The sequence below is a fragment of the Lepidochelys kempii genome, chromosome 4 (genome assembly GCF_965140285.1).
Source record: "Lepidochelys kempii isolate rLepKem1 chromosome 4, rLepKem1.hap1, whole genome shotgun sequence".
Lineage (NCBI taxonomy): Eukaryota > Metazoa > Chordata > Testudines > Cheloniidae > Lepidochelys > Lepidochelys kempii.
This window is the reverse complement of record NC_136383.1, coordinates 90,773,563-90,845,651: the sequence shown is the minus strand read 5'-3', so window position 1 is coordinate 90,845,651 and position 72,089 is coordinate 90,773,563. Positions and strand designations below refer to the sequence as shown.

Below are 72,089 nucleotides of genomic sequence, written 5' to 3'. Positions count from 1 at the left end.
TGAAGTTTTACTTTACCGAGTTGATGATGTGAATACATGCTGTAATTTGAATGTGAGAAATTTGCCTGATCTTCTTCATCTATGGTCTGTCCTAATGAAAGCAGGCTGACACGTCTCATCTTCAGTAGCCTTGGGGAGCTTTCAATAGTACTTCCAATATCCAGCACCACATCTCCAGAAATGACAGCAGGAACAACTTTTTTAAAAAACTCCATTTTTTGTTCCGTCTACTTTCCCAACACTGATGAAACTAGCTGCACAAAACACACCCAGGTGCCTGTACAAACTTCCTTGAAGAATCAGTAAGATGGACTACTCAAGCTACATTACATAATGAAGTCATGCTAAACCTGGGTGGTGCCAAACACCAGCAGGTCAGCTGCCAGCTGTTGGGAGGCTGATTTCAAAGATGTTTACTGTACTGACTGATAACAAAACCAAATAAGCCATTCAGTTACTGGAATATGAGCTGATCAACTGCCACAAAACAAGTAATAAATTTAGCACTATGATTATTTTAAACAAAAGTGTGATAAAATGTATATATATAAATGCAAATTTATTTTTGACAGTTAATTGGCTCTTCATTTCAATTAAGTGCACAGTGAGGAATATACATCTGCATTCACAGATAACACTTATCATTCAGAAAGTCCATTCCCCAGCTTTACAAACAGAGTTACTAACAGCTCCAATATTCCATGTTTTGAACCATTACATTCTTGTACAGCTACTTTCTGCACATTAACATTTTATTATGCTAATGCACAGAAAAATCTGTCTTTCTTCCACACTTTTTACATTTGGGAATAAAATCAGCAAATATGATTAAAGACATAAATAAATCAACCATTTAAAACTAAAATTAGAGATCTATAAATACACTAGTGAAGTAGTTTCTTACCCCATCTGAGACTATGAAGAAAATATCACAGTAGTCAGGAATTATTTGTACATTACCCCTTGTTTTGAATGTCTACTAATGATCAGACTAGACAAAGGTAGAAGCTTATTTTCCTAATAACAGCAGCTCAGGATCTAAGTTATATTTTCAAAGCGTGATTAACAAAATTATCCAGCCCATGAAAGTTCTATTTTTAAGTACACAAAGCTATTTTATAATATATCTTCTTTTAAAAAACATTTCTGCCAAATTCATCTTCAAATCTAGTTCTTACATAAATTCATACATAATAAAACATACAGAATAGTCTACATAAAATATTGAGTTCTGGGTTTCACAATATAATGACTGATTATACGGATGTTATTAAGTGACTAAAACTAGGTAGGAGCTTACCTACACTTGGAATCTGTTGCAGGTTACATTAAATTGCATTGTGTCCACAAAAGTTTTTTTTTTTTTTAAATAAAATCTGGTGTTTTAGTGCGCTTTATTAAAGCCACTTGAAAAAGTGAGTTTACAGAGACATGGGAATTTACCTACAGCAAAGTAAACGTGCATGCACCGCACCCCACCCCACCCCTCTCAAAACAACTGATGTGCATTTGCCATCTCTGTCTACTAGTATCCCACATTCCTTTGCTAGCTTGGGTCATCCTGTTTACTTGCACGCCCTATACTGCTCTGGGGTCATCCCAACTGGATGTAACCTCCCCCATTTAAATGCTGGCATACATCCAGGTTCTGCCTTTTGGGATTCCAGCTCATGTGGAGTTCTTAAATCTGTGTCATACTCCCAATTATAGATCATGCCTCATTCTTCCCTGTGGTCTCATGCGGAGATGCTGGACTTCAATGCTCTCTGGGGAGAGGAGTGTGATCAGGCACCTCTGAACAGTAGTCACTTAGCACAGGTATACAAGCAGCTATCACAACAAATGCCGGCTAGGAGCACAACCAGGACACTCCAGTACCGCAGTAAGGCAAAGAAGCTCCAGCTGGGGTATAGGACTACTAAATACTACAAGACCTGTGTGAAACCAAGCACAGTACCAGCAGACAATATGTTTGCTGGGAAGCATATCATTCCACCTCAGCATGTTGTGGACTCTATGATTGATCCTCCAAACCAGAATCTCATCAACCTGGTGAACCCCAGGGCAGACACAATCATGGTGATCCCTGAAACTCAGCCAGATGATCAACCTGAACCATAGGCAGAGACCCAAACTCTTGAGGGGACCAGTTCCAGTAACTATGGAATGTTGTATTACAACAGAAATGTACTCTAGGAGGGCTCAGGGAGGTCATTGAACAACTTTGTTGCAGGTTTCATAAGGATGCTGCCACACTGGTGTACCTTCTCTCTGTCTCCCACCCACCATCAAGTGACAGCCACACCAGAGACTACAAAATCTCCAGACCTTTACTTCTACAGATATGTGAACAGAAACAGCACTGAAGCTTGCGGTGTACCATCCCATACCCCCCTTACCTATCACAGCACTTAATGGTCTCTCACCTGCCTGGTCACTCACCTACCCTCCCCAATGGTAGCACCATGTGGGCTAACAACATAACTGTTTGAAGAAAGGCATTTTTATTATAGCAGTATATACAGAAAAGAAGAAAAAGTCTTGTTTCTGGATCACAGTTTCATTAATGCCCTTAAATTTGAATGAGCATGAATTTCACTACCCAAATTGTGCTACACAGACATTTCCATAAAGAAAGAAATGTTAAGACTCTTCAACTTCAGGAAAAAGCAATACAGTAGAACCTCAAAGTTATGAACACCTCAGGAATGGAAGTTATAACTCTGAAACCTTCATAACTCTGAACAAAACTTTATGTTGTTCTTTCAAAAATTTACAACTGAACATTGACTTAATACAGCTTTGAGGCTTTACTATGCAGAAGAAAAATGCTGCTTTCCTTTTTTAGTACTTTATGTTTAACAAAGTACTGTATTTGCACACACGCACGCGTGCATGTGTGGCGGGGGAGGTGGGGGGGGGGGTCTCTGCTGCTGCCTGATTGAATACTTCCAGTTCTAAATGAGGCGCATGGTTGACTGGTCAGTTCATAACTGAGGTTCTACTGTATTTTACAAGCGTTGGAATAGAGACTGCAAATTGGACAATACCTTGTTTTGCTCTTTTTCCCCATAGCTCTGGCATGAGGGGGCTGGGGGTGGGAAAGGAGGATGGACTACAAGGACAAGGAAATGGCTAGCAAATCACAGACTGCTGCTGGGGGTGACTGAGAGGCTAACAACCCTCCTGGAGCACATGGCTTTGAAGCCTTCAAAAACTGAACAGCTTTATGAATTCTGAATACAGTTTTTACCACTCAAGCTCAGAACATTCAACTTGGTGTATTAATTCATGCTAAAGTTTTGTAAATATGTTTACGTTCATGGTTCTGAGTCTTGCCCCATTCACTGAATTGTGCAGCATCTCAGTCACAACATCCACAGATGCACAACATAAAGAAAGTTACAAGCATTATATGACAATTCACACATACCACCCTAAAAACTCAACAAATGCATGATCACATAACACAGGTACACTTGCATCAGAACATGTACACAAGACAACATGTTCAGTAATGGTCATAAAATGCCTTATACTCTTTACTAGTGACACCTACACAAAGTATGAGTGCAATGCACCCTCATTCTGTGCTCCTATGTAGCTGCATCATTTCATAGGGGCTTCCAATCCAGCTGTTCAAAATGTCCACCAAGTCTGTTGACCCACTGTCTCCATCCATTTGGGTCTCTCCCTTGCTTTCACAAAAGGCTGCGCAAAACACAACAAGCAGCTATCACAACAGGAAGATGTTTTTCATCAGCCTCCACCCTCAACATCAGGATCCTCCCTCTAACCTTTCAATCTTCCAAATACACATTCCTCAGTCGTTCTACAAATACTCAGTATAGTTAAACTGTTCCCATCTCCTACCCATATGTCTCTTAAAGGGCTTGATAAGCCAAGGATGCAGAGGGTAAGCTACGTCTCCCAGAATGAGTGGTAGAATGGGAGTGCCACCAGTGTCCATTGATACCATAGGTACCGAAGTTTCATTTGCATAAAATAGTCTAGAGATTTCTGGAGTTGTGGACCTTTCCAGACTCTCTCATATAAAATACATTCCACAGTATTCAACTAGCCCTTGGAGCACCATAGAGAAATAAACCTGTTGATCAACTCTGAGGTCTGTTGTTGGGAGCAAAGAATAGGCACAAGGGTCCCATCAATGGCCCCATCAATGGCCCCAATACAATTTGGAACCCCAACAGTACAAACCAGTTAATAACTGTGTATGCACTGCCTAGTCTTATGACCCAGGGGAAAATAATTTTCTTGATAGCAGCACATACCATCATAACAGCCCCAACTATTGAACTACCAACACCAACTTTATTAGCTACTGACCGGTAGCAATCAGGGATGGTAAGCATTCAAGTAGCGACAGTCACAAACTTCTCCACGCTGATGGCAGCTCTCATGTAAGCATTCCACCACTGCAACTCTAGCATGAACTCTACACAGATTTGTAAGAAAGTGGCTTTTTTTTTTTTAAATATATTGAAGTTCTGACATGACTAAGGGTCATCTCAGGTCTGCAGCACTATCTTACTAGTGAATGGTAGTGGGCCAAGCACAAAAAGCAGTGCTCCATCAAGTAAAGCTACTTGAGGGAAAGATGTAGAAGTGTCTGCCTGATTTCAGCCTCCTCTTTCTCAGAGGTCCTTACCACCCTCGTTTGTAAGTCACTGCATGACTTCAGATATGCTATCAGCAGTCTGTTTATATTCATCACCAGGAGGATTGTACTTATCAGAAATGTTTTCTCCATGATGCCTGACAGCACTTTGAAAATGGTGCTGGCTGGCTTGCAAAACCCAGATAGGATGAAGCAAGAATTATCATAGGAATTACTCAGTTTGACCCCACATCCCAGAATTCCATTGCCTTTGAGTAGGTATTCCACAATGTACAGTGAAAAAAAATCCCAGCATGCAAACAGCACAGCAACATGGTAATGGACCATGGAATGTCTGTCCAGAATGCTTAGCACTGATTCTGAAAACAATACAGTGCAGTGTGACTGCAATGATATGAGGTAAAAAATACCTTAATTGTGTGATAATGTGGTGTGTATGTGCTGCTCGAGTAACACTTGCTGCAGATCACTTAATACAGGTACACAAAACCCGCAGCAAGTCTACACATGCCCTAAGATAATTGCCATAATGTATTTCACACTTCATAAGTGTTGGGGACACTGGGCACTACACTAGGTAACTCGGGAGGTTGGAAGACCACAGGTGTCGATGAAGCCCTCCTGCTCTAGGGCCAGATAAACCAAGGCCCCTTTGCTTCTTGAACCCTCCGTGATCCTGCATAACACTGAGGAAGCTAGCACACAAACAAACAGGTTTGCACACGGCTTGCCAGCCAAGGCCAGCTTCAGCCTGGGAAACAGATAGATAAGGCAGAAATGTTTAGCAAAATCTAGTAACAAATAGGACCAAATAAGGCAAGGCTCGGGCAATGCTACTGAGGAAAAACACAACTGGCTGCTTTAGCTGATTGGCTACGGTATTGTACGGGGCAACAGGTAATTGGTTGCATAAGCTTGTGTAGTGAAGTAGGAAAAGGTATAAAATGTATACTGGAATCTGCTGTACTGGGGCAGGATTTGAGACAGCTCAGTCTCCCTGCGCCCTATTTGGAGCTCCAAATAAATCTCTCTGCTTCTCCACCCCGTTGTGGTCATTGGCGCGACGCACACGGGGCAACGAACCCAGCTGTTGCTTGCCTCGGGCACTCTGCCAGCAACAGAAGTATTAACCTAATAAACAAGGCCAGATCTGAAAGAGAGCACATTAATTTATTAAGACATTTTTTCTACCTGCAATATTCAGATGAAACCTTTAGGACCAAATTTTACTAAATTAACAATTCAAGTTAGCATAAACCTAGGCTGTTTTTCCTACATGTATGAAATCTAACTTTTGATAGGCCTCTCTTTATCATATTTACCAAGACAGACAGATAAAGTGTATTACCTGAAGGGAAGGATTTGTGAAATTCTGCAAGTAATCAGAAGTTGTCTTTACAATATACTGTGGTCAGCAGGTTCCTGCCTAGAAAAAATTGCATAGAACACAAATCCACACAGAAAAACAATGGAGTTTTCAGATGTTCCCACCATAGGTATGTAGAATTAAATAAATTAGTTAATGCATCAACAAATCGTAATTATAGACCTACAGTTCTACCAAGGGTTTCTTAAAACATAGTTAACTGTGATTACCTACATTTACATGTGTTTAGTTTATTAATCCTGAACACTTTTCCCTGATGACTAATGGAAGTATGGCCCTCTACAAGTTGGATGTAAGCAGCCCCAGGTACTACATGAAGACCTCACATCTCATTGTATTTGTTACTCTAAGGCATGTTTGGCAAGCAGGAGGAAACCTTTACTTCCTCCACTTATAGATACATAGCTTGTTTCATAAAGTCCCAGACGTACTGTAAACTAGTGTAGAATAAGTCTGAATGCATTTGTGGGTCTAGCTGCCTTTCCTTCTTCAGATGACACGCTGCCAGGAATTACTACATAAATAATAATTGATAAGGAATTACATTTCTTTCTAAAGTTTAGGTAATGACATGACTACTATACTATTAAAATGTGCACTTTTGTATAGACCCATTTAACACACACATACACACACGGCATAAATATCTGTTAGAATTTACCACACATTCAAAGTCAGTGCATCTGTCTTGATTTCGTGAATCCTGGGCTGTCTAACCATCAGAACCAAATGAACTACTTTAGCTGAGAAAACACACACACACACACACACACAGAGCGTGCTTCTGCAGTTAAATAGTTACACTGACCAGCCACAGACATAAAGCTAGACATTCCCATTTTTGCATACACATTGCATGGTTAAAATCTGGCATTTAGATTTGAAAGTCTATATGTCAGCACCCAAACAAAGATTTAAACATGTAAGGAACTTTCAGAAAGAATGTATCAATGTATTTAGCCTCCTGCAATCAGATCAGCACCTTGCAAACACACATGAAGATCATGCAGGGCTATGGGTTGAGCAAAAGTCAGATCTTCAAGTAAAATGAGTGCAGGTAATTCTACATGACTGAAATCCATAACTAAAGTTAGGTTGCCTTCAAAAATATTAAAATATATTGACATTCGACGTAGCTGAAATTCTCTCTTTGGGGGGACAGACACATTAGCAAGAGCATTTCAGGATCAAGAGTCATGATTCTCCTGGGACTAAATTTATCCATCGATATCATCTGTTCACAAGAGGTAAGTTTGCTTGGGTAAAAAGAGGAGCCCATAACCTTACTGTTTACAGAATGTAAGTTTCATGTTCCAGCTTCCTGGGACAAAAGTAGAACCCAGCTGCTTGTCCTGGGCTCTGTGTACAATTACTAACATTTGAAGAGTCATGAAAGGGACAATTGTCTAAATAAGAGGGGAACTAGGGGCCCCTATTGCCCCAGCCACTTCGCTGAATATGCATTCCAGTAAATGTTAGGATTTACAGAGCATTTATATTTAATAGTCACAGCTTCTTTATGAGGGTTGGCAAGTAGTATCTACATTTTACAGATGAGGGAATTTACACAGAAAACTTATCTGACCATAGCTAGAGGCATGACACATACAGACTACTGAACTAAACACCGGACTGAGTGCAAGGATTTGTACCATGTGACATATCACTGAACTGTCCCTCCTTTTGGCCAGAGGTCAGATTGACTGCTTAACAGAGGAGCCAGCTCAAATGCAGTTACCTTGGGGACAGTTTATAGTACAAGTACCATCAACATTCCCCCACACCACAAACTGATCTTGTTTTCTCCTCAAAACAGAGGGACATGTGCCCATGGTTTTCTGCAAATAACCAGAGACCTTTAAGGGAAAAAAATCTAGTGACAAGCTTTTAAGTCTCTTTCTTTCTTCAACCTCCTGCACCCTCACTTACAAAAGATGTTCACCAGTTTCCACAGTTTATTTCAATCTTGTAGTGCTCTGTTAAGGCTTCTGAGTATCATGCTGTCGGATTTGGTTTCTTTCTCTATTATTCTGGATCATGTTTCTCTAGATCTTTCCAGGTGGTATCCATATTATCACTTGATGTGGAAGTCATGTTGGTGGCATCCTTGAAGTGTGTCCTAAATATGTCCACTGTCTAGTGGACATTTTAAGTTTAGTGATTGGTTAATATATTTGTTAAGGCTCTCTCACCTTTGCAATGAAACACATTATAAACTTACTTTAAAAATAACAACACACAATGTTGAGGTTCTCTTTTACATTTCTAGATCCCCAAATTTGCGGTGAGCCTCAAAGACCAGTTCTGGCAGCATCTGGAGCTTGTGGGCTTCCCACACCTAGAGGGAGCCAGGAGAGGACAGGGGGGTGGGGGGTGGGGCAAAAATTTAAATTACTTACTAGCCAGAAGCAAATATGAAAGATAGTCCACACCTTTCTCAAAAGTGGATACCAGGGGAGGAAGAAGACAGACAGTGGGAGGAAGGTTTCTCACTAAGTTTTCATCCCTGAATCTTGTGAGTGGGCCTTCCGTAATAACTTACTTATTAAAAGCTCTTTAGTGATTTAGTCTACTTATTAAGTGTATGTAACCTGTACAACACAAAGAACTATTTGGGATCTTAATGAGAAGTTAAGGAGGTCAAATGTACATTTAGTTAAAATTACAACATGCAACCTTCAGTCAAGAGGCTTACTGAATGTAACATGAACCTATCCAAATAAATCACTACAATTCACAATGATAATCCTGTCCTGACTTGTTTATTTCTTTCCTCAAGAATTAGAACTAAATTCAGACCTCTGGTATACATATGCAAAACCATCAGTTGGAGCACTATGCCTTCCCAGCCCAGTACAGGTTTTCACCCTTAAATGAGAGTCCAGAAAGTCACAAGTGAAGTACATTAATAGTAATCCAGCCATCATCCACAATAAACTGCAACTGTTTTATTCTATACTATATAACATATAGGCACTATTTATCTGTCAAATTCATTTTTGAAAGATGAAAAATAGATATAGGAGTTCTACGACATTTTTCTAATGAGCTCAATCACACACTGAATGCTGTTTCATATTTTGAGTTATTTTGTAAATAACATATTGAGCACACACTTAAAACGTACAATCAAGAAGCATTTCTAAGACATAATAATGACCTCTCTCTCTGAAGGGCACAAATAAGGTAAGAGGAAGTACAATGAAAACTGTCTGCCAGAAATCTTTGAAGATTTTCATTTAAAAAAAAAAAAAACTAGGCAAAAAGGAAATGCCTAGTACATAATGTAACTGGTTGCTCAAACTTGTTCAGGAAGATTTTCTACTTGCTTCACATGAGATACAGCACATTTTTCCTCATGCAGCTGAACACTCATGAAATGTACTAGGCTGGCAAAATGACTGTTGTTTCACTAATCTAGCCCAATAAGTATATTGGGAGTCTAACAAATGTGAATATCCAACAGTCTACTACTGTTTTTAAAAAGATGACCCTGCAAAGTTTTCTTTGTAAATTAACTAATTGCAGAGAGAAAGGTCAGGAGAACATTCCGCACAATTTTTTTAAAAAGTTATCTTTTGTTATACATCCCAGAATTATAGCTGACTAGCTCCTGCTCCACTGTGATCCTAATATGTACCATTCAATGACTACATAGCTACCAAAGAACCCTTTTAGAGCACGGAGCCAGGTGGTGAGAGGGAGGAAGGAAATCAAGTAAGTAGCATTTTTAAAACTATGTGACAGTTTTGCTTCAAATAAAGTAAGGTCAGTTGCACACTGAATGCTTTTTTTTTTTTTTTTTTTTGCGCTGATGCTGTTTAGGGCATTCAGTAAAGAATCATACATTGATTAAAACATGCACATTAGCAGATCACTTTTACACAAAACAGTACTATTTTCCCCATTCCTTCTGCAAAGTATAAGGGAGTCAAAGCTAAGAGAGCACCAACTTTATGACATCCTCTAGGTAAACCTTCCTTTGACTGAGTACCACCAATATTAGTACCGAGGATGTTACCGGCCAGAGACTGCCATCTGGATGGTGATTGTGGAACTGGTTGTGGAACCATGCCTGGATGGCAAATCTTGTGACAACATCAGTACTGACCATGATATCAGATGGAGAACGGCACCTAGATGATGATCTTGAAATCTGGTGCTGTGAAGTTGCTTTTGAATCTAGGCAAACTGCCTAAGGGTGCCAGAAGGGTAAATGCAACATCTGGTATGGGATTAGGGACCTATTCCATGGAAGTGTTCGCACAGATCTGCATGTGTAGGTGTCTTAGCCCTGAGACCTCGATCTGTGCATCAAGGATTGACAGTTGAGCTCTTGTAGAGAAGGTTTCTGATCTGTAGGAACTCTCCTCCGAATCAGGTGACAAATCCATGTTAGAATGCCAGGGTGGGGCAATACCCAGCAGAGAAACATGTGAACAGGACCATTGCTGGCAAAATAAGGTCAACACTCAAAAGATTTGAGGATTCCCGATCAGCAGCACTGAGCTCCTACCATGGTGGGCAAACACCAGAACCGGATGGCACCGACAGGATCCACCACTGACAGCACCTCTCTAGAAAGTACAGAGGCTGTTGTCAGAGCTGGTACTTGTGTAATTGAGAGAGAAGCAGGAAACTAGTTATCCTGCCTGAGTAGTGAATCTCGTAACGTCAAGTATAAGAAGTCCCTGGCTGCTGCATATGCCTCAGGTATTTTTGGTACTACCAAAGTTGTTTGCGAAGTCGGTACTTCAGACTAAAAACGGTTCTGCAGACAAAGCCAGCAATGGACTTGGTCTCAATAGCACCTCTTGAGGTCCCAGTCGACAACTCAATACTACCAGAGAGTGGTCCTGGGGACCATCCTGCCAAAGATGCCCTAAGCTAGGTACTTGTCCTCTTCTTATGGGAATCTCATAACCCCTGAAGAAGATGACTTCTTGAAAACAGGGGTACCAGACTTCTTCTGATGCTTGTAGGGCACCAGACAGGGAGAGTGATTTCTTCTATCCAGCTCATTTCTGTGCAGGACTCTGCCATGTCTGGCAGTGCACTGCAGAAGCGTGTGGAGCTTGAGTCCTCATGCACAGAGAGGCTTGGTACCAAATGGAGGCACAAAGCCACTGCCATCAGAATGTCCCTGAAACAAACCTCTCATCTCTTTTGGTTCAGGGTTTGAACCCCTTACAGATGGGGTACTTAAGCCTAATATGACCCTCACTCAGGCACTTTAAGCACTTGGAGTGTGAAATGCTGATTGGCATTGACTTATTGCAACCAGAATGGCACCTCAAACCCAGAGGCTTTGGCATGCCCTGGTACAGAGCAAAAGGTTGATGAAAACAAACAAAAAAAAATTCACAAATATAATTAAAAACACAAAACTATGAACAAGTACTACTAAATTAACTATAAACTTTTAAACAAACTATTTATAAATAAACCTTTAGAAATTCACTAAATAGGGAAAGTGAGAGGAGCTAGCTCACACTCTATCCACCATTCAGAAGCAGTGAGAAGAAACCGAGGGGGCTCAGAGCAGCACAAGCACATGGAGGGGGCACATGCTGCCCCAATGGGTACTACTCTGAGAAAGTTTTCCAGCTCTGATGTACAGGCACTCAGACACCTAAAGTGGAATAGATGTGTACAAGCACTCCCAGAAGAACTACCACACCCAACAAACTGGGAACAGGGGGAGGGAATCAAGAAATGTCACACAGGTTTGAACTGCTGGGTTTCCAACTGACTACATAGGAAAAACACTATATAAAGGAAGACTATGACCCCAATTAAGGAGAAGAGCTTCATAAGTTATTAGTTACAGACACAATTTCAAACACAGATTTAAGATCACAAAAGGAATTCACGTAATAAATACTCCCATAGTAATTATTTCCTGCAATGAGTTTAATTGTTGGCTTCAAATTTCAGCTTATTTGCCTTAAGCACTGAAACAGGTATATTACAATATGTACATAAAACAGAACCATAATGGTGACTCTTCAATTCTAACTAATTTGATTCATAAAAACCAAATACAATGTAAGCAATCTTCTTGTATATAAACATCTTGATTTTGCTTGTGTTTTGGTTTTTGCAATTGGCAACATCTGTAGTTAATTAGAAATAATATGATTTGTTTTAAGACAGAAATGTGAAATTGGTTTGCACACAGCATTGAAAAAAGTAACAGTTGTGTCTTCTGTAATTCTCTACCCATCTGTTTACAAAATCAGAAAAATTTATACTTTCTCCTTTTCTTTCGTATTTTAATTTGAAACACTCTACAGAAATTAGAGAGAAAACTTGGAAGTCTCTTTACAAAAATACATTTTAAAATTTTGCTTCCTTCCAGTACGTCTGAATATATTAAACATGGACACAAGAACACACCTGGGCACTTATAGGCACAAGAACACAGCGAATAACATCCTAAGTAATCATATCATGTGTTGTGCCCACAGAGTTCCTATCAACTATGCATTATAAAGAAATCTTTAGTTTGTACCATGGCTGCCAACATAATCTCTCTGGCTAACACTGTCCCACCAAGGTTTGGCAAATTAATTCCAAGTGATTTCAGTCCTAACTACTGTCCTAGGCATTGTGCAATTTCTCCTGCATTGGTGGCCTCCCACCACAAGATGTGTAAATCCAGACAGGGCATTACACTTCGCTGTTCTCCAGCCCTCTGAAGACTTTCCCTTCATTTCTCCAGCATACCTCTGTTTTTCTAGCAGATGTTTTGTTCATTTTTAAGACTTCTGGCTCTTGGGACTGGGTAGGGTTATTGCACAGTCAGCTGGAGGACAGCTATGGTGAGGTTATAGGAGGCAGGCAAGAAATTTAGTTGCAGAGCATATAAAAGCAGCTGCTCAATTGCTGTACATCATTCCTACCTAAAAACAGACCTGTTATTACACCAAATAAGTGTTGAAGATTTGGGGGGTGGGAGGAGAAAGAGCAAAGCAAGCTTGGGAGGAAACCCTAATGTGTGTGTCTATATGGATGTTCAGAGGAAAATGATATTTAGAGAATAAGATAATTAAATTTTGAGCGGAAGTCATCAGGGCTCAAATTAAACTAGATTACAAATCACACCAGGTCAGCAACCTAGTACCCAGGCTGCCATCTTGTGCTCCAGAACAGGAAAATTTATACTTGATTACCTGAAAGTTCCCTTTATTCTAGTACAAAAGTCTAATGACCCCCTTTTGGATCTTTAGCCCCTTTGCAGTTTAGGAGGGAAAAATCAGAGCTATCAGTCACTGGCAGGGAGGGAATGGCCCAGACCCAAAAGACACAGCCAGTTTGAGATAACTGTTGCCAGTTACCCCTATGCAGTGAGGAAACTCTGCCTGCAACTGAGGGGGGGGGGGAGACAAAAACAAAACTCCACTCCACTAGCTCAGTCCCTTAATCCTTGTTAATAATGGTCTGGTCCTGCCTTCTGAGTTATGAAAGGATTGGCTGCCCAAATGAGAGATCTGTGAGTCTCCTTGTGAAGAAAAATCCTAATTACACATTTTTTTTTTTTTAAAAAGCCTCTAGTTCAGGGGTGGGCCCGAGGGCCACATCTGGGAATAGAAATTGTATAGCGGGCCATGAATGCTCACAAAATTGGTGTTGGGGTGTGGGAGGGGGTAAGGCCTCTGGTTGGGGGTGCGGGCTCTAGGGTGGGGTCAGAAATGAGGAGTTCAGGGTGCTTGAGGAGGCTCCAGGCTGGGAGGGGGACATGGGGGGGGATGAGAGCTCCAGCTGGGGGTGCAGGCTCTGGGACTGAGGAGTTTGGGGGGGGGGGGGGAAATCAGGGCTGGGGCAGTGGGACGGGGAGCAGGGGGAGGCTCAGGTATGCAGGCTCTGGGTGGCACTTACCTCAAGCGGCAACTGGAAGAAATGGCATGTCCCTTCTCTGGCTCCTAAGCAAAGGCGCAGCCAGGCAGCTCTGCATGCTGCCCCATCTGCAGGCACCAACTCTGCAGCTCCCATTGGCCACGGTTCCCAAGCAATGGGAGCTGTGGGGGCGGAGCTTGGGGCATGAGCAGAGCTGAGTGCCCTGGCTGCCCCTACGTGTTGGAGACGGAGGGGGGCTATGCGGCTGCTTCCGGGAGCTGTGTGGAGTGGCCCCCAACCCTGCTCCCCGGCTGGAGCACCAGAGCAGGGCAAGCCGCAGACCCGGCTCCACAGCGGGAGCTCAGGGGTTGGATTAAAACAGCTGGCAGGCCAGATCCAGCCCACAAGCCGTAGTTTGCCCACCCCTGCTCTAGTTGATGGGGCTGTAAAACAAATTTATAATCTACAATTGCATCTGCCTCAGTCTGCAGCGTCTGAGAGGTGTGAATCGTCCCCATCCATCTCCATGAAAGGTATAGTTAAAACTTCCAGCCTGCAGGTATCTCTGCACTGCCAAAAGAAATGTGTTCTTAACTGTAGTCAGCTAAACTAGGTTAAAATATCATTGAAGATTTGGCTTTTAACTCACATTAGCAGCTCCAGTTAAAGAGGAACCTGGGGTTTAAATGAAGCTACTATCCTGAGTTAAAAGCGGCAGCAAAAGTTACTCACCTTGTGCAGTAATGATGGTTCTTCAAGATGTGTCTCCCTATACTCCACTATAGGTGTGCTTGCATCTCTGTGCTGCTGATTGGAGAACTTCAATACCAGTGTCCGTTAGGCTTGCACATAACCCGTCTTTCATCAAGTCCTGTCACAAGGATAGTCAGGGTGTACAGGATAACCCTGCTCACTTCCTTCTCTATAAAGTCATTGACAAGCATGCCGAAGTAGAGGGGAAGCGGGTGGGTTGTGGAGCACCCATAGGGACATACACCTCAAAGAACCATCATTACTGGACCAGGTGGATAACTTCTTCTTCTAGTAGTGTCCCTAAGGGTGCTCCACTACAGGTGACTCCCGAGCAGTATCCCCTCTGGAGGGCTGGGACTTCAGAGTCAGGTCAGCCCTGTGGAGCCAAAGATGGCATCAGAGGCGGAGTCCCCAGTGATCACATAACGTTCGGCGAAGGTGAGGACTGACGTCCATGTCGCCGTTCTACAGATCTCTGAGATAGGGACATAGGGACATTCTTGAAGGCAACAGATGAGGAGATGGACCTTGTGGAACGTGTACAAACAGCATGTGGAGGGGTCATACAGTTTAAGACTCACTTGGAAAGTTTTGGGGCTGATATTGCCGAGCCCTTGGATCTTTCCGCAATGGAGAGGAAAAGTCTGGGGGGCTTCCTCAAGGCCTTCGTCCTGCCCAGGTAGAAGGCTAGGGACATTCTTGAAGAAGGCAACAGATGAGGAGATGGACCTTGTGGAACGTGTACAAACAGCATGTGGAGGGGTCATACAGTGAATTTGATAACGTTGTCTGATACAGTTTAAGACTCACTTGGAAAGTTTTGGGGCTGATATTGCCGAGCCCTTGGATCTTTCCACAATGGAGAGGAAAAGTCTGGGGGGCTTCCTCAAAGCCTTCGTCCTGCCCAGGTAGAAGGCTAGGACTCTTCTGACACCTAGAGTATGAAATATAGCCTCTCTGTTGTCTCAGTAAGGCTTGCAATAGAAGGTTGGAAGATGAATCAACTGGTTCATGTGAAATGGGGAGGTTACCTCGGGAACAAATTTTGGAGGTGGCCCAAGTCTAACCTAGTCCCAAAAGAATACCGTATGGGGGAAATGTGCCATCAGAGCCATTATTTCCCCTATTATCCTGGACGAAGTAAACGCTGTCAGAAAGGCAGTTTTCATCAAGAGGTAAGCGAGTGAACACGTGGCCACGGGTTTGAAGGGAGGCTTAGTCAGTCCCTTCAGTACCAGGTTTAAGTCCCATGTGGGAATAGGAAGCCGAGGTTGTGGACAGAAGTTTACAACACCCTTTAGGAACCTTTTGGTGGTCCAGGATGACAGCACTTAGTACCCCTCCACGGGATGACAGAAGGCTGTTATAGACACTAGGTGGACTTTAAGAGAGCTTATGGACAGCCCCGATCTTTTTAGTGCCAGTGCATAGTCTAATATGTTTGGAGGAATGGTGGATGTCAGGGAGATTTGTTGAGATGCACACGAAATCTGAAGCCTGGATAATTTTGGCAGGTAAGTACATAGTGTCAAGGATTTTCTGCTGTATGATAATAACCTCTTGCGTCTCCGTTGATCAGGTGTTGGAACCAAGGAGCAATGCCTTGAGGCAGAGAATCATCAAAACTGGATTTAAGGTATGCCCTCTATTCTCTGAAGAGATGCAGAGTGGCCAGGAGCGAGATTGGTGGGCACGTCGAGAGTTGTAACAGATAAGGGTACCAGTCTGTCTCGGCCACATTGGGGCAATCAGAATGATGTGTGCTCCATCACTTTTTCCCCCTACTATTGAAGGTCCTACTGAAGATAAAAGGAGTAAAAAAGTTCCTGTCTCATAGGAGGAGGAGAACATTGCCTAGAGAGTGATGTCCTATGCCTGCTCTGGAGCAATATCATGTTGTACAGGCATTTAGATGTGCACCCCACCCCATGAATGATGTGTCAGTGGTGAGAAGTAACGACAGAGGACTTTTTGCATGAAAGGGATCCCTTTGCAAATGTTGGCTGGGTTTTTACATCAATCTAGGGAAGTTTTTACCCCTAGTGGGTAGTGACGGGGCTTTGTCTAGTTTGTCCCTATCTGGTAGGTAAACCATGCTGAACCACATCTGAAGGCACCACTTGTGGAGTCTGGTATGTGGTATTACCACTGTGCCTGCTGCAAAATGCCCTAAGAGTTGTAGGCAGTGTCTGGCGGATATGTGTGGGCTGTTTTGTATGGTGTCTGTGAATGTGGCCAGAGAGAGAAATCGGTGCTGTGGCAGGAGATATCAATAAACTACAGGGACTGTACTGGAATGAGGGTTGATTTGTGGGTGTTGATCTGTGGGCCAACCTCTGTAAACAAGTTCATTACAGCTTTGGTGACTCATTGAACATCTTGGAGAGACTGGGCTCTGAGGAGGTAACCGTCCAATTAAGGGTAAATCATGATCCCTTGGGAGCATAAGTGGGCAGCCACTACTGAGAGAATTTCAGAAAATACTCTTGAGGCCAAAGATAACCCAAAGGGGAATACCCTCTACTGGTAGTGATCTTGTTCCAGTGAGAATCTGAGAAATTGTGTGAGCGTTAGTAAGACTGAGATGTGAAAATATGCATCCTGGAACTTGAGGGCCGAAAACCAGTCTCCCTGTTCCAACACTAGAATGATCATTGCTAAAGTGACTGACTGACTCCCTCCCTCAGTCCCCCTTCCTCTTGGGTATTAGGAAATACCGAGAGTAAAACCCTTTGCCTTGTAGATGTTACAGTACTGGTTCTGTGGCTCCTAACTGGAGGAGGCAGTCTACCTCTTGTTGTAGTCTTTTGTGAGGAGGGACAGGGATGGTTGTAGAGGAGGAGGCAGGGAGGCAAAATGGATACAGTACCCATGACGAACAATCTCTAGGGCCCTTTGGAATACTGCAAGATGGTGCCAAATGGTTGGGTAGCAATGGTCAATTGTAGCAGTTGTGGGGAGTGCTCTGTCGGCACCTCAACCAACACATCAAAATTGGTGCTTAGACGTGGAAGGCTGGGACAAGGAGGATTGCTGGCCAGATGGTTTACATCTAGAGAATTTAGTTTTCTTCCTCTGTGGCTTGTATTGTTGAGCCAGGTATTGGGAAGTGTGTGGCCTATGCTGGGGCTGCAGACTAAATTTTCTCTTTTGTCCCGGCACGTACATGCCTGGTGAACTGAGAGTGGTCCAAGAATCCTTTGAAGTGCAAAGAGAGGCATTGGTTTTCTCCGCAAAGAGCTTAGTGCCCATCTTGGATAGTTGCCTGCACCTCCTTTGGGAAACCCGACAGGTGGAGCCAAGAGACACATTACATCACCACTGCCATGGAGATAGATCTGGTTGTAGTACTGGCCAAGTCAATGGCAGACTCCAGTGTGGTTTTTGCTACTAGCTGCCCTTCTCGGATGATGGCCTTAAATTGTTCGTGATGCAACCTGGGCAAGGCAGCTGCTCAATAAAACTGTTCAGTTTCAAGTAATTCATATAATCGTATTTCACCATAAGTGCTTGATAGTTGACTATTCAAAACTGAAGCGTGGCCAAATGTATCTTCCTGACAAATAGGTCCAGACACTTCCAGACCCTATCATGGGGAGTGGTCCTCATGGCCACAAGAATTGACCACCAGGATGGAGTTGGGTGAAGAGGTGGGAGAAGAGGAACTCTGTTTCTCTCACTAGAATGCAGTACTTTTTGTCCACTCACTTGCAAGTCGGTGCGAGCAATGCTGGGGTCTGCCAGATGATTCTCGCGAGGTCGAGAAGAGCTTTAATTGACAGGGAGGGCCATTTTTGAGGAAAATGAATGGAGGATGTCCAGGAGCTTGTGGTGCATATCCTTGACTTCCTCCAGAGGTATCGGGAGAGAGTCAGCCTCTCTCTTCACGAGGTCCTGGAATAAGCAAAAATCATCCACCAGGAATGGGGATGGGGGGGAGGGTGCGGTATGACAGTCTCGTATGGAGAAGGAGGAGAATATAGTTTTTGGAGTCACCACCTCCTCAGCATTGCCCTCACACTCCTCAGAGATTCCCTCGGAGGGCTCTGAACCCCTGGATGCCATAGCTGAGGAAGCATGTCTCAAAGACTCATGGGTGGGACCAGAAGCTCCACAGGCATGGTGGTAGTATGCAGTCCAGGGGTCCCAGTATCACCACTGGGGTGGCAGTGGCATGGAGCCCAGTGGTGGTGCTCATCGATGGCTGTACCAGGACCATGGCTGTACTCAGGTGGAGCCATCTGAGAATATGCCCGGGGGGCCGTGCTGGTATCAAGTACCATAGGGTGCTTGGGAGGAGTACTGAGATATCCCCTCCTCCAGTTCACTGAGTCCGCACTCCAGAGTGAGGGAACATGGCAAGGCAGCGGGGAAAACTCCCATTCTGGGTGGAGACTCAGATCCTGGCGCCGAGGAGAGGAGAGACTGGTACATCAGTTACATGGAAGTCCCTCAAATGCCAGAATTCCAGCAGTGCCAACCGTCTCAGTTCCACGGGGAGGGGCAGGGGGAGGGAGTGTTGAGATCTTATCCACACTAGCCATTCAGGTACCAGATGAGGCATTGGTACCGATGGGACACTGCATACCAGTAATTCTTGGAGTGTTTGCTCCTATCCTTCACCATAGTTGTTGTTGAATTGGTGCCCGTGCCCATTGGGTCTGTGGGTGTGCCAGTGGCACCTGCTGCCTTGAGCCATGGGTAGCGGGCTTGGCCTGTCTCAGTGCTGATGAGGATACCGAGGATACCAAACATGCTGGAAATGGTTTGCAGCTAGCTCATGGCTCAGGGACTTCGTGCTCTCTTTTTCGACTTGTGGGGTCTACAGCTGATTTCCTCACCCATGGCCTTTGGATGTTGAGGGTTATGGGGAAGACTCATGTTTTCATGGAGACTCTTGGCACAGGTCCAGAGGAGGTCTGAGAGCTACCACCATGCATATAGTCTTCTGCCTCAGCTCTCTGTCCTTGAGAGACGAAGGTCTAAGCTGCTGGCAGAGAGCGCACTTTTGAGGAACATGTCCTTGCCCAAGGCAAGAAATGCACTGTGAGTGTGTGTCTGTGATGGGGCTAGCCTCATTGGGCGGGAAAGGGTCCCCAATGAGAACGAACACGAACACAAACACACGCGCATGCACTTACTTTAGAATATTAGGACAAAAATAAAAGACACTAGAGTAATTACTACTAAAAACTAGGCTCTAGGCTAAAAAGAAATGATGAGATAATAATCAATAATGACTGCTTATAGCTCTGTTTCTAGCCAGGGCAGTTGAGAAGAAACTGAGGGAGGTTAGCCCTCATGCACTAAACTAGCTATGTGGCAAGGTATGAGGAGAGATGGCACGTGTCTGGGATTAATGGACATTGCTACCAAAGTTCTCTGATCAGCAGTGCAGAGATGCAAGCACACTTACAGTGGAGCACCAACAGGGACACAACTGGAAGAATTGCAGAGTCTTGACTGCTATTTTAACCATAGTTAAGAATACCTTTGTTAGTGGGAGGTGAGGGGTTAGAAGACAAAGTGAATGACAAAACCAGGGATACCAAAAAGAATGCAGAATTCATTTTGTAGTTAAATAAACTTTCTATAACCTTAGTTCCATGATTCTTTATTTTAGTTCTGAAGTTACCCAGCTGGAACCCAAATATATTGTTCCTTCATATTTATTGTTTAAAGTTATTCAAATCAGACAGAGTGACATACCTTGAAATGAGGGGTATTTGAGAGGTATGGCATTAACTTAGCTAGCCAGTCAGGATGATTTAAAATGTCAACACTGAAGCAAATTCACTACTAAAAAAGCATGTAAGGAGTGGGACAATCATAATACAAGATTATTTGTACAATATACCATGAGTGATATTTCATTTTAGTGCTGTGAGAGGGCAACACCTGGGAAAGTACCTCATTTAACTCCACCCAGCAAAACAGATCCATGGAGCCAAAAGGCCAGTGGGAAAGAGTGGAGCATCTGAGACCAATCCCACACAGACAGTGGGGATTAAATACAAGCACAACTCTCCAACTAGACCACCCTTTCCACTCAACAGCAGAAGGGGTATGATCTGCTCTAGAGATGGGTGTGGTGTTAGGAGGATTCTTCCTTGGCTCTAATAGTTAATGATCTTCTTTGTGCTAGACATTGGCTGCAGATTTCTATTTGTACATCACTGCATCAGTTACACATGGTTCAAGTTTTTCTTCATAAACTTGAGGGTTAAAAAAAGTTTAAGATTCTGATATCAGAAAACAAGAAAATAGGGCCCCAGGCATATACCTGTTATGCATATAGGTCTTAATCAATTATTTTTATGGGTGTATCTGAACCCCATCGAGAAGGGCAAAGCCTCTGGAGCACAGCAGATCATGTCTGCAGTTCTATAAAATAATCCCATTTTATAGAACTGCACATTGCATTATGAATAGCATCTCATTTTGGCATCTCCAGTAGGCAGAGCTTAGTCTGAGTACAGTTCAGGTTGTGAGCACTATCAGTTTCAGGGTAACTGCACCTGTATTTCCCTCACTGTGGTACACTAACGGCACCCACTTTAGGCTCCCAGCCATCACCCCTCTTGGGTGTCTCACTTACTTCTAATGAGAGGTTCTTTAAGGTTGCCCGCTCCCTACCTACATAGTGATATTCCCAGTAAGACAGACTGCCCTAAAAGGTCAACATCTGCACATTGTTTTCTCTCCAGTGGCTATGACCAGCATATTCCTGCAGTTATAAAAGTTATGACACAGCTCTTTCTAAGATGGCACATTTATTAAGCTGAAAGCATTACAGAGAAAACATTAAAAACCATAGAAGAACCTACCCACACGCTAAAAAGCTTACCAGAGATCATTCATCTGTTTTATGGGGCCCTAGTAGATTAAGTCTTCCAATCCCTCTACAAGGATTGGGGGCCCCTCTGGGACAGAAGGTTCTATTTACTGGATCAGAATCAGTTTAAACTCAGGCTATTTATTCAACAGCCTTTTCTTTTTCTGTTGAGCTCTGGCGTATCCAGTTTGTATTAGTATATGCGAGCATCTCTAGGTAGTGGTATTTCTCTGAAGATATTACAACCTGAATGAATTTGCCTAATCACCAGACTGTTCTCTCCCTTGAAATTACAGACAATCCCTGGCCCACAATGATACACACACTTAATACAGTAAGATCTCCCAAAAGATATTGCAGGAAATTGCACTGATACAAGTGGAGCTTGGGAGAGTACCACTACTTTCCCTCCCTCCCCAATTTGAGCCCTGGTTTCACTATTTGGGAGAAGAGAATTGACTTCTAAAGGATGAGGGATACTAGGGTATAGGCAAAGAACATACAAGATTTTATTTGGGGTGTGGGAACACACAGGGAAGGATCCTAGATAATTGGGGAAGGGGTGGAGGGAATCAAAAGTAGGACAAAAAACAGGAAGTCTGGAGGCCCCACTGATGTACAGAGGTGGAGGAGCTCAACACTGCTACCTTTCTAGTGGAGAAAGTGTGTAGATGCCCTCTGAAAACACAAGAAGGAGGGACTGGGGGTAGGGGGAGGGGGAAACAGGCCTACTTCTGCTCACTGAAGACAGTGGAGAAAAGGAAGAGGGAAGGGTCTGCAGGTGTTGGGCCTTCCCATAAGAAAGGAAGGCATTTCTTAGGGGAGGAGTGTTTGTTTGAGGAGGGAGGGGCTCTCCCTGGCTTCCAGCTGCTTAGCTGTACACCCAACCTGCGAATTTACATTCATATTTAAACTGCTTAAGAATTCCTCTGGATGCATAGTAACCTAAACCTACCTCACTGCCACACATCACGAGCTACTTGTCACTCTAGAGCAGTGGGTCTCAACCTTTCCAGACTACTGTACCCTTTCAGGAATCCGATTAGTCTTGCATACTCCGAAGTTACACCTCACTTAAAAACTACTTGCTTACAAAATCAGACATAAAAATACAAAAAAAAAAAAAGTGTCACAGTACACTATTACTGAAAAATTGCGTACTTTCTCATTTTTACCATATAATTATAAAATAAATCAATTGGGATATAAATACTGTACTTACATTTCAGTGTATAGTACATAGAGTAGCATAAACAAGTCACTGTCTACATGAAATTTTTGTTTGTGCTGACTTCACTAGTGCTTTTTACGTAGTCTGTTGTAAAACTAGGCAAATATGTAGATGAGTTGATGTACTGCCTGGAAGACCTCTGTGTACCCCAAGAGTTCACAAACCCCTGGTTGAGAACCACTGCTCTAGAGCCTGGGCTTCTTTGTAGACTTGTCCCAGGAAACATTTGAAATATTAACTTTTAAGCTGTACCTATATACCTCAGAAGAAAAAAAGCACCTAGGATTTCCCTAGCTATATATTTACAATTATTGAATGATTGAAAATAATAACAGCTGAACCAGAAAACAGAACCATCTCAACATCCATATTCCTTTTTCAAATGGTCAGTGTTACCCGCATTTAACAAATATAAATCTCTCTGAATCTTCTGATAAGGAGAGAGACATAAATGTGAAGTCCACAGGACCTTTCGTCATTATACTTTCTCTGATCCATCTTTGGGGAAAAGTTTATATATAATCAGAGATAAATAGGCTTCCTTGAAAAAAAAACTGAAGCTATGTTTATGAAATATTTTGTGTATGGATTTTCTCTTAATAAAAGTTTTCATAGATTCATAGATATTTAGGTCAGAAGGGACCATTATGATCATCTAGTCTGACCTCCTGCACAATGCAGGCCACAGAATTTCACCCACCACTCCTAAAAAAGACCTCACACCTATATCTGTGCTATTGAAGTCCTCAAATTGTAGTTTGAAGACCTCAAGGAGCAGAGAATCCTCCAGCAAGTGACCCGTGCCCCATGCTACAGAGGAAGGCGAAAAACCTCCAGGGCCTTCCAATCTGCCCTGGAGGAAAATTCCTTCCTGACCCCAAATATGGCGATCAGCTAAACCCGAGCATATGGGCAAGATTCATCAGCCAGATACTACAGAAAATTCTTTCCCGGGTAACTTGGATCTTCCCCATCTAAAAACCCTTGTTTACTTGTAACTGGTCATGAAAATCCTAATTTGTAAATTTGTCTAATCCCAATTAAATCATATCTTTTCTCATCAGGAATTTGTAGATCAAAATTGATTAAGCAGTAACAAAATGTATGGCAGGAAACCGAATAAAGCAGCGGATTAAAAAGTGCACCTTAAATTCTTTGAATCAGAACACAGTGAAGTTCATCTTGAAAGCATCACTAGTAAATCTGCTTTCAAGTCACATGATCCATCAGTGTACATTAGTATTTTAAGATTTTCTTTTGGTCCTTATCCTGTTTATTTACTTCATTCCATCATCACTGGCACAACACTGACTTTTTCCTTTTTCCCTTTTCCCTTTTGTTTCTCTTTCTATATCTGTTGCAATTAAAAAAAAGTATAAGCCAATTTAGTTTATAACTAGCTCCTCCTTAAAACACACACCTAGATTTGTCAACTAAACACACACACACACACACAGTAACTCCTCACTTAACGTCCTCCCGCTTAACATTGTTTCAAAGTTACGTCGCTGCTCAATTAGGGAACATGCTCATTTAAAGTTGTGCAATGCTCCCTTATAATGTTGTTTGGCTGCCTGCTCTGTCCACTGCCTGTAAGATTTTGTGGAACAGCAGCGACTTTACGAAGGAGCATTGCACATGTTCCTCTTCTCTGTCTCCTCCCCCTCCCTCCCAGCACTTCCCCCACCACCAAACTGCACTTAGAACTTTCTGTGGGGGAAGGAGCAGGGATGCGGCATGCTCCGGAGAGGAGGTGGAGTGGGGATGGGAAGAGGCGGGCCTGGAGCATCCACTGGCAAAGTCGGGGCCTGTTCTTCTCCGGGTAAACTGCCACTGCTGCTGCAGGGAAGGTGTGTCCTAGCGTCCTTGCCTTTAGTGGGCTGTGCCTTTGTTGGGAAGCCAGGAGCACTTCCCAACCACAGCACAGCACATAATGCTTTTTGTCTGCCCCCAAAAAATTTCTTTGGAACCTAACCTCCCACATTTACATTAAATATTATGGGAAAATTGGATTCGTTTATCATCATTTCACATAACTACAATGTTAAGTGAGGAGTTACTGTATATATAAACCTAATGAAATGCACTCAAAGAAAGTAAATCTATTTCTGTAGTATGATGTTATTTTGAGCCATTTATCCAGTTGACATAGTGAGATACTTAAAGGAACTAACATTGTGTAAAAAAGTTTTCCCAAGCATTAAATTACTTTAAAAGATCTTAACATGGTGTGCAACCTGAGTTACTTAAATTATAGTTCATTATTAGTTTCCAAAATATTAAATCCTGACTATTGTCTGTCTGTTCCGATTAACAGTATCAGGCAATTGATCTAAGTACATTATGTAAAGGTAAAAATGTACAGTAAACATTTCCAACAGTCTTTAATATACTATAGTAAGGTTGAGCTTCTACTACAATGAATAATCCACATAGCCACCTTTTGACTTGTCAGTTTTTTTATATATATAAAAACTCTATCTGTGGAAATAGAGGTGGTTAGGGACTATTTAGAAAAGCTGGACGTGCACAAGTCCATGGGGCCGGATGCGTTGCATCCGAGAGTGCTGAAGGAATTGGCGGCTGTGATTGCAGAGCCATTGGCCATTATCTTTGAAAACTCGTGGCGAACCGGGGAAGTCCCGGATGACTGGAAAAAGGCTAATGTAGTGCCAATCTTTAAAAAAGGGAAGAAGGAGGATCCTGGGAACTACAGGCCAGTCAGCCTCACCTCAGTCCCTGGAAAAATCATGGAGCAGGTCCTCAAAGAATCAATCCTGATGCACTTGCATGAGAGGAAAGCGATCAGGAACAGCCAGCATGGATTCACCAAGGGAAGGTCATGCCTGACTAATCTAATCGCCTTTTATGATGAGATTACTGGTTCTGTGGATGAAGGGAAAGCAGTGGATGTATTGTTTCTTGACTTTAGCAAAGCTTTTGACACGGTCTCCCACAGTATTCTTGTCAGCAAGTTAAGGAAGTATGGGCTGGATGAATGCACTATAAGGTGGGTAGAAAGCTAGCTAGATTGTCGGGCTCAACGGGTAGTGATCAATGGCTCCATGTCTAGTTGGCAGCCGGTATCAAGTGGAGTGCCCCAAGGGTCGGTCCTGGGGCCGGTTTTGTTCAATATCTTCATAAATGATCTGGAGGATGGTGTGGATTGCACTCTCAGCAAATTTGCGGATGATACTAAACTGGGAGGAGTGGTAGATACGCTGGAGGGGAGGGATAGGATACAGAAGGACCTAGACAAATTGGAGGATTGGGCCAAAAGAAATCTGATGAGGTTCAATAAAGATAAGTGCAGGGTCCTGCACTTAGGATGGAAGAATCCAATGCACCGCTACAGACTAGGGACCGAATGGCTAGGCAGCAGTTCTGCGGAAAAGGACGTAGGGGTGACAGTGGACGAGAAGCTGGATATGAGTCAGCAGTGTGCCCTTGTTGCCAAGAAGGCCAATGGCATTTTGGGATGTATAAGTAGGGGCATAGTGAGCAGATCGAGGGACGTGATCGTTCCCTTCTATTCGACATTGGTGAGGCCTCATCTGGAGTACTGTGTCCAGTTTTGGGCCCCACACTACAAGAAGGATGTGGATAAATTGGAGAGAGTCCAGCGAAGGGCAACAAAAATGATTAGGGGTCTAGAACACATGACTTATGAGGAGAGGCTGAGGGAGCTGGGATTGTTTAGCCTGCAGAAGAGAAGAATGAGGGGGGATTTGATAGCTGCTTTCAACTACCTGAAAGGGGGTTCCAAAGAGGATGGCTCTAGACTGTTCTCAATGGTAGCAGTTGACAGAACGAGGAGTAATGGTCTCAAGTTGCAGTGGGGGAGGTTTAGATTGGATACTAGGAAAAACTTGTTCACTAGGAGGGTGGTGAAACACTGGAATGCGTTACCTAGGGAGGTGGTAGAATCTCCTTCCTTAGAGGTTTTTAAGGTCAGGCTTGACAAAGCCCTGGCTGGGATGATTTAACTGGGAATTGGTCCTGCTTCGAGCAGCGGGTTGGACTAGATGACCTTCAGGGGTCCCTTCCAACCCTGATATTCTATGATTCTATGATTCAATACACTTTTGACTGATACTATTCAAGTATCATTTTCCCCAAAGTTTTACGTACATTTAAAAAGTTATTTGAATGACCTAAGGTTTAGCTCAACATAAAATCTCTGAAAGAAGTTATATCTGCATTTTCAGTGAGCTGTATAACAGGTCCATTAAAAATGCAGGCAGGCAGTCTGTCTAGTGGGAAAAATCTCAATTTCTGCAAAACACATGCATCAATTACTTACACTTTACTCACTTACCTGTGTCTTTCATTTTAGAAGTGTTTGCATTATTATTTAATATCAGAAGGAATGGATACACAAGAGCAAACATAAAATAAACTGTAAGACATTTGAGAAGTTGGTTAAAAGAGTAAGAGCTATATCATATTTATTATTTAATAAAATGCATCCAGTTCAATACAGTGTAAGCCAAGAATAATTAAAATTTTTTATGTTTCAAGTGCCTGAGAAATAACAGTTCTTATCTTGAGGTTAAATATAGGAGTACAATGCTTTCCTATATCCAGTACAAGTTCTTGAGAAGTTCAAGGTGTCCCTCTCCATTTTGTAGCTTTCAAAACTCTTATTTGGCTGGTGCTCTAGTCATCCTTCCACCAGACCTCCGTTTCTCTCAACAGCATCCCCAACAATCTCTAGGCCTTTCACACAAGATCTTCTAAACATCTTCTCCCCAAGCCACTTTCCTTGAATTTTTTTTTTTAAGCCTGTCCACTGAGATGCAGGTAGGAAACCTAACTTTAGCCACAAACATTAAACAAACAGTTGTAAGATGCTAAAGCATCAAACAAACAGTTGTAAGAGGTTATCAACATTCATTGTACGTCAGAGATGACATGATCTTTGCTAATAGTACTACTTCATCCTCATCAAACTGAAATAACAAAGCAGTAGGAGAATTTAGCTGAAATCCCAACCCTATGATTCATGATGGATGCTATCAAAATACATAAAACACTGGCACTGCCATACAAACTCAGACTGGAAGAAACAGATTTAATAAAAAAAAAAAAAATCAATTGAGGCTCCATGGAGAAACTACCAACAGTCCAGGATCCAATTTTAATTGTGGTCCTATGAAACATAAGAATATAAACATGGCCATGCTGCGTCAGACCAAATGACGCATCTAGACCAATATCCTGTTTTCTAGGAGTGGCCAGTGCCAAATGTTTCAGAGGGAATGAGCAGGTCTTCAAAGAATTTATAAAGACAAGGATTTATTGATAACTATGAGCTACCTCCCACTCACTGCTTGGAATCATACTTGTGTGCACTATTTAGTTTAAGAAAGCAAGTTTGTTCATTCAGTTGGACTGAAATCAAAACATTTCAGTACTAAGCATTCAGTATCATCCTGCTTCATTAAAAGTAACTCTTTTCACAGAGTATTCTGCATATAAAAAGGCATTTATCGCAATCTCTTACCTCTGAATAGCAGATATGCCCAACTTGCAAAATATAAGGGCTACTGTACATTTTGGGCATGATCCTGAAATTACCACACACACACAATCCCACTGGAGCTCAGCAGACGAGGTTTTGTAGGCTTGAGCCCTTGAAATTTGACTTCCCCCACCTCATTTTTGTCATGGCTTGCTCCATCTAGCAGAAATGGACTGCAATAAATGATTGGGGTACTTGCAAGTGAAAAAAGTTAAGTATGTTTACATTGCCATCGATCCACTTATTTAATACACACACACCCCAACCATACTAGATGTTATAAAATAGTATGTCATCAAGAGTCTAATAAGTATCAGGCCAAGTAATTCCTCCTGCTTATAATCCTATAAAGTACAGTATATTCAAAAATCACAATCGCAGTTAAAAGTTGTCTGCATCTTTCTGTTTTCCCTTAGAACATTTGTTACTATGGATAATGAAACAGATTTGTATAATAAACTTAACAGATTAACAGCATATGCTCTTATTACAGAAAAGTCAACTATTTTTATTTTTGGATAGTAATTCAGGACAGGGACTTCTTTTCATACGCGTTTATACACCATGTAGCAGTTTTGGGGACCCAAAACTGAACTGAACTCTCTGGGCACTGCAACAGTACAGACTATATATATATAATTTCATACAATTCTTCATTCTCTGTCTTGCAAGTGACCACTTGTTCTTATCTAAAAACTACCCACAGTAACATTTTTATTTTAAGCCTACAACTGCTCAGCCAGAGTAAGTAGCTGGTCATTTTTTCAGATGCGTTAAGTCAGTTACGATCCAGCCTTCAGATCCTCAACTGATGAAGTAAGAAAATACATATATTGCCAAAAAAAATACAACCAGAAGTGGTGAGGAGGGAGGTTGTCACGCGGTTAATCACAGTAAATATTTTACAGGTTTCAGAGTAGCAGCCGTGTTAGTCTGTATTCGCAAAAAGAAAAGGAGTACTTGTGGCACCTTAGAGACTAACCAATTTATTTGAGCATAAGCTTTCGTGAGCTACAGCTCACTTCAATCGGATGCATTTTTTTTAGTAAATATTTGGCAACTGGATGGGGAGTGATAAGACACTCATCGGGTGGGTGGTCATTACAATCTTCCTTTGGCGTGCTCAGTGGCAAGATCTACCCTCTCATAACCCTCTTTCCTTGCCACAGGCAAGAGAAACCAATGGCCACATTCACTCCTGACAATAAGGAAAAAGAAGCAAGAGAAGGCAGAGAGAAGGAGGGAGAATGCATGCCCCTGCATGTGTGAAAGCCCATCTAGCTATCTCAGAACTTCTTTGCCAAAAAAGTGCTAGTCTTAATTAAAATGGGACATTTTTGGTAAAATAAATTTTTAAACAAACATTCTTAATAAGGAGATAATTAGTTTTTCTGAAAGAAGTCTGGAGATTGCCACTGATCTACTCTGGAGGCCTTGGTTATCCTTCTGTAGCAGAAAAAGTCTTGACTGCCTCCAGTTGATGACAAGAAGACGGAAAGCCCACAGTTTGTAATAATTTAAAAGAACTTACTCCAGACCAGTGGTTCTCAACCTGTGGCCCGTGGGCAGCTTGAGCACAGTCAGCACAGAGCTGCAGCCCATGTGACATCCTCAGGGCCATTGAGGTAGAATTGGATGCAGCCCACATAACACATTATGGGTCGCATATGTGGCCCACAATGGTAATTAGGTTGAGAACCACTCCTCCAGTTGGTATAATTTTGATAATCTACCTATATTGTTTCTTAATCACACTAAAAGCTCTCATCACAAAAAGCATTAGTAGCAAGGGCACAGCCAATGCTAGATCTTCCTTCAGAATATTTTTTGTGACTGCATTCATGATCTCAAAATGTTTACCTTCATAAAAAGCTATCATAGAATAAGTTTTTGTATACAACTTGTATATAAAGCAGCTAAACCAAATGTTTGTGTGTCTTCCATCCAAATAATGTAATTGCAGTCATTTTTTCTTGTCACAGAGCCCACGTTATGTACTGAAGCAGCACTCAAGAGGCCTCAAATGAAGATCAGGACTATAGAATGCTAAGCAATATACAAATACATGAGAAGAAAGTCCCCATTCCATTTCTCTTTATCAGGAAAGATTTATCCTTAAATATTGGTGCTTGCCTCTTCATTCAAAATCTCAAATATAATTAAAAACATTCTTAGAAGGTTTATTTGAACCTTTCATTTGAAAAGACTGAATATTTATTTAGCTTTTTTGACAGACTGTCCCCAATTTTAATTACTTCCCATAATTCTTTTTAACCTTGTCCTTAATTTCAAATGTAGAGAGCTGGGAGAGGAGACGTATGCTGACAACTGTAATTACAGATTACAGTATACCATCTGCTAAAAAAGTGCTTTATAAATGGTACTGAGCTGTAACAATGTTCTCAATCAAGCCTCACCTGTGTAAAATCTAGATTTTTGTGCTGATAAGGCAATGTTTTCTATGTGTAGTCAAATTTATCAACACTGTGCTGATTTCACATTTTTAGCAGGAACTGCAGCTACAGTCAGGATGCTAGACCAACTGAAAGAAATATGCAAGTTTCCCACTCAGGAATTTAAGGGGGGAAATTTTAGTTTCATTTATCCTAGGTTAATACTCATTACTAGAATAAAGGCATATGTGGTCAAAAAAAAAAAAAAAAGGCAATCTTATGTCTTACTACTCAGAGAAATTGATCTTAAATATATCTGGTGATCAATGAAATGTGTTACTAATTAATATAGTGAAAAACTAAAACAATGTCAAGTTCACATTTTATTAAGATAATGTTGAAGTAAAAAGAAAACGGTACAGAGTTTAAGCATAGAAGTTTCTGGTGATCAGGGAATAAGGTACAGATTATCAAGGGGTGCGAAATTCGGTTTAGGAACAGGTGGCGTAAGGAATACATAATCTGCAATCTCCCCGATTGGGGGTAAAAGTTTAACGGGTCAAAGTACAGACATTGAGATATGGGGGTATGTTGTCCATATAATGGCTATGTTCAGGTGTGGAGTAAAATGAGTGGATACGATGATGAGGATGGATCAACCCTCATTTGGTGGGATTTAGTGTTCAGTGAGTTTATGGTTCCAGTTCATATGGCCCAATGGAAAAAGTCTCTCAGCCCCTTTCCCATAGTTGACGCATTATGTCGTACCGGCTCACACCTCCTGGTACTGTCGGTGGCTGGTGATGTGTTCGATGTAGATGTCCCTGGACTATCGGATGGTGTCTGAGACCATGAGGCGCCGCATGAGCAGTACATAGCGTCGACCGATCCCATAGGTCCGCAGCACACGCTCGTTGCAGGGGTCCCAAGCGCCGACCATCAGGGCATCCATCTGCACCTCGTAGCCCTTCGTTCTCAGGGTGTCGGCCAGGGGAGCGTATTTTTCCAGCTTACGAGCTCGGGTTTCACGGAAGGCCGGGGTCCTGTTCTCGAAGGAGACTGTGATGTCGACGAGGATGATCTTTTTCTGGGTCTCGTCAGGTCGCAATCGGCTGTCAGTACCGGGGATGGCACTACAGTCAATAGCAGTTTCCTCAATCTCCCCATTTTACCTCTACCAGCAGTATAGTGTTCATAACCAAATCACTAATTTTATTATGACATTCTATTTTTAGCTTTTTATATTTTTTTTTATATTATGGTATCATTCATAGCATACTAGAGGCTCTTCACACAATCCCTGTCCTAAAAATTTACATCCTATAATATCACACAATAGAATTTACACTACAACCTCTGTTGCAACCTTTATCTTTAAGTAAGTATTGTCATTACACTTCACAGATTATGGTTTAAATAGTAATGAATCTATTTGGAAAAAATACACTAGATGTATTTATTTAGTACCTTTTTAAAAGGTATCATGTGTTTTTGTTAAGATGTTAGTTTTGTTCTGCTTAAGAAAAAAGTATATTCAGAGCTGTAAAAAGTAGCGTGTAACACAAGAATACCAGTGTTTCCCTTTGCCTAGGAGTAGGTGGCAAAGGGAATATTTAGAATGTCTCAGTCTATAAAACAGTGTATTCCATCTACAGTAAACGGCTAAACCTGAATAATAACTGTTTTACTCTTTAATATGTTTTAGTGAAATAACAGGGCAGCAGGGAGAAAACCAAGATATGACCCTAAGGGATGAAATCATCGGAAGGGAGAACACCTACAGTTCTTCCACATGGCCTAATGGGGACACTGATCTGTGGAGCAGCAGCATCATAAGTTACAAAAGGAAGATAGTCACTAGTTCTCCAGTTATGAAGCAAATCTTTACATTAAAGCAGTCAGTGAGGAAGGAGAAATTACAGTAAAATGGAAAGAAGAAAAAAGTTGAGGAAATATTAGGTTAAAACTAAGTAAATATGTTGGGATCAGGAAGCTTCTTAGCATAAACCATTCTGGAAAGCTTCAGAGCAAAGGAATCTTTCAACTTATGAAAGCTAACCAAAAAAAATACGTTTCATTATGACATGAAACCAACAAAGCCACATTAATACTAATTTTTAAGATATATAGGAAAAAGCAGCAGCACATACATTTGTGCCATAAAGTAAACTACTTTAGATGAAAAACAGTAACAAAAGCTGTACATGTGCAATGTATATCTCCCCTACATAAAAAGTTTCAGAGGCTGACCTCTACTGGTCAATTAAGCACAGTGCTTAAAAGACACAGTTAAAAACAGAAACAAAACAAAAAACAAAACAAAAACCACCAAAACCCTGGATCTTTGGGTCAGGAAACAGATTATTTTGAGATTGCATTTACAAGAGAATGTTATAGGACTTTAAACAAAATTCTTAGTTACTTTCAGTGCTGACTGAAGTGAGGCATCTAAATGAAATTTCTCATAGATCAAACAGATTATAGGCAAGGCTAAGATTTAGATATAGGTATTTCTGGTAAAAGTCATAGACAGGTCACGGGCAACAAATAAAAATTCATAGCCCGTGACCTAGCCATGACGTTTACCAAAAATATGCATGACAAAATCTCTACTTCTGGGGCCCTGCTGCGAAGGGTGGTTTTCAACCTTTTTTCATTTGCAGACCCCTAAAAATTTTGAATCGAGGTGTGGACTTCTTTGGAAATCTTAGACATAGTCTATGGACCGCTAGGGGTCCATGGACCATGGGTTGAAAACCACTGTTCAAGCTGATCAAACACAAAGACTGAGTTCTATTCCTGATTGCCACAGGGCCTGTGGCAGCCTCAGCAAGACATGTAATTTCTCTGTACCTCAGTTTTTCCCCATCTGGAAGAGGATGATAATTATGAAAAAGTTTTCCAACTATGTTAAGATCTTCAGGTGAAAAAGGTACAATATAAACATGAAAAGTATGAAAAAAAACCACCTACAAAGCAAGAACATTTTGAAGTTAATTTGTTTGTTTACACAGAATATCTTCTCATCTGAATCCCAAAAGCAAACTTTTTTTACCTTGCTCCTTCCCTAACTCACTTTAATCAGTGCCCAACCAACCAGGGGAGTAAGGGACAAGGACCAGTTATAACTGCAGGGCTACTACAGGGTGGTTCAGTGTAGTACCAGGTAATCCAGTTTAGAGAACTTTTAAAAATATTATACCTGGGTTAGGGACTTTGGGCTCAACTCTCCACTGACTTGCACCTTCTGTAGAAATGTATACCTGTGCTAAGTGAATATAGAAACAAATGTTACTATTCTGAACAAGAAGCCTCTTGTGCACACCTTGCACAGGTATAAGAGACTGCATGAAGTTCAAGGCTCTAGAAAAAGTAAAATGTGGCGAGGCTACTTATCTGGAACATGTTATACCATTTATAGGACTGTACACATTAACTGCATCAACCATGTTATTAAATTACTAACTCTCAGTAGAATTATACATAAAACTGCAAAATTATGGCATGTATAAGGGTGGGGTTTGAAATATATATGTATTGAGAACACGCAATAGCAATATTTTTTTTCTTTAACTACAGATATTTGGCTTACAGAGTTACAGTCTTCACCAGTAGCACATGTAAAATTGTTGGCAGATAATGTAAGCTCTGCAACCCGAAGTCAAGAGTACACGGAACTCATACATTCAAATTTTAATTTTATAATAATTCAAAAGTTATCCAGGCAACCTTAGTATAAGTCCTATGGAGTTCTAAGCAATTTTTCAGCAGAAAAAAAATTGGTTCAAAGGAATTTGTTGTAATAAAATCCTTCCAATTCAACAAGCATGAGATATTGTTGGAATCCTGATTACATGATTCAGCAAACCAACAATACTGTATTGTCATTAAAAATTCAAAATGTCTTCCTTACCCGCCTTGTGTCTCTAATTGGTCCAATAAAAAAGATATTACCTAAACAACTTCTGTATATGAGAGAGACAAGCACAACTAAGATTTTTTGTTCGATGCACTGTTTTTTGCAATCCAGAAAGCCAACAACCAAATAGCCACAACTAAGCCACTGGCAATTTATAGGTATAGGTATCAAAAAGATGGATCCACCACATAAATTAGAATCTGTATTAGCCTGTGATATAGCCCTGAGATACAGTGAAAAGAATGGATACTTATCTTACTGTAGTTGTGGTTCTTAGAGTGTCCTCATGGATTCCACCAGAGGTGCATGTGCCACACATAAAATTAAATTATTCTGGCCAGCAGTGTTTGTTGGGGCCATGTCTGTGCCTTAGATGTCCTTATGCCCCCACCAGGGAGCATTAAAGGCAGAGTGGGCCCAACCAGTCAGATCCCAGAGTGGGCCCAAACAGTCAGACAGATCCGTTGCAAATACAGAATCCCAGAGGATTAGGACTAGTAGTAGGAAAGGAGGGCAGATAGTGGAACCCATGTGGAAAACACATCTCAAATAACCACAGTTACTGTAAGGTAAATTCTTTCTTTCAGAGATTGTCCACATTGATTCCATGGATTTCCTTCATTTAAATATGCAACTGAGACTTCCATCTATTTTCAGGATCAGAAAGTACCTGGAATAAAAACTTTTACCTCCAGTTCCCTTGGTACCACTTGTATACCCTTCCACGTCCAGGAGTGAGTAAACCTCTGATTTCAGTAGGTTTTCCTGAGCAGGATCCTTAATAGGAATGGAGGGCAGGTTGGAAAGAGGGAAGGATTCAAATTGCAGAGAATAACCCCTTTGAACTAATTTCCAGAATCTATTTGTCTGGGGTGATGCTACTTCAGGTACTGAATGAGGGGCAAAGTGTTTCCAAAAAAAGGAGGGATTCAAAGTTGGTCAGAAGCACTTGAGCCACGCATCAAAACTTGAGGTTTAAGGCAGAAAACAAAGAAGGTGTTTGTTTGCCCTTTATAATGGGTTTAAAGTTCTTCATCCATTGTTGCTGCACAAGATGAGGTTGTGATGCTGGCACTGGCATCACTGTGAGAAATACAAAGATGAGGACAAGCACTGTTATCTATACTGTCTAAAACCAGACACCCAAGGCCTTCTTGCGGGTTGGTAGACCACTAGGGATCTGTCTGTTCACCTGGTGGTCACATTTTTCCCCCCTAGGACCTCTTCATTTCTCACACTAAACAAATAATCACCCTTGAAAGGCACCACCTCCATCCTAGTTTCTGGCAGAAGACCAAATGATCTGAGTCATGTGTGCTGTCTCAAGGTTATGGCTGATGGTACAACAGCAGAGGAGTCAAATGATAATCTCAGATTATGCTTGGCCACTAAACAGTCCTTCTGCTATCAGAACCTAGTTAACTTTCTTCGGTCATCAGTGAGGGCCACAGCGAATATAGCCATTTTCTCCCATAGATGGTACTGATACCTGGACATTACAGACTTAGAGTTACTGATGCTTAGTGATACAGAAGAGAAACCTCCTACTGCCTAAAGTATGCACCTTATGGCTTCCTTGTCACATGCAGTGAACTTGGCCTGTTTTTGAACTCAATACTGCTACGACCACCACCAGCAAACTGGGAGCATGAGAACTGTGGAAGAATGAAAATCCTTCATGAGGCAGCCAGTACAGTTTGTCTTGACAGTTTCTTTTGACGTAGACTGGCTGAATTGAGGAGTAGCACAAGCTGTCTTTGCACATTGTAACAGCACTTCCAAAGGAGGGAGGGTCATAATGTTTGTAGAAGAACCCACAATGTCAGATTTCTTCCACTGAAACAGAAAGCATTTTTAAAGTCTGTCATTCTGTCCCCAAGCTCATGGAATTTAAACTGATGGGGAAAAAGAAGAGGCAACTCTCACATTGTTGTCAGGAGAGCAGTGGTGGAATAAGCCTTTCAGCTGTATAAATCTAGCCTCTTTAATTCCTTATCCCTGTAACAGGCTTTAGGACAGGATGGATGAGACCACTCATTAGTGGTTATGACCACTAAGGAATCAGGCACAGGATGCATTTAAAAATAAAATGGTTAATCTTATTGAGCAACACGATTTCACCTATCCATTCTCTTGGCCATAGGACGTATAGAGGCAGAGGTCTGCCAGAGATTTTTTGCTGGCTCCAGAAAGACTTCATTGATAGAAATGGCAACTCTTCTTGGGGCAGTAAAATCATCAAGGAGGGTGTGGGGATTCTTTGGCACAAGCTCTGCCTGCACTTCTAGAGAAGTAGTTACTCTCCTCATGAGATCCTGAAAATTTTTGAAATCCTCTGGAGGATGTCAGCATCTGGTGAAGATGAAGAAATATGGAGAACATCCAAGGGTTCTTCTATTAATTCTCCTCTCCTCCATGGGGTCCAGGGTCCTGAGCAGAGGTTTCCTGCGCTGGATGAGACTTCCTCCTATTGAGACTTCCTCCTAGAGAGTGACCATGGTGGAGATTCAGGGTCTCTCAGAGTACCCCAAGATCAGTAAAATCAGAGGAAGCAACATAGTCTGAGCAATCTATGGCAGGAGACACCATGATGGAGCTTCCCGATAGGAAAACCATTTCTGGCCTTTAGGTTTCCTAGTTGTAGAAGCCATACAAGGTGGTCTAAAAGATCTCAAAGGTGAAACAAGTTCATCCCTTTCAGAGTCTGAAGAAGAAATACAAGTCTCTTCAAAATAGGAAGGAGCAGTCCCCAGTGGGGATGTAGGTGCTCTAGGTACAGAAGACACATTGGGCTTCAAGGAAAGAGAAGATTGGGGTGATTGGAACCCATGCAAGTGACTGGTGCCAGAATAATAGGTCAAAGAGAATTCTGAGATGGAACTGACAGCGCCGATGCCAGAGTGCATCGACAGTGCCCAGATGTATCAGTGGAGCAGAGAACACTGGTGTTGGTTGCAGCAAAGGAGAGTCCATTAGAGAAAGGCAAAGAAGATCCTTTATTGACAAGAAGCCCTGTGGGAGAAGGGGCACCACAGGTATGTGTAACAATGCCAACAGTCCAGAGGTAGACTGAATCAGATGAAAGGAGGAGGAAGGACAGGTGAAGACACCAATCTGAACGGCCCTGAATGAACCAGAGTCAATGGTGCGATCTCAGATGAGACTGATAGTACTAGAGGGCTTACCATAAGACTTCCAGGGAGAATACCTATACTTCATGCTCATGTCAGCACAGAATATCTGCATCGACAAGGCTGACAGTGAAGCATGACATTTGTCAACAAACTTGTGCTTCGAATCAAAGCAGTTAGAGGGGTGCTCCTTGTTGTTTCTAAGTCCCTTGCCTCACAGTTGGGGCTCAGCTCCAATGCCGGACACATCACCTCTTTCCTGAGGTGAACTTAAAGACAAAAATCCCTCTGTCTTCTAGTCCTGGTGGGGCAAGAGGTACAGGTCGGGCATTTGTCCCTTACCATGAGAAATCAAGCAGCTCTTGTTCCTATCTGTGATGGCGAGAGCAGCCCTGCACATAGCACACTGCTTAGCTCTTGGAGGATTTTAATATGGAAAAATTCCCAAGTAACTACTAAACCATAACTAACTAAGCAAACTACTAACAGCAACAACTATAAATGCTCAAAGCTAAAAGATGCTGGCTAACCGAAGAAAATGCTACAGGGAGCTTCAACTCTAGCCACAACCAGTGAGAAGGAACTGAGAGTGAGGGGGAGGACACGCCCCTTTCATGCCCCCATCTGAGAGCACAAGGAGAGTATGGGCACCTGCGCTGCCTAGTAGTACTACTGGCAAAAGTGTCTGACCAGAGTGGACTGGGAGCTCATACATCTGTAGTGGAATATGTATATGTGCACAATCACCCAAAGGAGAACTAACCTAAATGTTTTGCTGTTGCCATTTTAAGTGATTTTTTTTTTTCAGTGAGACAATGTGTGTTACCAGTTCTCTCTCCTCAGGAATATACAGAATCAGATAAATAGACGTGCTGCCTATGAAAAGATAAATATCTAAAGTCAGATCTATTTCTTACCTAAATATTTCATACAACAGCTAGCCTATTCTGCTTTTTATTAACATGCATATTTTTTTAATCAGTACACCCCAGTGTTCCCGTATACATGTGTCTAAAGTTATTTTTAAACATGGTTTTAGTGCTCAAAACAGAAAACTTGATGCTCCACCAGTTCACTGCCTGCAGAATTTGCTTGTGTTGCCAACAGTGTTGCAGCACTGTCACACTATAGAAAATCTGATATCCTTAACTCTGAGCAAATCCTTTGATGGGGAACTACATTATCTAATCCACTCTACCACTCATTTGTATGATTTTCTTTCATTGGTGCAATTAGTAGCAAAACAAGTTAGAGATCTCAGATTTGGCAGTTTAATAAAGACTAAACTTTAGCCACTAAAGCAACATGCTTCTTAGCTCTGTACAGTGATCTTTGCGCATATGTTTGGAGAAGGTTTCTACCCAGCTATGATATGTCAGACATTTATCATCTTGGTATCTATGTGGCTTCAAAAAGAAAGGGATCTGAAACTTTCATTCCCATGCTAGAAGTGCTAAAGGAGAAGTACAACAGAGGTACCCATGCTTGAGAGAATTTTTGGATACAATCCTGTTAAAAATGTGTTTATTTAGTCTAGAGAATATATGACTGGAAGGGGATTTGATAACAGTCTGCAAGTACATAAAAGGTTGCTAGAAAGAGGAGGGTGATAAATTGTTCTCCTTATCCACTGAGAACAAGACAAGAGGTTAGACATTGCGGGCGGGGGGGGAAGGAGCCTTCCAAACTGGAAGGGTAATTAAATACTGGAATAAGTTACCTAGGGAGGTTGTAGAATCTCAGTCATTGGAAGTTTTTAAGAACAGGTAAGACGAACACCTGTCAGGGATGGTCTAGAATCTAGACAATATATAGTTCTCCCCCAATACATAGGACTGAACTAGATGACCTATCAAGGTCCTTTCTAGTCCTACATTTCTATGATTCTAGACAAGAGGTAGCAAGTTCTACCATCATATTTTGTACCTCTGAAATCACTACTCTGAAAATGAGTCAGTTATCCAGCAGGTAGCAGGTCTGAGAGGGAAGATACAAGGGTCAAAACTTCATCACCAGACGAGGAATGTAGACCAGTGTCCAAAGCAAGTTTTGGGAGTAAAGTACACTGAGGCATTATTTACTATCAGTACCAATAATACAGATTAGAATGAATTCCATATGGTTGTATACTTCTCCTGTTTAAAAAACAAAAATTGCACTGCAATATAATGTACTGAAGTAACAGAGTAGGCAATGGGATCCAGCTCTAAGCACGATTTTCTGACATCATAGGATGTTTAAGTCACTGAAGACAGAAAGTGTAGGTTATTCACCTATAACTGGATGGTCTTTGGAGGCGTGTGGTTCCTATCCGTATTCCACAAATGAGATACGCATGTGCAGCATGCGTATGAGTCAAGTTTGTTTGTTTTTTTAAGAAAGCAGTGTCCATTGGTCTGCATATGTGCCGTAACTCTATTCATGCTCCAAACCGAGGAGATAAAGGGCAGTGTGGATTGACACCTCTCGAGTTCCTATTCTTACCACAAATCCAGTTGATACGCAGCACAAGGGACAGAGGGTGGGTAGCTGAATATGGATATGGACCACACATCTCAAAGAGCCTCCAGTGACAGGTAAGTAACCTCCACTTCTTTTTAGAGCGATGGTTCCAAAGTGTGTTCCACATATGGGAGTTTACCAAACAGTGGTCAAAACAGGAGGTATGTGTGAGGACGCAGAAGTGATAGCTGACTGTAATACTGCTGTCTCCACAGCTGTATCTGCAGTAGAAGATTGAACCAAGGCGTAATGTCTTGTGAAGGTGTGCATGGAGCTCCAAGTAGCTGCCCTACAAATTTCTAGTAGAGGTACATGTCTCAGAGATGTACCAAAGGTTGCTTGTGCTCTCGTAGAATGAGCTCTCACTCGCTCCAGCAAGTAGGGCAGGGGGGGAGAGAGGGGCACACAGATGGGACCTAGGCGACAGCAAAGGATAATACAACCAGATACTCATTTTCGAAGTCTGCACAGATATGGCTTGACCCCTTAATCTCACTGCTATAGAAACAAATATATGGAGGTGTCTTTCTAACAAATTCTGTTCTTTGTAGAAAAGAGGCCAGTTCCCTTTAAACATCCAGAGAATGAATTCTCCTCTCTTCAGCTGAGGCATGAGGTTTAGGGAAAAATTTCACCAAGTGGATGGTTTGACTCATATGAAACACAAACTACTTTAGGGATGAATCTTGGGTGGGGGCATAGCAAGACCTTTTCTTTATGGAAGATAGTATATGGAGAGTCAGCCATAAGTGCCCCCAACTCACTGCCTCTTCAGGCTGATGTTACAGTGATTAGAAAAGCCACTTTCATAGATAGATGGGGCCATAGATCATGTGGCTAGAGGTTCAAAGGGAGATCTGGTCAGAGACAAAAGAACAAAATTGAGCTTCCACTGGGGCACAATCTTCACCAATGGTGATGAAGAGGATTAAGGCGGCCTTTTAAAAGTTTAGTTGTAAAAGGATGAGCGAAGATTGTGCAGTTATTCACTGGAGGCTGAAAAGCACTGATGGCTATTAAATGAACCAGAGAACAGAGACACCATAAGACATAAGGGTAAGCCAATATTTCCAGGATAGAAGGGATCCTAGCAAATTCTGGAGATAACTGGAGCTCAAGAGGAGAAATGCCTCCATCTTGCTGAATAAGAACTCCTAGGAGGGTGTCTTTCTTGCTTTGGTTGAGGATGGATTGAACAATTCTGGAACTTGGGCATTCTTCATCCAATACCCATCCAAATTCCAGGCTTTCAGCTGCAGTGGTTCCAGATTGGGATGCATTAAAGTGCCCTTATGTTTTGTTAAAAGGTCCAGAAATGGGATTATGTTTATGGGCAGTTGAGCTGAGAGTTTCAGCATATCTGTAAACCAGAACTGTCTCAGCCAGCTGGGAGCAATAAGGATGACTTGAGCTCTGTCCAGATAGATTTTCCTTAGGACCTGTGTTATTAATGAAATAGGCGGGAAAGCATACCTCAGCCATGATAGGAGGAGGGCATCTCCCATCAAGCCCCTGCCCAGAGCTGCTCTGAAGCAGTATAGTGGAAATTTCTTGTTCATCTCTGAGGCATGCCCTATTGGTTCTCTTCACCCAAATTGTGAATTTCCCATTTGTGGTTTGCAAAAAAAAAATGTCTGCAGAGACTGTCCACTAGGGAGCTCTGCATCCAAGTAAGTATGCTGCTGAAAGAGTTATGTGATGGCTGATGCACCAGCTCCAGAGGATGACTGATTTCATACAGACAGGAAGGGTTCTTGTTCCCCTCTACTTGCTTATATAGAAGACAGCTTTCATCTTGTCAGATATTATTTCAGACATGTTGGGATTAGAGGAGTGGGAGGGAAGACACTGCAGGCTTGATGGACCACCCTGAGTTCTAGTAAACACATGAATTTGAGACTCCTGAGGGATCCATATGCTTTGTGCTGTATGATCTCCTATATGAGTGCCCCAACCTAAGAGAGAGGCATCTATAATGATAGTTGCATTGGAAGTTGGTGTGAGGAAAGCGATCCCTCCCAAACTTTCTCCAGCTTTGTCAGCCAGACAAAAGTGTCCAAGACCTTGGACAGACTTGCCATCTTGTCATTGATTCTGGGCCCACAGAAAGAAACCAGGCTTGCAGACAACAAAGATAGAGCCTGGCAAATGGCGTCATATATGCATAAGACTACATGGCCAAGGAGGGAAAGACAAGTTCAAACTGAAGTCACATGTCTGAGAATGACCTGGTTTATAAAAGCGGCACAGTGTCCTGTGGCACCTTATAGTTTTATAAGAGCACCCTGGAACCTCCAAAGGTAGATACGCTCTTGCTGTGGGTTGAGTCTAATGTTAGTCCTATGAAGTTTGTAGACCTCATGAACAGGTCACTGTGCATTTCTCGTAGTTGATGCAAACACCTAGGGAAGGCAGCAGATGGAGTAGGAATCAGGTTGCCCGCTAGACTCCATCAGAGGAGCTGCTTGCCAGAAGCCAATCATCAAGATTGGGATTCGCTGCCTTCCCATTTCTCCTCCTCCAAGCTGCCACTACTGAAAAAAACCTCTGTAAAGACCCTGGGTACTGTGGCTAGTCCCAACGGAAGGACTGTGAATTGGTAATGGCCTTGACTGAAGAGGAACCTCATGTGGGATAGGTGAATGTCTATGAGAAAGAATGTATCTTTCATGTCAAGAGCAGTGAACTGTACGCCCTCCTCTAGGGAGGGAATTATTGGTGCCAAAGATCATGAGGAATTTGTTTTCAGATCCATATATTCAGTCATCATGGGTCAAAAATCAGAATCCATCCCCCATTCTTTTTGGCTATCAAGTAGTAAGAAGAGTAGAATCCCTTCCCCCAATAGGGAGGTGGAACCTTTAGGAAGGCTCTGCAAAAGTGAAGGGAATCCACTTCCTGGAGTGGAAATCTCCTCATGAGGGTGGTCACTGAAAAGGAACCCGGAAAGTGGTTTGGGAGTTGGAGTTGCCAGAAACTCAAGATCGGATAGCCCCCACAAGTAACTTCCAGTACCCATCTGTTGGTAGTTAGGACCCTCCAGTTGCAGGCAAATTGTGTAAGAGGACTACCAAAAACCTGGAGAAGGGGAATAATATGGCATCAATAAAAGGATATGGATCTTTACAGTCTCAAAAGGAACTCCCTATCTGGGGGTTAGAGTGAGATTTGGGGGGATGTTGCAGAAGTTGCATTTCTGAGCCTACAAACTCTGACTTTGATGTGGTGTTTACTGAGGACACTTATAATAAAAAGGCAGGCAGCTAAGGAGGCAGTCTCATCCTATACCTGTCTGTGATGTCTTCTCGTGGGGAAAGGGGTATAGATGACTGGAGAGTAAAGAATTACTTTTGAGGATTTGGAGAGATTTATCTGGCTTCTCATGGAAGAGATTGATCATATCAAAGGGCAGATCCTGGATGGCATGACACTTTTCTAGAAAACTTGAGGACTGTAATCATGAGTCTCTCCTCACAACAGTGGCTATAACCATTTATCTGGATGCAGCATCTGCAGCAGCCTTGAGGGAAATTCTGGCATCTATTTGCCCTCGTCAATTGAGGCCTAGAAAAGGGCTCTATCCTCTTCCAGGTGCTTGTCCTTAAAAAAAAACTTTGCATAATTGGTAAAATATTTAGCCAGAAGGGCCTGATAGTTTACGATCCTGAACTGGAGGGAGGGGGAAGAGAAGACTTCTCTTTCCAAAAGATCCAGTCACTTGGCAGCAACATCCAAAGAAGTAACTTTAGGTGTTGCTACTGAGATTTTTCTGTGGCTGCTTGTTCTACCAAGAATAAAAACTCTTCTCAAACAACACTTCTCAACCATCTTTGGGGTGAGAATACAAGAAACGGAAGTATGTCACACAGTCTTTGCTGGGTCTATGATGGCCTCATTGATAGGGAGAGCCACCAGACTGGGACTGGAAGGCTGCAAAACTGTCCAGCAATCTGTGTTGAGGCTCCTGAACTTCCTCAAACTGAATATGCAGCTTGGATGCCACCATGTGCATGTGATCCTTATAGTGCCAAAGTCATCAGGTGGAGACAGATAAGATGGAGTAACCACCTCATCCAGTGAAGTTCATGTAATCACCACTGGAACCAATCAGATACAGTTTGTCTTCTTCCTCTGAATACTCCAACTGGGCCAGCTGACGTTGGCCAAACGATGGTAAGTAGGGTTCATGTATGGAACCCGGGTATCTAGGGTAGGGATCCATGGCCCACAGTAGAACCAGCAGAAGGGATCAATCAGAGGGAGAAGACCCTATGGCACAGGGTACCACCTGTCTCTTGGCCAATCACATGTGGCTAGAGGCCAAAACCCTGATCTTCTAGGGTTTTTGGTCCAGGATGGGCTCTGTCTGGTATTGCAAAGACTCTTGGGGAGTTTCTGATTCAGCAGAAGAAAAAGGCGAGATCCTAGATTACTACCAAAACTGACGGTACCAATGGCCACATACCAAGCCTGGCAGGTGGGAGGGAAGAACAACTCTGCATCCTCAAAATAGCTGCCTCTTCCTCCTCCAGAACAGCAGCATCCTGGAATAGAGACTGACCTCACAGAAGGGCTGAAAGAGGATGAGGAATGCAAAAACGGGTCCTCTGGGGAGACACAGGTTTGACTGCCTTTGGGTGCGGAGAAAGTCCATTGGTGGAGCTATTGGATCCAGAGCTTCCCTGGTCACAGTGGAAGTTGGATCCACCTGGGGCTGTGTCATTACAAGCATCATGTCCACTCTAGCAGTGGAAGTGATATTTGTCCTTTGCCTTAAACACTGAAACTGGTAGCAGAACCAGCAAATCCATACCCTTTCGTGCCACTTTCTCTTGCCAAGAAGATTTACTTGGGCCTAAATCTTTTGTGCCCATCTGTGCAGGCTCTTCTGACTTTGACGGGATCAGGGAGGATCCCCTCTTCAGGGCAGTCTGACAAAAACAGTTTGTCTCTATGACTATGAGAGTGCCCCTTACTCTCACAGGAAGCTGCCTCTTTTTAGAAATCTTAGCCTCTATTCCCAAGCTCATGCTTGAATGGGTGCCGCCTGCTTGATGAGACTGATGGGGGTAGGGGAAAGGGGCAGCCCACATCTGATTGGGGTCTCATGGTCTTCATCAGATATTTTCTAAATCTCAGTTCCTGACAGCCAGGTACAGAACTTGTGGGGGAGATGTGAGCCTCACCCAGGCAGTAGAGGGAGTATTGATGTTCATCGCTCACAGAAAAACAGCGAGGGCAGGAAACAGTTTTTGAATCCAGAAACCCTGGGCAGAATACCAGCTTTCTTGGAGGTGGGGTAGATAGACCTATTTACATTATACTAAACACTAAAAACCAAAATTATTTACAATATGTTTACAGAAGTGACATAGTAGAAGAGGAGCCAAAGACACCAAAGATTCCAACTGAGACCATACAGTAATAAGAAGGAACTGGAAGGGCATCAATCTGCATCCTCCTTTATAACCTCAGTTTAGAGCACAAAGAGATATATGGCACATGCACAACCAACGGAGACTGCTTGCTAAGAAAATTCCAGACTCATGAGTGTGGTGCACATGCATATCCAATGCGTGGAATACACATAGGGACCAGCACTGAAAAAATAATCCTGTTTCCGTTGATAAACACTATAGCAGAGGCAACAGAACTGCTAGATTTCCTAATTGTGGTCCAACAACATTTCTCAACCCTGTTCTCAAAGGCCACCAGTAAAAGCAACATAGCCTATCAGTATTGCAGAGTCATTAAATGAATGACTCACAACATCCAAAAAGGATGATTTAGAACTAGTTTAGACACTGATTTAGTTATATTAATGCAACCCCCTTCTGTAGACAAATATTTTGGATTAAGAGTGCCTTATTAGTAACAATAAGGATGCCTTGTGACACATCAGTAGCAGTAAGGAATCAACTTGAGCTAAAATTTGTATAAGGCACTCTTCCAAAAACAGGTGTCTACACAAGAGGATTGCACTGATTTACTTAAACTGGTACCCTTGCATACATGAAAAAAGTAACGAGAGATGGGACAGTCCCTTTCAGTGTTTTATCTACACTAATTTCTTAATGCCAGGTAAGTAGCAGCCGATATCTGAAGTATTAGTTGAAGCTCTTGCATGAAGTTACACGTACAATAGCACAGGTAGCAGGGACATGAGTAGGGAAAAGTATTCAGACAATCCATCTAAAAGTATTTTTTGTTCTGTAATATGATAATTTTTGAATATGGTCTTACCACTTGGAAGGCATTGTTGATCAACAATATAAATTGTTAGTGCACCACACTTAAGACGGATCCATCATGACATTTCTTTCCAGGAGTCCAACTTGTGCTTTGAGGATGTGAAAGTAGATACAAAAAGACGTATACAGCTATGAGTCACTTGGTATGCAGCTGAACAAGGACAAAAGGTCTCCAGGTACAGTACCAAGAAATTAAGTTTAAATGTCTGAAAGAAAAAAAGGGGGAGAGGGGAAATAGCTTAGTCAATTCTCATAGCAGTTTGCAATTAAGAGACAGTTAATCACTGAAAGTGGCCAACAATATCCAGAATTTTTCACAAAGCACCTTAAAAACACAACTTTTTAAAAATGAAAAGCCACAATAAAACAAACAGATCTTAGATTTCAAAATTAGAAATCTTTATTCAGAAATTAGTTAGTAAATTCTCTTTTGTAGAACAGAAAATTAGACACTGATCTTTCCAGATCCCAACTGCTTAAAAGGATCAGATCTCAGAGTCAGATTCTGTTTCATATTTTATGGAAATGTGTACATACATGAAGCAAACATACTTTTTTATATTAAGAGAGTTTACCTATTGAGTTTTATATATATTTAAACTTGATAACTTTTTCTGTTTCAAACACATGTATATGAACTCTCACTATTGAGAGAAATTCCATTCAGAAATATTTATACTGTCTCTGTGGAACCAATCACTTTATAAGAATGACAAATTCACCATTTTAACTGCAGCTGTGCCTCCTTAATGAGGCACCACAAAAATCATGAGCTTAAACAAGAGATTCCCCTACTGTGGAAGTTTGCTTGTAAGTTACACTCATGTTGTAACTTGCCTACCCTGCAGGGTTTGCTTTTTTTGTTCTCCTTACATACTACCGAAATATAGCAAACACTTTAATATTTAGGAGAATTATTAATTTTCCCCTGGAGGCAGATCAAGCAATTTTAACTACTTTCAACAATTCAAGTCTCAACATGCAACAGCAGTCTACATCTCCTGTTCATTTAGTTCTCATAAGCAGAATTTCTTTTGCTCATTCTATGAAAAAAAGACTCCAGACATATAAACAGAGCTATACTGAAAGAACCATTTTATCAGAATTCTGATGCAACAAGCATTTACTGGTTTCCTCTTAGAGGTAAACAATGGGAAACCAGTTTGCCAGGGGGGAAACACTCCCAATGACACATGATCTACTTTAAATATATATATATATATATATACACACACACACACACACAAAATTGGTTCTGCTTCCTAATTAGAATTTTCCAGGAGCACAAGATAAAAATCTAGTTAAGATGTACAGAATTAAAAATGAAAGAGCCAACTACACCCAGAAGAGTTAGGTTTCAAAAAGATTGGAAGCAGGCTGCCCAGAGGAAAGCTAAGGTTTTGCAACATTAGAAGCAAGTTATATAAACTAAGATACAATGTAATGCTTTAACAAAACAAGTCAAGTTGTTACTAGTACATATTTCTTTTTAAAAAAAAGTTTTGAACATCTTCATAAAACATTAAAGTGACACTGTCTTAAATCTGACTTCTGTCCACTTTTTACCTACTAACATTGTGCCTAAAGTTATTGTAACTGCTCTTTCAGATAAAATATAAGTTTCCCCATTTTTCAGTTTATTTTGTACATTTGATAGCACTTAATGTAGAATTAGCTTCACTGTTTTCCTTCCAGTCAGAACCAGATCCTAAAGCCACTGAAAACAACTGGAAAATTCTACTCCAGTGGCAGCCGGAACAGATCCTTACATCTTGTCTACATAGCAAAACTGCACTGGTTTAACTTAAATTGTTGGTTTGTTTTTTAAAAGACAAAGTTGAAGTGGTGCAAAGCTCTGAGTGGACGCTTATCTCCACCGTGGGAGTGGATTTTTTTCAGTTTTGTTTAAGTTGATATGGAAACCCCACTCCCTCCCCCCGCACACACATAAAATAGAAATAAGAGGTCCGCAAAGGGGTTTACAATAGTTTAAATTCACAAGTTCAGTGGCTCTAAGGTGCTCAGCTAACAAGTGTGAAAAATCTAGATGGGGGGGGTGGAGAGGGATAGGCACCTATATAAGATAAAGCCCCAAATATAGGAACTGTCCCTATAAAATTTGGATATCTGGTCACCCTAGGTGGCTTCTCATGCAGGTCATCTTTTTACGTGGACAAGCCCTAAGTTCCCACTATTTGTGAGTTTCTTCTGTACAGCATAATCAAAATATCCTATCAAGACAGATGTACTTCTCCTGGACTACATCCAGAACAAAGTTAGTAAGAGTCAGAGAGGAGGTACTCTTGGTTGGGAGCCCCTAATGTTGAACAACCTAGTGGAGGAAATAAGATTAAACCTAATATTGACTTTTTTCAGAGCATTTTACAAGACTTGTCCTATTGTGAAAGCCTTCCTGCAATAATAGATACTAATTTCACTCAAGTGTTAAGAATTGTGCTTGTGATGCTGACAGTTCCATGGACAAACTACAGTCCGTTACACAGTTTCTGGGAGGGTGCAAAATGAGAGCACAGGGAAGGGAAAGAAGTAAAATACAGGTTTTTAAAGACTGCATCAAGAAAATGCAGGCAACAATCCAGAGCCAGTTTAGTTGTGAACACTGATTCAATGGTTAAATAAAAGTGACTCACTAGGAATCAACACATCTTGCCAGAACGTGTGACTGACTTATGCAAGTCCATGCAAGAGCAGCCTCTCTTTACAGTGTTCACTAAAGTTTCTTCCCATTTTAGAGCTTAATCCTGCTCTCTTTGAAGTCAACAGTAAAACTCCAGTTAACTTCAGTAGAGCAGGAACAAACCCACAAAATAATTTTGCAGAAATTTCTCACACGACAAGTTGGAATGAAAGGCAGAGGGTCAAAAGGGAGGTCTGGAGGCCAGACTTTATACCAAAGTAATTCAAAGATACAACAGTGTACATATATTGCAATTCTTCTCAACCCAGTCAGGAAAAAGGAGATCCAACATGACGAAACTCCACCACCACCCATTATCTTTTCAACTGCCAAGCCCAGAAGCTTCAGTCTGTTCATTAAGTTTGGGGGACCACGTAAGATTCATAAAATGTGAACATGAAGTTAGCAAAATTCAGTCACACAAGACCCCCCCCACTACACTAGTTTCACCTCCACTTAGGTCATTATGGAGAGAGTGTTTATCTTTTGAAATTTTAACTGTTAAAAGGATACTCAGTGAATTTTGCACATCTTTCTTAAGTGTACAACAGACAAATTTTGACTCTCACTTGCCCTGGAAACTTTGCCAAAGCCACCTGAAATCTCTAATGTCTTTATTTTATTCCAAAGGAAAACATCTGGAGTGACTTTTGAGAGGGGGGAGGGGGCTTAAGGTCTTCACCTTTCAAGGATTTTTTTTTTTTTAAGATGAGAAGTGATGAGTGATATAGTTCAATCTAGGAACTTGTTTTAGTCATCTTTTTCGTGTAGAAGTAAAATTTAGAGGTCCCCTCTCTAGACACTACAAGCCCATAATAAGACAATCCTTGCCCTAAAGAGCTTACAATCTAAAACTGACAAGTACTGTTACAATTTTTCAGACAAGGAATTGGGGCAAAGAACTTAAAATAACCTGTGCAAGGAAGAGTGGGAATTGAAACAGGAGCGGAAGTACTATTTGTTATTTTTCCATGCAACACCTAGCATGACAGGGCCTTTATCCTTGACCAGGGTTCTTAGATGCTACAAATTGTACTTGTCTGTCTATTCATAAAATAAGTGCCTTTCAGGTCCCAGACCAGTGCCTTAGCCACAAGACTTTCCTACCTCAATAAGAAACAGTGCTATTAAATGTTTTCAGAAGGCTAGATGCTTAAGCCTGAAGTCACTGTAACATAGAGGCCTGGAGGGTTCTAAAAACCATAGGGGAACGTCTAGGAACTAATAAGCAGAATGAGCCAGAGCCAAACAAAAGTAGCATAGGGCAATACTGAACCTAGAGCTCTTTAGGAATAATGGGTAAGGTTTACTTTTGCTAGGATTCCATTTATTAAAAAACCAGATAGCAAGGCCCCAAACCTGTAAGTGGATCTGCACAAGTCTAAAGTCTAAGTGTAAGTCTGCTTTGGAGCTGGAAAGCTGGAAGGTGACATTTTCAGCTCAATCAGACATACCCACTCTAGCTCTGATTGAGCTTGCCTGCTGAAAGTACAAGGGCAGCTAAGGTGTCACAGGCTTGCAGCCCCAAGTATAATCCTGTCCAAGATCTTAGGTATGTACTCAGGGACCTATTCCATACACCAATCATGCCATCATGGCTACACTGTTTTTAGAATGCTAGCTCAATCACAGCTAAGTCTCAGGGCATTAAGGCTTGAGTCTTCAACTGCCACTATACAATTAGAGTTCCCTTCTGTTGGGAAGAATGAAAGTAGGTAAATCACAGACTAATAAGAATTACTCAACATCCCCACCCCTGCAACCAAAAGGATGGTGATGCAAGGTCAGAATTAAGACTGTTCAGGTGATCCTTCTTCCCAAAGTGTGAGGGTTGGTTTGTTTTTTAAACTTAAGATACAAATATGACTCAAGAGAAATAATTAAAACATTAAGTCCAGTTGAACATTCATCATCTGGAGACAATGATTTTCTTAATATTTCCTGTCAAACAAAGAAGTGTTACTATACATTAGGGAGACCAAAATAGAGCATCGCTGATCCTCTCTCCCCTGCAAGCAGCATTACCTACTACTCCTGGCGGAATTCTGCACCAAAAAAATTAAAAAGTCTGCACACCAAGTTTTAAAATTCTGCAAAATTCTGCACATTTTTGTCAAAACAACACAATATTATCACTCCAGTTTCCATTATATTGGTAATTTATTTCAAAATACCTGTCAACAAGTAGGTCTGTAACAATACAGACAACAAAAAAGATTCAGGAAGTGTCGCTCTGCTGGGGCTCCAGCCGATAGGCCCAGTCACGCACAGAGCTGAAATTTGTCATTTCCACCAAAAGAAAGCATTTTTGTGGAAATCACAAATGCTGCAGGAAAAAGTAAAATTCTTCAGGGAACATTAATTCTGCACAAATTCTGCATTGTGCAGTGGCATAGAATTCCCACAGGAGTAACCTACTTGGTAGACTAATGCACTACATCTAGGTATTAGGCAGCACTCTCTCATACTAGTGTTCTAAAACACCATATCACTGTCTAAACATACAGCAGTTGTGCATAACCTGGCGATCAAAATGCCAGCAACCACCAGGTCTACAACAGCATTCCTACCATTGGAGCTCTACTGCTAAGAATTTTAAGAAGTAAATAAGATGTCTAGTCTAATTAAGGCCTAGTACCACCGCTGCTGCTAGAACCCATGAAGCTGCACCATCATTAGAGCAATGGCAGAACTACTTCAGAAAATTCCAGCTGCAGATACAGTTCTAGAGTCTAAACTCAGTTTCTAGTCCTTTAGGAATATAGATGTGCTTATAGAAAATTAAGGAGTTAATCAGCACGCACGTTGTGTATTAAAACATGTTATGAAACAACTTAAGGGGATTGAAAATATATATTCAGGATTTTAAACCAATACTGCATCATCCAGGAACTTGTGAAATGGAAAATTAAATTTTAAAAAGTTACATTTGACAACTTCCTACTTTTAAGAGACCGATTCAAGTACACGTTTGCATAAAGGATATATTTTTTGTCCAGCAATGCAGATTTCAATTTTACAACTTCACATTCTTTCATCTCTGAAACAATCCTGGAGTTACTGAAAGTATTCTCATTGAAGTTAGTAGGATTAGACATTTCAACATCTTTAACAGTTTTCTGAATAAGAATGCCAGTGTCCAAAACATAAAGCTACTGGTATAAAACAAAAACAAACAAAAAGACACATGCACTTCTTTTATCCTCATCCTCCTTTAGAAGATTCTAGATTCTGTGACTGATAAGTCAAAAGACAACAAAATACATTTCCATTTAATGTCCAAAAATGACCAGGTCATCTGTCATCCAGAATGTTAGCCCTGAATAAAGAGGAAAAGATATTTAATGGAAATGTTATCAATTTTTTTCAGCTCATAACACCACCAGTAGGAACCAACAGAAAACTACACATAGTAATTTCCCTAGATGTAAAATGTACTCATTTAATATCAAAACGCTGCAAGATACAACCAAAACCACAAGCCGAGTCCTGCTCCCACTGAAGTCAATAGGAGTTTGTTTTTTTTTCCCCAAACCCAATAAATAAAACAAACAATTGTTGTTGACAAGATACACTTTGCCATTCTGGCCTGGAGTACATCAATAGACAAACTTCCTCCATGCGCAGTAGTTCTAGAGAGCAAATACTATAATTAAGGTACTTTGAGAACTTTACGTGAGAGATACTATTTAGAGGCAAAATATAATTTTCAGTGAGGAAAAAAAATCTAAGCATAGCGAACATTGGAGAAAAAACAAATCTTAGCATTGGACTGGAAAATATCAGTATACACTGCAGTGGTATCTGCAGGCCTCAGTCATAATCAGGGCTCCACTGTGTTAGATGCTGTACAAATAAGCAGGGAGACATGGTCCTTAAAATGAGGAGTTTTTACAGTCTATTGTGCCATTTTCTGCTTGGACTCCATGTTCACAATCTTAGGTCAAACTGTAATATGATGATTTACTGGTTCATCTTAACAGAATTCCAGAAAATAAGTTATTCTGTGTTTTTAGAATGCAAAAGTAACAGTTTTCTGAGAAGCTGTTTGAAATTCTCCAAATTTTCATACATCACTGTTGAAGGCAAGGTAAGAAGTCCTATTCCGAATCATTCACTCCTCCCCCGACACACACCCAATACCTCTAATCACAAATCCACATTAGCCTCCACTTTATTCCAAGAAAGGCACTGCAAAAATTATAAATATGCTTGAGAATGTTTAGCCAGATCAGAAAAATGTGCCAGTAGAGTTCTGATTCGTAAAAATTTAAAGACCCTCATGTTCATTTAGACTTGAAACAGGTGAAGATTTTAAAAATCTCAAATGACACAAACTTTGGTAACATTTTATAATGATAATATAACAAAAAAAGAAAGTCTATAAAACTAACAACCACAAAATCCTTGTAAGATTGCTACAATTATTTAATTATGACGGCAAAGCAGATGCTAAGGGGAAAAAAAATCAAGTGCAGAACTGCACAAAAGTTATCAGCCTGCAACACATGATATGCAATGATGTAAAGTCTCCTTTGAAGACAGACTGCATAGTGGATTTTGCCTTTAAGTGCTTCATTGTGCTTTTGAGTACAATAATTTACACTTCTCAATTAGAAAAGGAGTACTTGTGGCACCTTAGAGACTAAAAATTTATTTGAGCATAAGCTTTCGTGAGCTACAGCTCACTTCATCGGATGCATGACATGACAAATTTGTTAGTCTCTAAGGTGCCATGAGTACTCTTTTTCTTTTTGTGGCTACAAACTAACACGGCTGCTACTCTGAAATACTTCTCAATTGATACTCAATGCCAGTTTGATGGCCTGTTTAGAGATCTGAAATAATTAGCTGTTTATTGCAAGTACAGAAGTGAGGATAAGCTACAGTTTGCTTGGCTATAATCCTGAACTGATGGAAGGGGAGAGGGAACTGATACTACTGTGGCTTAACATACAAAGGTAGAAACCCAATTATGCTTTTTAGAAAACATTCTTTAGTTTAAAAAAAAAAAAAAGGAGGAGTACTTGTGGCACCTTAGAGACTAACAAATTTATTTGGGCATAAGCTTTCATGGGCTAAAACCCACTTCATTGGATGCATGCAGTGGAAAATACAGTAGGAAGATATATACACACACACACACACACACACACACTGAAAAAATGGGTGTTGCCATACCAACTGTAACAAGACTAATCAATTAAGGTGGGCTATCATCAGCAGGAGGAAAAAAAACTTTTGTAGTGATAATCAGCATGGCCCACTTCAAATAGTTGACAAGAAGGTGAGAGTAGCAGTAGAGGAAAAAATCAGCAGGGGAAATAGTTTTTACTTTCATATGCGTATGCTATGCGTCAATGCATTTAGCAATATCCCAAAATGTTCAACTACAGACAAAGAATCAATAGTTTTTCCTGAATTTTAGGACAGTATGTGTAGTCCTGTTTTCCTCTTCCAATTCACATGTCAAATTATTTATTTGTCCTACTTAATTATTCTTTGGTACTTTTAAATTAGCGTTTTCAATTTTTTCTAACAATATTTTTATTTTACTGGATAATTTTGTATCAGACTATTCAGAGCTAGGCTGTGTGAGCAGACCATGCATAAGCTTTTCCTCCTTCTACAGACCTGCTCTTAATTACAGTCCTAACCTGAAAGTCCCCACGATGCCCACTTCTGGTCTTTTCTAAGCAGAGACTGTCAATGCTATCAAATGCTATAACATAATAGTCATGCAGCAATTCTCCAAAAAGGCTCTTTTTTTTTTTTGAGTTTAAAGTACCCACTCTACACACATCCACATATGTTATTTGAAAGTTTATTTTATGTACCTTTAGACAAGGTATGATGCGCAGCTGTAAGCCCATAGGTACCAAAAATGAGGAAGTGTCATTTTTTGCAATTCCAGAAATAGTGCAATATAACTAGGACAACAATTTAAGTTAATTGCAACACCTTACTTTGGTGTTTATTGGCCAAAGCTACCAAAGGACAATGTATTAAGAAGATTTGTATTGGTTTTGCATGGGCAAGGGTTTTTTTTCCCAGAAATAATCAATCTGTTTAGCATGTGGAAAAAATGGCATATATCAACATTTTGCAATATACTAATATGAAAAGTTTTTGCATTGCATACTCTTAATTGTCAAACTCTCTCACAAGTGATTATAATAGTTTTCATATTTTCAATTGAAATTTTTTGGCCATATCAGTCTGACCCTGAAGGCGGTGCACCAATAATAGTAGATTGCATGCTTATAGTTTGTACTGCATAATGGGTAAATAGAAATGTATGGGAATTCCTAATGTAATGTTTCTCCATATAATGTAGTATTTAGTGTGCCTGGTAGATGGTTTTAATTTGCAATTGCCCATGCATGCAGCACTAGCCTCTGAAATATTCTAGAAAATAGCTTTTTAGTTCAGTGACACCTATACACAGGCCAGTATTAGTGTTACAGAGAACAACCACCAATCAATCTCATATTGGACTTCAAAGTGCTCACTAAATAAAAACGGCAATTTTGATGCTACAGTAGAGCTAGTTTAGCACAAGTCTGTACAAGGGCACAAAATGAAAGATGGTGATGGTAGACAACAACATGCTAACAATACATGCTGCAAGTTTTACCTCTGCAGGGAAGTTACAGTGTATGAAGACATGGAGGATACTAGCCCCTTGAAGCTCACATTAACAAGAAAGAGACTCTTCAAACTTTGAAAAAAAAATATGCTGTCAAAAGAAGAAATCAAAAAAATGCAAAAAATGTCAAAAGCCACCAGTGCTGGACAGAATTCTGTGATGCTGCTAAACCAGGACAGATTAATTGTATTGGCAGTTCCTGGATGAGTTTTCTAGTTTAGATGATGTGTCACCAGTACTCTGTCACAGGGATTGCTTTCAGAAATACACAAGCATGTCAGAGTAGTACTTGTGACACTGGCAGACCAGGTGCCAGCTCATGTCAAATCCCCAGGCCAATTCACTTGTGTATTAATATAGATCAAAATGATTGGTGTTTCAACTTCATGAAAACTAGTGGAATGTTACTTGCAGTGTTTTCCACTTATCTTTATGCCATTATAATGTAGTAGCATACATTTACATTGTGTATACCTCTGTAACTAGATAATCTATCAAATAAGAAAGAAGCCTTGTTGAATGCAAATGAAGAACTTTAACAGAAAAGTGCTCATTTCAAAGCAAGTAGTAGTGTGTGATGATCTGAAGTCAAAATGCATTCTTCACTCTCCATTAACAAAGGAAAAGCCTATGTGGATAGTGACTGTCAGCTTGTTTTCTGTGAGAAGCAGCTGTAAGTATGGATTCAAGGAAAGATCCTGCATCTCTGGACTGTTTGGACTCTTACAGGGAAGTGTATCAGATGCAAAGTGGAGATCCTCAGAGACAATCTGGGTACCCTGAAAAGATTTTTGGGAAACTGGCAGTTTATTACATCACTACAACCATTTGGAATTACAAACTGTGACTTACCTGTGCAAATAATTTTACCTGCTTTAACCTCTCAATAACTCTCATTTCTTTTTCTTAGCTAATAAACCTTTAGTTAATTATAGAGTTGGCTACCTGTGTTGTCTTTTGTGTAAGAGCTAGAGAACCAGTTGATCTGAGGTAAGTGACTAGTCTCTTGAGACTGGAAGCAACCTAAATGTTATGTGATTTTTGGTGTAAGTAACCATTTTATCACAAAGTCCAGTTTGTCTGGGTGGCAAAATAGACTGGAGAGTCTAAGGGGACTGTTTGTGGTCCAGGAGTTCACTTTTGTCACTGGCTTGGTGAAATCTAAGTTTGGGGTGTCTGCCCTCTTTACTGACAGTCTGTCCTGAAGAAGGCACTCACAAACCTGAGCCACTCCAGGCAGCGTGACAACAACCCAGGAAAGTCGACAGACTCAATCTAAGCAGAAAGCATCACATTTACCTGCTTCCTTATAAACCAACTAGAGCGACCATGTCCTCCAGCAACTGGTCCTTTTGCACTTTTTGCTTGAGAACACACACAAGAAACTTTATAAAATAGAAACATTTGAGACCAACCAATGTAAGGGAGGCAGCACTTCAAAGAGGAGATGAGATGTTGAGCAGAATATCTATGGAAGACTTGACTGCTAAGGATGTAGATCATCACTGCCTTTGTTCTTACCTGAAATAAATCTTAAAGCAAAACTATCTAATTATACTGCAACAACACAGTCACCTTGTAACACTGTGTTTTATCAGCGGATTGTCTTTGTAGCAGCTTGGACAGGAGAAGAGCATTCTTATTGTACAAAGCCCTATTCCCTTCAGTTATAAAAACTGCAAGATATTCCAGTAGCAAGTTACAGGCAAAATTAGAAAAACAACTCTGCAATTTTATTCCATGCACAGCAAGTCAACCACTGTTTTATGCAGCACAACATTAGCTGATGCTATCCAAGCTGCTATAAATCTGAAGCAGGAACTTAAAATTATCCAAATGTTTTGTGACTGTTCTTCTGACAAGTGAGCCTGAAGAACAGCTTTCAAATGAATAAGTGGGTTCATATAATGCCACTTTAATCCTTCAGTGTGAAACAGCCAAAACTAAAGCCTGAGAATATTATCCAAAGCCTGAGTGATTGTAGTTTAGAGGTCAGCTACTTTTGTGCCCCAACCAGTGCAGGAATCTGTCCATTGGTTGATAAAGAGGAATATACTTCAGCAAGCAATGAGTATCATCCTTCAGAAGACATTCAAAGAAGGTGCCTTTCAACTGCAGAGTGCATAGTATTTAACAGTTCCAAAATCATCAAGCCACTGCACATAACCCTTGCTGCACAGCTACACGAGTTTGGTTCCAGCAATTTAATTAACATACTACATCTTCATGGATTCTGCATTAATTATGATGAATTGAGGCGGTTCATCACTAGCGCTGCAAAAACTGAAGTAAAAAAAAAAAAAAAAGACTCCAGGGAAGTGTGTTAATTCCAAATGGAATTGTACCACTTCATACTGATGGAAATGTCACCCATGAAGAAGATTATAGCATAGACATCAACACAGGCCATTGATGAAAAGAATACCTTCCAGTCAATGGCTAGAGCATGGTATTTCAAGAACATTCTGCAGATATTTCTTGTAATGCTGGACTATCACTGAAGCATGGGAGAGAAAAGTCACTTACTCTCTCCCCCTGGCAATCAGAGTCTCCTATGTAGCATGCAGCATTTGAAAAACCTTGAACACGTCCAGAACCAACTCATCATGAAAGAGTGCTTGAGTACATGTGTCCGATGAAGTGAGCTGCAGCTCACAAAAGCTTATGCTCAAACAAATTTGTTAGTCTCTAGGGTGCCACAAGTCCTCCTTTTCTTTTTACTTGAGAAAAAACTCTTGTCACCTACAAGTATACACTGTCAGAGATCTCTCGTGATGTCTTTTAAGACTACTACCCTGTGATGTTCTACCAATACCAAATGATATCAATAATGTTTCCACTCAAGTGATTCCATTTTGGACTGGTTTCAATCACAAGCTTGCAACAAAGAAGAGAACCTACACAGCATTTGCATATGTACCTATTATGAATGCCAAACCACCTAACATGGCCACAGTCTCTGCTACAATGCTGAAATGTAAGGAAATGTCAGCAGCTTTAGGACAGCAGCATATCTTCAGCCATGAATCAGCAGCAGTATGCTGTTGCTCAGCAAATGAAATGAACTCTCTCCCAATGTGATCAGCCTGGGTAATTTTCACACCCTATCCTGGTTTACTCAATGTATTCAGAAATTCTGGGGAGATGCAGGACTGCTAGACCCTGTTGTTGTTTCTAATGTTATTGCAGCTTGTAGCGTAGATCAAATGCTTGAGGATAAGCAATTCAACTGTGCTCTGTGGCTTGAGTCTAGCATCTGAGGTCCTGAGTGCTCTGAAACTTTATTCATTTGTTAAATAGTGTGAGCAGGAAGGAGGTATCATGTAGTTCCATCATTTGTCTGGCAAAGTTCGGCTGACACTCTAAAGATGTTGGAATCTGAAGACAATGAGTCCTTACAACTTGTCATTAAAGTGCTTGATGGTGCTGTAACCCAGTATATTCTATTACTACTGGAGAAATTTCAGTCTTGGAAGTATGCCCAGTCTCCAATATTCATGTTCTGGGATCACCTTCTCTAGGTTATGCAGATACTTCTTCCAGATGTCAATGCAGAACAAGAGGGTCATTCGAAACTTTACTGACACACAGTGCACCATGCTTCCATATTGCTCTACTGTAAAGAAGCTCAATTATTCCACTCTTTGTTCTTGACATGTTAAAATCACCCTGAAGTAGTACACAGTGCCTTTGAATCTAGGGAATTTGCTGTGCATCAGATTCCTCTGATTCTTTCAATGAAATTGGAATGACAGGGAAACAGAGAAAACTGCCAAAGAGACTCAAAGAGCAGAAGTGGGAGTATGGGACTGACAAGAAAGAAGCCAGCACTGATCAGATGGACTCTCACAAGTCAGATCCTGAGTGAATATGCAAAAGCTATGAGAGAAAGAAGTGGCCTATCTAGAAATATCAAAGGGAAAATGTACGCAATACCTTACCTCTGTACTGAAGAGGGATGAAGAGTATATTACAGCTCTTACCAACCACGTCCTCAACATGACAAACCCGTCTGACCTTGAATCACATCCAGAGGTACTTAACATCAGATGTACAAGAGTCTCTACTGAAAATAGCAGATGCTGGTGAAGAACAAATGGAGAGATTTGTAAGAGGTGAACTTGATTCTGCTGGGACATCTAGCTTCTTCTGCCCAGTTAAGAAATCTAGCATCATAACATTTGCTGACATAGCCAAGACGACCAAATTTAACTCTGACAAGAGAGGGACAAATCACAGTAGCTATCACTCCAGAGATCATTTTCTGCACAGAGCTGTCCAGAGCAAGAAGATGTTTCAATAGCAACCGTTCTTAGTCACCCAATAGAACCTCTGCCTATGTCCCTCTTCAAGGCTGATGGAACAATGAGAAGAATGGACAAAAGATGAATTAGGGCATTAGCTGGAAGGTCAAGCTGAAAAAACCCATGAGCTAAGAGTATGCAACAAAGAAACTACAGTGTACATCAGAGATGCCATGCAAATAATGGCTGGGGACAAATTCCACACATCCAATAAATTGGCTGCTGAGTATTTGAGGAAGGTCCTAAAAGGATTTGACAAAGCTAATTCTGTAATCAGAGTCTTCAACAGATATGACAACAACTGAAATTGTGGAAAGACAGTGCCAGACCAGATTTAATGTTGGATGCACTGGTGATTGGTAAATGCCCTGCTACTCCATGGTGAAAAAAAAAAAAATTCAAAACGTTGCATCCAACAAGAAGTTACTAGTAAAATTCCTGTGTGAATGTATGGTTCAAAATGTACCCAACAATGTAGGAGCACACAAAACACAAACATTCCTTCCTGCTGGAGGCCTTTCTAATAGAGAAGTAGCAAAGTCCATCACCAGTAGAAGTGTTGAAGAAGCCCAAAACTTGCACTGTACTCAAGAGGAACATAAGAACAGCCATGCTGGGTCAAAACAAAGGTCCATCTAGCCAATTTCTTTTCTTCCGACAGTGGTCAATGCTGGGTGCCCCAGAGGGAATGAACAGGTAATCATCAAATGATCCACCTCTGTCACCCATTCCCAGTTTCTGGCAAACAGGCTAGGGACACCATCCCTGCCCATCCTGGCTAATAGACACTGATTGACCTATACTCCATGAACTTATCTAGGAAGCAGACAAAAGGATGCTTCTGCATTCTGTATGTCCCAATATGACTTTTGGATATCTTGGTGCCAAAGGAACCATAGTAATTAGATCACCTGATACAGATGTTTTGGACCTCGCTGTTCATTACTTTGCAAAAAATGGAACACATTGATAACATGCGGATTGAAACAGGTAGTTTCACCATCACAACTGATGAGCATTGTTTCATACCTGTCCATGCAATCTGTGATACACTCACTCCTGCAACATATTTCCTGCTGTACATACTGTAACAAGATGTATACCAGGTGTGTGTGTGGGGGGGGGGATTAATGTTGAGACAAAGGGAGCTTACAACTCCAAATATCTTCTCGAATTGGAAGAGAGTGATATACAAGCCACAATTTCTGCAGCAAGGAAGTTAGCAGCAGTGCAGTATGACCAGAGCAAGAAAGAAAAGGAGGCCCACAAAGACTTGAATTGCATGCACCTCCATTTAGCCACCAAAAAGGACAAGTCACTGGCCAAGCTCCCACCACACGAGGACAGTTTTGAAGAGCATGTCAAAAAAGCATCTTCGCATACAAAGCCTTGGATGTCTTTGCATACAGGTAAACCCCAGATATGGGATCACCATTGCAACATGGATGAAAAAATGTGGATGACAAACTACTTCCTGTATTCTTCAAAAACCCAATGGCATCTGAGTTTTTATAAAACCTTATTTGTGCGTGTACTAGTAGGGTTGCTGCACAATTAACTGCGTCTGTACTCAGAACCATCTTCTCTACACAGAATTGTATATATGCAAGACAATGAAGATTGTGGTAACCCATGCACTCAGAGATCATAATGAAAAATAAGATGATCATGATGTTGACTCGAAATGTCACCAGCACTGTTACCTCTACAAAATTTATCACAGGATTGTTGTATTTACCCTTTAGACTGTTGTTGTGATACTCTGAGGTCAAGGAAACCCAACTGTATGTTTTGAAATACACAGTCATTAAACTAATGCAAATATTTCAAAGTGGTCATTTTAACAAGTTGATGGAGTCATTGTTTATCCCTATTTCCTGGCCACCTGACAGTTCCAATCATAAAGCAGACATAAACGTTGTGTGTGTGTGTATTAAGTTGACCAAATCAGTTGTGTCTGCCGCTTGCATGTGTGTGTGTGTGTATTAAGTTGACCAAATCAGTTGTGTCTGCCGCTTGCCTATAAAGAAATAGCCCTGCAGAACTAAACATTAAATTTACCTTGTCAACTTCAAAACATGAAATCCGGTCCCTAGAGGATAGTGCATTAAATCACTATCCTGCTGTCTAGCTCTCCACATCTCCTCCCACTCTTCTCTCCCCATCCAACCCCACACCTTTTTAGTCCATTAATCAGAAAAATATAGGGATGGAAGGGACCCTCAGGTGTCATTTAGGCCAGCCCCCTGCACTGAGGAAGGGCCAAGTAAACCTACAGTGTCCCTGACAAGTGTTCGTCCAACCTGTTTTTAAAAACTTCCAATGATGAGGATTCCACAACCTCCCTTGGAAGTCTATTCCAGAGCTTAACTATCCTTATAGTTAGAAAGATTTTCCTAATATCTAACCTAAATTTTCCTTGCTGCAGATTAAGTAATCATTATCTTAATTACGAATTAGATGCGTTTTCCCTGGCTACAGACCTGCCTGTGGGCAGAGCAGTAGAAAAAGGGGGGGGGGGCAGTGAAGGCGGCTACAGCCTGGACCTTGGGGCTTTCTATGGGAGTGTGGACACTGGGAGCCCACAGAGCTGCACAGGACTTCTCGCATTCTCCAGTGCTCGGCACATCCCAGCACAAGGAACCCTGGGTGTAGCCCCCCGTCAGGGAGCAGCCTGGATAGCACAGGGAGAAGTACTATACAGCTCCAGCACCCAGGCTGCAGCCTCCCCTCCCAGACCACAGGCCCTTACCTCTGATGCAGTGTCTGCATTCAGGCAGGTTTGCAGGGCTGCAGCCAGAGAATGCACATCTCAGCACCTTGCCTGCTGCTGGGACCTTTCTTCCAAAAAACATTCTCAATAAGTGCCATGCTGTTGCCATTTTCCAAATTCCATTAATATTAAAGTCCATGGGATGGGATTGGTTTGGTTCCTGGCAAAATGTTGCTATTAACCAGAAGTTATTATCCAGTTTGCTATTAAGCAGATTCTACTGCACTTAGAAGCACTGTAGTCCCAATCAAAAAAATGTACAGAGAAAAAACCACCACCAATGAAGGTCAAAAACAAACTAGTTCATCTGCAAGATGAAGCCAAGCCAAGAAGTGATTCACACAAGCTCACTATATTGTTTCAGAATTGCTGAAAGTTGATGGAGAAGCGGCATTATTTTCCAAGATTTATTAAATTGTAGGGATTTCTACCTCCATTCCCCAACGTTTGCTAATATCTGCTAGAGTTTTATAAATTGAACATATACTTTGACTGAAGCAGACTGGTATAAAATACTACCATAATATCCAGTATAGAGAGACATAAGAAAAGTAATTCCATTGCTTTTTAGAACTGTTAAATAATACTTTTCTAAGGCCATTGGTATTATCTAGACAGCTGAAGGGGTGGCAGGTGGGGGAATACTACTAGGTTACTTTTGGAACCCAGAGAGATACAGGACTGCCTTTTTGAAAAGTCATGTCAGGTCTGTGCTTGCAAGATACATGCACAGACAATAATTCTGCCTTATTAGCCATTTTGACATGATTGGCTAGTCCAGGGGTGACCAACCTGTGGCTCCAGAGCCACATGCGGCTCCTCAGAAGTTAATATACGGCTCCTTGTATAGGCACCGACTCCGGGGCTGGAGCTACAGGCGCCAACTTTCCAATGTGCCGGGGGGTGCTCATTGCTCAACTTCTGGCTCTGCCATAGGCCCTGCCCCCACTCCACCCCTTCCCACCCCCTCCTCTGAACCTGTCATGCCCTCGCTCCCCCGCCACCCAGAGCCTCCTGCATACCATGAAACAGCTGATCGGGAGTTGTGGAGATGGAGGGGGAGGCGCTGACTGGTGGGGCTGCCAGTGGATGGGAGGTGCTGGGAGGGAGCTGATGGGGGGCTGCTGACTTATTACTGTGGCTCTTTGGCAATGTACACTGGTAAATACTGGCTCCTTCTCAGGCTCAGGTTGGCCACCCCGGGCTAGTCTATGCATAAACCTCTTGTTGATGCAAAAGTCAAGAATAAGAGGTAGTTTCTGTGACTAACTGTGTCTCACAACTTGAGCCCCTTATATTCAGGGCAGTATGGAACAGCCTGCAATTTGGCTGTTGGTGTTCTTCCCATCTTATTAACAGATTATGAATTTCAGAATTCAGCTCTTGACATGGTTTGGGAGTGGTTGGTTAGTTTGTTTTAAAAAGAAAAAACTTCATGAGCAGATTTGGTTTACTGACATTCCTATGGAACTCATGCTAAAAATGAGTACCTCATTCAGCTTTTTTGTTGCTGTTACAAAGTTATAAATACGTTCTATAAGGCACTGTGCTTTCTTATACATCACTGCCAAGATTTTCAAAAACAGGCACTTAAAGTTGCTTTTCAAAATCAATGAGCAACCAACAGCTCCCACTGAAGTCAGTAAAAGCTACTGGGCATTTGACACTAAATCAGGCCACTTATTCAGGCACCAGAGTATGGACTTAAAACTGCATGACTAAGTTGGGTTTCTAATAGTCTCGAACCTTATGCATTTAATCTTTGATTATAAAAAGACAAATCTGTCACAAAAAATGCTGAGATATGTATGAGTCTTTTTTTTTTTTTTTTTTTTTAAATTAAAGGTATTGTTGGCGTGACGGCAGACCACAGTAGAGTAAACAGAATTGCTTGAGTGGTTCTGCTCCTTTTTTTGAGGGATTCCAGTGAGAAGTACTGAGCAACTGCTATTTGTTCTCTCACGCAAGGCTCTACCGCAGTGGTGGGCAACCTGCGGCCCATCTGGGTAATCCACTGGTGGGCCGCCAGACAGTTTGTTTACATCTGCACAGCTGTCTACAGCTCCCAGTGACCATGGTTCACCGTTCCTAGCCAATGGGAGCTGTGGGAAGTGGTGTGGGCCGCAGGAGCATGCTGTCCGCTGCTTCCCACAGCTCCCATTGGCCGAGAACGGCGAACTGCAGGCAGCCGTGCAAATGTAAACAAACTGTCTGGTGGACCACCAGCAGATTACCCTGATGGGCTGTGTGCGGGCCGCAGGTCGCCCACCACTTCTCTACTGGGTTCTATTCTGTCACCCCTCCTATCCAATCTCTTTTTAAGTCATTAGGGGAATTACGGATTGCAGTATAGGAAAGATACCCATATTCATGTGTCCATCTATTCCAACCCAGCTGGTGCAGCAAAAAGACCAGATACGGTTGAGATAACGCTTACAGAATGGGGAAACAATCTAAAGAAATGGCAGAAACATAAGCACCCCAGCTGAGGAAATCTGACTACCATTTATTGCTTCCCCTTACAACTTTGGAAATGCAGTGGAGTAGGGAGTGTCATGTTCAATATCAGCTGCCTCTGAACACTCAACAGCGCTCTGTGTAATTCAGCTGCACTCCATGCAACTAAATTATTGATTTATTTTTCAAGATAATCATATGTGCTTGGAAAGATTATGATCTTCTGGATGCAGATCTCAGCATAAATATCCATGCTTCTGTCATCTCAATACTGGATTACTGCAATGTGCTTTAAATGGAGCTACACCTTAAAACTAATATTGGATACTAATACCTCTGCCTAGTTTCTTCCCACAGGGAGCATGTTATACCCATGAGCCATGATCTGCACTGTCTACCAGTTGACTGCTGAATGAAATGTAAAGGTGCTGGTTTTGATCTATAAACCCATAAATGGTTTAATGGTTAACTGACAGACTATTGTTTCTCCCCATGTAATACTACAGGAGCTGTAGTCAGTTCTATTTAACACAGGGGGTTATTAAAAAGAATACAAACAGTTTCCCTAAGTGAGGGGTACACTGCTTTATAACTTGCTTTCCTTGAAGATCTGCCAAAGCAAAGATCTAATAAGTAAAAAGTAGGGCTGTCAAGCGATTAAAAAAAAGCAATCATGATTAATGGCGCAATTAATCGCACTGTTAAACAATAGAATACCATTTATTTGAATCTTTTTGGATGTTTTCTACATTTTCAAATATATTAATTTCAATTACAACACAGAATACAAAGTGTACAGTGCTCAATTTATATTTTTAATTACAAGTATTTGAACTGTAAAAAAAACAAAATAAATAGTATTTTTCAGTTCACCTAGTACAAGTACTGTAGTGCAATCTCTATCACGAAAGTTGAAATTACAAATGTAGAATTACGTACAAAAAAAACTGCATTCAAAAATAAAACAATGTAAAATTTTAGAGCCTGCAAGTCCACTCAGTCCTACTTCTTGTTCAGCCAATCACTAAGACAAACAAGTCTGTTTACATTTGCAGGAGATAATGCTTACCTGCTTCTTGTTTACAAGGTCACCTGAAAGTGAGAACAGGTGTTCGCATGGTACTGTTGTAGCCAGTGTCGCAAGGTATTTACGTGCCAGATGTGCTAAAGATTCATACGTCCCTTCGTACTTCAACCACCATTCCAGTGGACATGCGTCCATGCTGATGACAGGTTCTGCTCAACAACAATCCAAAGCAGTGCGGACCGACGGATGTTCATTTTCATCATCCGATCATTTTCATCATGTTCATCATTTCATCATCATTTTCAGATCCCACCAGCAGAAGGTTGATTTTCTGTTTTGGTGGTTCAGGTTCTGTAGTTTTGCATCAGAGTGTTGCTCTTTTAAGACTTCTGAAAGTATGCTCCACACCCTGTACCCCTCATACTTTGGAAGGCACTTCAGATTCTTCAATCTTGAGTCGGTTAGAAATATCACATTCATTCCTTGTTTGAGTTTTGTGAAATCTACAGAGAAAGTGTTCTTAAAATGAACATGTGCTGGGTCATCATTCGAGACTGCTATAACATGAAATATATGGCAGAATGCAGGTAAAACAATGCAGGAGACATACAATTCTCCCTCAAGGAGTTCAGTCACAAATGTAATTAATGCATTATTTTTTTAACGAGCATCAGCAGCATGGAAGCACGTCATCTGGAATGATGGCTAAAGCATGAAGGGCCATAAGATTTTTTTAGTGTATCTGGCCCGTAAATATCTTGCAATGCTAGCTACTGAAGTGCCATGCAAATGCCCGCTCTCACTTTCTGGTGACATTGTAAATAAGAAGACAGCAGCATTATCTCCTGTAAATGTAAACAAACTTGTTTGTTCAGCCAGTCGCTGAGATAAGAAGTAGGACTAAGAGGACTTGTAGGCTCAGAAGGGCTACATAACTGTTTTGGTTTTTTAGTGTAATGTAACAAACAATCTACATTTGTAAGTTGTACTTTCACAACAAAGAGATTGCACTACTGTACTTGTATGAGGTGAATTGAAAAATATTATTTCTTTTATCATTTTACAGTGCAAATATTTGTAATTAAAAATATACACTTTGATTTCAATTACAATACAGAATATATATGAAAATGTAGAAAAACATCCAAAATATTTAATAAATTTTAATTGGTATTCTACTGTTTAACAGTGCAATTAAAATTGCGATTGATAGTGATTAATTTTTTTTAATCGCAATTAATTTTTTGAGTTAATCGCAATTTATCGACAGCCTTAGTAAAAAGACTACACCTACACAGAACATCTTATCCAGCGTATTAGGAAAGTCTAAATACTGATAGCTGCACATGGGCCATAATAGCAACTGCCTTGAGAATATTAATGAACATACGCAGAAAAGTAAATTTAACACGAGCACACACAACTGTACCTATGTGTATGCTCATACTAAATTCAAGTTAAGAAAAGCTATCAAGATGCTCAGGCCCAACATTGGGTATTGCAATAAGTGTTATACCTCAATCAAAACAAGAGCTTTTGAGTGGAGGCAATTTTAACATCATCCTGCACTGCTAGAAATGAATACACAACTGTGTTTTGCTACTGCAGGGAGACTCAGATTGATCTAATTTAGCTGTCCAAGATGACCAGAAACACAATGTTAGTCACCATAAGCAGTGCATAAAACTAGTTTCTCACAATAATTTCAAATCGCTAGGCAAGAACCGGGGGGGACGGGACACCAAGGGGGGAGAAAACAACTCTTAAAAGGTTTTTTTTTTAAAAATAAACACCTGCAGCATGGGGAGTGCCAATACACCTATCCACTATATCACCAAAGCAGTGTGCCTCCACCCTGCTCTCTGAGAGACCACTTCCAGAAGTAAGGAAATTAGTATTTACCCCTAAGAGACCTTGTCCTCACTTGCTTAGGCTACTAAACTGAAAGCCACTTAGTGGCAACTATGATAGTGGTTTGTGTGATGAGGACCACGCATCCACTGGCAAGCTGACTCACACTAGACGTCAAATGCCAATAACTTTTTATCACTATAAAGTGGTGTTCAATTAAACTCAAGCCTTCTCAGAGGGGAGGGGAAATTTGTTTCTGCCCTAAAATACCTTGCTTACTAACCAGCCGTGTAAGTTTTATCAAAATATTCTGTTTCCTTCCTGTAACAGCATGACAAGATAAGAATCAGTATGTGGTTTTCCAGCACTTGCTTTGTAGTTTTCCACAGAGATTTTAAAGTATTAAAGTTACACTATCAGTGGGAGTGTAAACTGTAACACTGTAGCAAAAGTACTGAAAGAAGAATATATCGGGGAAATAATTCTTAAGAAGAATTGCAGCATAATTCCATTGCTTTAATCAATTTACAATAACTGCTAGTTTATTGTTTAATTCAGTACTCTGTATTCCTCTATTCCTCACTCTCTCCCAGAACTGAATGGCTCTTCATTCTACCACCTCAAGAGCATTATGTACAGGACACCTACAGTAAACATTTCTATCTATCAATTAACTACTTTTTCAGTGTTTAGATAACTGCGTCCATAAACATCTTATGAAAAATCATTTCCATTACACAACAGTAGAGTTTTGAAGAAGCACAGTACATCTAAGATGATAATTTGGTCCTGTTTTAGTTACCACTGATTAGACTCAACTTTCAGAATTCTAACATGCTTGCTGCTATGGTTTACATTTTTTCTAGATGTCAGATACTGAATAGGCTCACGGTCAGTTGATGCTCTTGCTGTCTGGTCTTGAGATTGATTTTTCAGTCCTTAGAACTGAATAAATAGATAGATTGTTGAGGAGAACAGTTTCCAGAAGCAACAGCTATCAGAAGCCAGTTTCGGTGGTCATCACAGTATTGTGGAAGGCCTACTAAGTTTGTTTTATTAGGTCTTGACCATGCTGCTGAGTCTATGGGCATTTTAGCTGAATATGTATTGCTGCTCTAGCAGTATCATTTTGGGTAGCAGTGTGTTTTAGATTTAATTTTTTTTAATAATTAAGAGAAGGAAATATGCATGTCCTGGATGATTGATTATTATTTTGTTTGTTCTGAATTCTGTGTTTTTAAAAATGTTACATTTGTCTAGGAGAGGCACTATAACAGAGAAATCTCCAAAAAATAAATAGATGAGCTGTCACAGGTTCACCTGCACCACTGCAATTTCGACAACCTCTTTGAAAGAGTAACAGATACAAATAAAAAAAATGCATGCATACTAATACAAGTTTAGAATCTTGACTATCAAATTGAAAAGCTTTCATTAAATGGGACCTCCTACTACAGTTAAATGTGCAGAGGGAGTCTGAACTGGGCTTTGAAAGTGTCTCTCCCGCCCCAGAAGTCTGCCAAAACAAGCCATTTCTCGCAGTCCCGGTTTCACACTGGAAGTTGCACGCAGCCCCAGGCTAGAGCCAGCGGCCTCTCACACACCGCACCGAACGGAGGTAATTAACTTTGTTACCAAACCCTAGAGAGCGACCAGGAAACAATGTTTCACTCCCAGCGCACGGGCCTCCTCCTAGGTGGCCCTGAGGGGCTGGCACTGGCCGAGCGGGAGCCAGCCTGGCGTGGGAATGAGGGCGTTCCGGGGGGGTCCCAATAGCAGTTTCTCTCCGCTTTGCCCCACCTCTGCTGGGAACAGGCCCCGCCAGTGTGAGGAGCCTGCAAGGCGCTGAACCGCCGTCCGCTCATGCGGGGCCAGGCGGAGGCCAGCAGCCCCGAACACACGCCGCTCTGTGGGGGGCTCCTACCGTGCCAGCGATACCAGCCAGCGAGCTCCCGCGCCGCCGCCGCCGCCAGGGACCACTGTCGCCTCTGGCTGCTCGCAGCCCAGACACAGAACCTGCTGATGTGCGAGGCAGCGATGCTCTGGGGAGCGCCCTGCTTGGGGGAGGCCGCGAGGGCAGCCGCTTCTAGAGGCCGACGCTCACGGCTCTGCTAGGACTACTAAGGGACGAGCGAGCGCAGAGCCCCACCCCGGCAGAGAACACCGGGGCCCCTCGCACCAGAGACGAGCTTCGGGCCGGGGGAGAGGATCAGCCCCAAGGGGCGCCCCGCAACCCAGGCTCCAAGCAGCGCTCGCCCGTTACAGACACAGACGGACCCACCGGGCGCAAGACGGGTTCAGGCTGCCCTGTTCCGGGGAGCGGGAGCGGGCGCGGCGCCCAGCCCGAAGGCACCGTTGGGTAACTCTTCCAACGCCGCCGCCCCCAAGCTGTAAACAAAGCAGCGCGAGCCAGGGGCCGGGCCAGCTACAGAGACGCCGCGCGCGCGCCACCGTCGCTTGCGCTGCCTGGTTTACAGCGCGACGGCGGTTCCCCGACCCCTACCGTTCCATTTCCGTTGGGAGCAGGCGGCCTCCACGCTCCAATAATGAATGAGTCCCATATACCCACACCCCGGCGCCGAGTTACCTACCCCACCAATTAAAATGTTTCTCTCACCGCTACCTCCGCCACCGCTGAGAACTCCCGCACTCCACAGCACCACCGCCCCAACCAGCTACTACGGCCCCTTTAAGGGCTAGTCCGATGGGAACCGCTTAGTGAATTAAATCTCCATCGGCGTCTCCCCGGCTTTATCCCGATCGCTCATTCCCCCCTCGATAACTCGACGGTCCGGCTCCTTCTTCCCGCCTCCTCTCCCTCCCCATTGGCAAGCGGCTCTCAAACAGGAACAAACACTAATTGGTGAAGATGGACGACATTCATCTGTCTCCGCCCTTATTGTTCATTTTGATTGGTTCATAGGTGTCAATCCCTCCCTGAGGCGGCCAATCGTCTCAACCAATCACTTCGCCATGTGGCAACTGTGCTCTTCCTATTGGCTACGTAGACCAGCTTCCTGTAGAGCTGAATGGCCAAGACGGAAGTCTGTCCTAGATTCTGGACGGCTCATCATGGGAAGCTTTCCGACAGCTCAGAGACCGCCCAGTCTTTGTGCATGGTGGGAGGAGGCTGGGAAATTAGCTTCAAAACTAAAATGAGTGCCTAGCCCTTTAAATGTCTTCCACAGTGTTAGGGACGCCGTAAAAAGTCTTTACACTTCCATTGCGCGAAGGGACTGTGGTACAATTCCCATATGCGAAAAACGCGCAAGAACTATTCTGACCGCGAAACGGGTGGACAGAGTCCTCCCTTGAAAAAAGCCGGGCCTGTTCTGTATCCCCCAGGTATCAGCTGTAATCCCTTATCCCTCTCCAGGTATCTGGAGCCTATTTACCCCCAAATTTTAGAGGAGTGGGGGTTCTGGATTGCTTACTCCGTCTCTCTCCTCGTTTCTCGTCCCGGATCCCGTTGATCCGCAGCTCTCTCTCAGGCGTGCAGACTGAATCTAAGCTGAGGGATGCAGCAGTCCCAGGGAACCACTAGACCAAAAGTTCCAAAACCCGCTTGGCCATCTGGGATCAGTTTGAAATTGGATTCCATCTGGGGTTCAGACCTTTCAACCACCAGACACACTCTGGGAACCATATACATGAATAAGAATAATATGAGAAAAAGAATAACAATAATGAAAATGTCTAGATCTCTGAGATTCAAACTAAAACACTGCATTCTGGATGTTCACTGTCATGCGGAGTTTTGAGGAGGGGCATCAGAGTTGCTGCACTGAGTTTAAAAAGACCAAGATCATTTAGAAGTTTCAGTGCAACTAATGAGTTATATTGGTAGTCAAATATGTCATTTTACCTGAAGAAACTTGTTTCATAATTAGATTTTCTTTCCCTCTCCATAAATTTGGATTAAAAAA

At 41.7% G+C, this 72,089-nt stretch overlaps 2 protein-coding genes across 15 annotated transcripts in view; both read right to left on the bottom strand.

Annotated features, from left to right (window-relative positions):
• The window catches only part of LOC144929103 (protein furry homolog-like), a 349,363-nt gene extending 348,992 nt beyond the window's left edge, over positions 1-371 (bottom strand). For 10 of the 11 annotated variants that reach the window (XM_078852535.1, XM_078852539.1, XM_078852543.1 and 7 more), the window contains exon 1: positions 17-371. In XM_078852535.1, coding sequence (XP_078708661.1) covers positions 17-215 — 199 coding nt within the window. In that variant the 5' untranslated portion in view covers positions 216-371. The remainder of the gene's footprint in view (positions 1-16) is intronic. The other variant, XM_078852544.1, reaches the window with a different exon arrangement.
• A 30,600-nt stretch (positions 372-30,971) lies between these two features.
• Positions 30,972-70,999, bottom strand: LOC140910637 (uncharacterized). Of its 4 annotated transcripts, none has more exons than XM_078852549.1 (3): positions 70,781-70,999; positions 46,397-46,610; positions 30,972-31,734 (listed from the first exon to the last, which is right to left on the bottom strand). In XM_078852549.1, the coding sequence occupies exons 2-3, from the start codon at positions 46,408-46,410 to the stop codon at positions 31,431-31,433; spliced, it is 318 nt and encodes a 105-aa protein (XP_078708675.1). In that variant the 5' UTR covers positions 46,411-46,610; positions 70,781-70,999; the 3' UTR covers positions 30,972-31,430. The 4 variants fall into 4 exon arrangements, 2 of the variants coding, with proteins under 2 accessions (XP_078708675.1, XP_078708676.1); XM_078852550.1 differs by having other exon boundaries at positions 30,972-31,713; XR_013635724.1 differs by lacking the exon at positions 30,972-31,734 and adding an exon at positions 31,743-33,869 and having other exon boundaries at positions 70,781-70,998.
• Positions 71,000-72,089: the final 1,090 nt, after the last annotated feature.